A 70,275-nucleotide genomic window follows, 5' to 3' on the forward strand; every position below is an offset into this window, starting at 1 on the left:
GGTGCTTAATCTCTTTGGCTTCATCTCGGTTTTATTTAACATGATGATGTAAAGTTTTAAAGTAGAATAACTGTAAAATGGTTTTACAGTTACTACATGGTTAGTAGATGGTTACTACGTGGTTACTACATGGTTACTACACGGTTACTACACGGTTACTACGTGGTTACTACATGGTTACTACACGGTTACTACATGGTGGGGCTGGCTGGCAGCTGGAAGTGGAACGAGGCGCATGGATGAAAAGACACCGTGAAGAGATGTGGAGTGCCGTGTGCCGCGACAGCAGGGAGCACGGGGGAGGAAAGTCCACACATTCTGGTTCATCTGTGAAGGGAACTGCTGTGGTGAAGATGGACAGATTACAGAGAGAGAGAGAGGGACAGCGCGAAGAGAGACAGAGACAGAGACAGACAGACAGACAGACAGACAGACAGACAGACAGACAGACAGACAGACAGACAGACAGACAGACAGACAGACAGACAGACAGATAGACAGACAGACAGACAGACAGACAGACAGACAGACAGACAGACAGACAGACAGAGAGCGAGAGAGATGGAAGAGATAAGGAAGGAGATTCAGTTCAGAGCAACAATACTAAGCTAGAGACACAGCCCAGTTTGGTTTTCCCACAGGATAGACACATCAAACATACACACACACACACACGCACACACACACGCACTCACACGCACGCACACGCACGCACAATTATAGTCTAAAACACAGATCCCATCTGCCCCGTGGCCTTAATCAGCTTATCAGAGTGTGCGCGCGGCCCGTTTAGGGGGTGACTGTATCAAGCTCTGACATACATTACTGCCACTACTGCCCCCGCTGGGATAAACCAGGATGGAGTTAAATGTTTTCTCCTTACCATCCCACCCCCCCACCCACACCCACTAATACAAAACATACCACCCCTCCCAAACAAGCGCGCGCGCGCACGCACGCACACAAACTCTTGGCGCGCATCACATACTGTGCAGACACCAACACATATTCCTTCACGCAGACGTGGGGGAGGGGGGGCAGGTGCCGCTTCCGGGGTCCGGCTCCACACGGAGCCGACGTCCCCACTTGTAAACAAGTACACGGGAGGCGCAGGACTCGCTGCCTGGAAGAGCCGGACTCGCTGCCTGGAAGAGCAGCGCAAAGCCAGACCCAAGACCCGTCACAGAGAAGACACGGTGCAGCCGCTCTCCCTCTCTAATCTCTGGCGGAGGGTCTACAGGGCAGCTCGCGCGCATGCGTGCAGCTCGTGCGCTGCGTTTCCGTCGTCCCGTTGACGCCGTGCCAGAGCCCAGCTGATCTCCCGGTAAATAGGGACATATGGCCAGTCTCTGCGGAGAGAGACAGACAGGAGGGGAGGGGGGGGCGTGACATAGAGATGGTCCCTGGGATTTCGGCCTCACCTCTCCCCAGGGAAACGGAGGCCAGAGCTCTGGGTTCCAGCCGACCCGGGACATTTGTTCCAGTCCCGCAGGCACAGGCCCACACTGGTGAGCCCCTCCGGCTCTCCAGACCACTCCGCGGAGCACAGAAACACGTGCAGGGAACAACAACACCCTTATTGCATCACACAACTGACTCGCAGTTATGTAAGTCGTCCACTTCTGTGGGCTGCAGAGCTGCGGTGCCGCGGCATCGCCGGGAGTAAAAAAGAAACACACCTTGGTTGGCTCTGATACTTGCCGTTGTTCTTTGTTGGCGTTTACTTTTTTCTTTTGGGACCCCCCCCCCACTTTTTTTCTCCCCAATTTTATCTGTCCGATCACCCCACTCTTCCGAGCCGTGCCGGTCTCTGCTCCACCCCCTCTGTCCATCCGGGGAGGGCTGCAGACTACCACATGCCTCCTCCCCTACATGTGGAGTCGCCAGTCGCTTCTTTTCACCTGACAGTGAGGAGTTTCACCAGGGGGACGTAGCGCGTGGGAGGATCACGCTATTCCCCCCCAGTCCCCGAACAGGCGCCCCAACCGACCCGAGGAGGCGCTAGTGCAGCGACCAGGACACATACCCACATCCGGCTTCCCACCCGCAGACTCGGCCAATCGTGTCTGTAGAGACGCCCGACTAAGCCGGAGGCAACACGGGGATTCGAACTGGCGATCCCCGTGTTGGTAGGCAACGGAATAGACCGCTACGCTACCCAGACGTAGTGTTCCGGTTTTGGACGAATTCGTTGAATTCGGTTGATGAAACGTGATCAAGACCTCAAGGTCTGGTCTGGTCTGGTCTGTGAAAGACGGTTCAGTCTGACGACCAGGGACTAAGTCCACCCCCCGTGTGTTACACAGCACCGTAATGACGTTTTCCTTTCCACTTTGCATCGTTTATAAAAGAGGGGAACACTTTTGTAAGTGGCGGACATCTCCGTCTCGTACTGAACACCGCACAGGAGAAATGGAGATTCCAGTTAGTCCGCTGGCAACGACGCGTTCCTCGTGGGGGCATCGTGACTTCATCGCGCTGTAAGTTCTGCGGAAACGCTCCCTCCTGAGATGACGCGGCGTCTCGTGACCGCGTCCAGTTCCTGGGTGGACCAGGGCCACAGGGGGCTGCAGGCTGCACGCTGCGTAGCTGCTCCGGGGCTGAAGTTGTCCACTGCTTTAACGCGAGCTAACACGTCACTTACTGAAGTGCACGAGAGGCCACTTTTCACACCTCTCTCCTGTTTCTACTCCGCCTCTTCTCTCATCCTCATTTATTCCCATTGAACCGGCGTCATCCATCCTTCTGTAGGAAACGCTGGCCTCCCCTCCCCTCCCCTCCCCTCCTCTCCCCTCCCCTCCTCTCCTCTCCTCTCCTCTCCTCCCCTCTCCTCTCCTCCCCTCTCCTCCCCTCTCTTCTCCTCTCCTCCCTCCCCTTTCCTCTCCTCTCCTCCCCTCTCCTCTCCTCCCCTCTCCTCTCCTCCTCTCTCCTCTCCTCCCCTCTCCTCTCCTCTCCTCTCCTCTCCTCTCCTCCCCTCTCCTCTCCTCAGGACGTTAATCACAACAGACCAGCACATCACACGGTGTCATAACACCCCAGCCCCAATCTCCAGATGACATGACAATATCTGTCGGTTATGTCAGTGTGCTCCACGCCGGCATGTTCCTCCAATCCGCCCCCCCCGCCCACCCCCCACACACACACCCAAAACTAGTGAACTCCGAGGGCTTTAAAATCAAGGCCCTACCCTGCATGTTATCGTGGTGAGATAACGTCCCCGAGTGAAGGTGCTGCTGCTCGCTGCAGAAAGGCTCCGGGCGTGCATGGATGCGTAGATTAACGAGTCCACATTTTTACCATCTACCCACCCTCTTAACTACCCTCTGCCACCCCACCCATGTCGCCAATCCTCCCCTGCACATGCAAATAATGTATGTTATTTAACTTACATTCCCCACACCTCTCTCCAAAGTGCTTTCTATAATGACTGCATGCCTTTTTAGTATGGGTGGACCCCGGTGGGAGTTGGGCCCCTGGCTGTAAGTGTTAGCACCATGCTGTACCCTGCTGAGCTAACCAAAGTGCTCCCGTCCTTCCATATCCTCCACCTTCTCTCTTCTCACCCTGAAAGGGGTACTTCACTTTTTTTGGGGGGGGGGGGTTCTGGGGTCTAGGGTCTAGGGGACACACTACATTGCCCAAGACCAATAACTGTGACGCTAACACGACGAACAGGCCAGCGACCCCGTCCAATAAACACGCTAAAAAAGCTGAAGTGTTTTATTGGTTTTACAAAAGACAAGCATAACTTTGCAGCCTTAATATCGGATGAAAACGAGATGAATATGAGCAGTGGAGGTGCTCACCTTCTGGTCATTTCCCCCAGACCTTCCCATGAACCTCTGCGAGAGGACTTAAAATCCTAAAAAGGCAGTGTAGAGCCGAAGGAACGGAGAAGACCGTAGGTTCACACTTTAGCCGTGTAGGCAACTTTCTTTAATCCATGGTAAATCAGAGAGACAATAAAACCACAGCTCGACTGAGCGGAGGCAGCAAGAATAATCAGAAAACTGGCTGGACAACCATAACTTAACCCTGCGTTAACCTGCCAGGGCAACCATGACTTAACCCTTAGTTCCTGGGTTGAATTCTGTCCCCAATACGTGTCCACCACATGAGCCCCCCCAGAATTCGCCCTAGTAATCGAAGTCAGGCAGGCGCGGACGGCCTGTCGTCCCCCCGCGGCGGCTCCGGGTAACAGGGGCCGGAGTGTCTCTGGGAGGCATTGACGCGGGCCTGTGGAGGTCGGCCTGAGGAGCAGAAGAGGCAGCGTGGGCCTCCACGGGGGGAGGAGGCGGAGCCGGGGGACGACCGCGACGAGGAGGTTGGGCTAACTCCAACGGCTGCGTCAAGTCCAGGTGTGCGGGTTTAACTCGGTCCACTGAAACATGCTCGGCCGTGCCCCCAAAATCCACCACCAGGTGCTTAGTTCCCCGTTCCAGGACGCGGAAGGGGCCGTCATAAGGGGGTTGCAGAGGGGGGCGGTGAGCGTCGTGACGGATGAACACGTAGTCCGCTGACTGCAGACCTGGGGGCACCTGGGACACCGGAGCGCCGTGTTGAGCGGTAGGGACGGGTGTGAAAGCTCTGACCCCGTCCAGCAAGGAGGCTCGTTGGTCCACAGCTGACCAGGGACGCGTTGCGTTGGGCATGAAATCGCCTGGGACTCGCAGCGGCGTGCCGTACACCAGCTCCGCAGAGGAGGCTTGTAGGTCTTCCTTCGGGGCAGTCCGCAGGCCCAGCATGACCCATGGGAGCTTGTCGACCCAGTTGCAGTCCTTGAGAGTAGCCCGAAGCGCAGCCTTCATGGAGCGGTGGAAGCGCTCACATAGGCCGTTCGCCTGAGGGTGGTAGGCGGTAGTGCGATGAAGCTTGACGCCCAGAGCCTCACCCACAGCATTCCATAGCTCTGAGGTAAACTGTGGCCCGCGGTCAGATGAAAGGTCGGCAGGCGTACCGAAACGTGAGACCCACGACCCAATAAAAGCCAGGGCCACATCAGCAGACGTCGTGGATGCCAGGGGAACAGCTTCAGGCCAGCGCGTAGTCCTGTCCACCACAGTGAAGAGGTAGGTGAACCCATGGGAGGGGGGTAGGGGACCAATCAGGTCGACGTGGACATGGTCAAATCGTCTCTCCGGCACTGCGAAGCGTTCCAGGGGCGCCTTAATGTGGCGATGTATCTTAGCCCGCTGACAGGCAACACACGAGTCGGCCCACGCTTTCACATCTCTCTTAAGTCCCTCCCACACAAACTTAGCAGAGGTCAGGCGCATGGATGGCTTACCGCCTGGATGAGAGAGGCCGTTTACAGCTTCAAATACGGGGCGTCTCCAGCTGTGCGGGACGATGGGCCTGGGCTGTCCTGTGGAGACGTCACACAGGAGGGTGACACCTGTGTCGCTGAAAGGAACGTCCTGCAGATGGAGCCCCGTGTCGGAGGTCCGGAGACGGAGGATGCTCGGGTCCGTGGCCTGGTCAGCGGCCATCTGTGCATAGTCCAGGCCTAGGTGGACCGCTCCAATCACTGCCCTAGAGAGGCAGTCAGCTACCTGGTTAGACTTACCAGCGACGTGCTGGATGTCGGTAGTGAATTCCGAAATGTAGGAGAGTTGTCGCTGCTGGCGAGTGGACCATGGCTCGGCCGTCTTGGACATGGCAAACGTGAGGGGCTTGTGGTCCACGTACCCAGTAAACTCGTGGCCCTCTAGCAGGAAACAGAAATGCCGGACGGCGAGCCAGAGACCGAGGAGTTCCTTGTCAAAAGTACTATACTTGCGCTCTCGGGGTGTAAGCTGGCGACTGAAAAAGGCCAAAGACTGCCAAGCCCCCCCCCCACCCACTGTTCGTGAACCGCACCAACAGCATAGTCCGATGCATCCGTGGTTATGGAAATAGGCGCTGTAGGTGAAGGATGCGCTAGCAGGGTAGCCTGGGAGAGCGCAGCTTTAGTCTCGGTGAACGCACGGTCCCGCTCTGCTGTCCAGTCGACCGCCTGGTTGGGGGACATGCCTTTCAGCGCCTCGTACAGTGGCCGGATGATAAAGGCGGCTCGGGGAATGAAGCGGTGGTAGAATGTCACCATCCCGATGAACTCCCTGAGCGCACGAGCTGTTTGGGGGCGCGGAAAGGCCGCCACCGCTTCCACCTTTGAGGGCAGGGGGACTGCCCCGTCCCCAGTGATGCGGTGCCCGAGGAAATCAATGGCCGTCAGCCCGAACCGGCACTTCGCCGGGTTGACGATCAGCCCATGCTGGCTGAGGCGTGTGAAGAGGGCGTGAAGATGGGACAGGTGTTCTTCCTCGGAGGCGCTGGCGATGAGTATGTCGTCCAAATAGACGAAGATGAAAGGAAGGCCACGGAGCACTGAATCCATCAGCCGCTGAAAGGACTGGGCCGCGTTTTTGAGTCCAAATGGCATTCATAGGAATTCAAATAGGCCGAATAGGGTAGTCACCGCTGTCTTGGGGATGTCCGAGGGGTGCACGGGAACTTGATGATAACCACGGACCAGGTCGACTTTTGAGAAGACGCGTTTGCCAGACAGGTTTGCAGAAAAGTCCTGGATATGCGGGACAGGATAGCGGTCGGGCGTGGTGGCGTCATTTAGTCGGCGGTAGTCCCCGCATGGGCGCCAACCTCCATCAGGCTTAGCGACGATGTGGAGTGGGGACGCCCACGGGCTGTCAGAGCAGCGGATGATCCCCATGCGTTCCAGGTGCTCGAACTCAGACTTGGCAATGGCGAGTTTGGCGGGGTCAAGACGCCTGGCTCTGGCGTAGACCGGGGGCCCCTTCGTAGCAATGTGATGCTCCACCCCATGCTTAGCGGTGGGTGCAGAGAAGGTAGGCTGGGTGAGGTCAGGGAACTCAGCGAGGAGGCGGTTGAACTTGTCTGCCTCTGAGAGAGAGTTGGCTAGACCTGCATAGGCCGCTTCCCTCCGCGTACATGCGAAGGAGGAGAAGGTTAAGGCATCGACCAGACGGCTGTTCTGAATGTCCACTAGCAAACTGAAAGCGCACAAAAAATCAGCTCCGAGGAGGGGAAGCGTTACATTGGCCATGACGAACTCCCACGTTAAACGTTGTCCACCAAAACACAGTTCTACAGACCGCACGCCGTAGGTGTGGATAGGGCTGCCGTCAGCCGTCACCAACTGGGGGCCCCGCTCCCCGCCCATGATGTCGACGTCAGTAGCAGGGAGCACGCTTCTCTGTGCGCCCGTGTCACAAAGAAATCGCCGACCGGAGATGGTGTCGAGGATGAAGAGTAGCCTGCTCGTATCGCCAACACTCATGGCCACTACTGAGTGTTGGCCCTCTCGTTTCCCGTCGGCCTGTAGTTGCAGGGGGAACAGCACCGTTTAGCTTTCGCACCAAATCGAGCGTGGTACATACAGAGTCCAGAGGGCTTGTAGCGGTCTGACACTGTGGCGCCACCGTCGGGCCACGCCCGCGATGTCGGCGGGGGGCCAGTGAAGGTAGGAGCCAGCACCCCGGCATGGGAGGAACGTTGTGTAGCGACGAAGAATCGGTCAGCCTCCTTTGCCAGCTCACGGGGATCAGTGATGGTGGAGTTAGCGAGCGCAGTCTGGACGTGGGGCGGCATGTTGCGCAGAAACAGCTCCATAAACAGGAAACATGGCTTTTCTTGACCCAGTAGGTTTAACATCCTGCTCATTAGCTCCGATGGTTTGCCATCGCCCAAGCCCTGAATTGCGAAGAGGCGACGTGCTCTCTCCGTTGTTGACAGTTCAAAAGTTTCAAGGAGGAGATGTTTAAGTGCGGCGTATTTACCATCGGCCGGTGGGTTGGTTATGAAACCGCTTATCCTGGAAGCCGTAGCGCACCCCAGCGCTGCCACTACGTAGTAGTACCTGGTCTCGTCTGCTGTTATGTCTCTGAGCGCGAACTGTGCCTCAGCCTGTGTGAACCACGTAGCCGCGGATGACTCCCAAAACTCCGGCAGTTTAATTCCAACGGCGTTCGTAGCCATAATGTGTGTGGTTTCAGAAAACTTATCCGAAAACCGACGTCGGGGTCACCAGTGTAGAGCCGAAGGAACGGAGAAGACCGTAGGTTCACACTTTAGCCGTGTAGGCAACTTTCTTTAATCCACGGTAAATCAGAGAGAAAACAAAACCACAGCTCGACTGAGCGGAGGCGGCAAGAATAACCAGAAAACTGGCTGGACAACCATAACTTAACCCTGTGTTAACCTGCCAGGGCAACCATGACTTAACCCTTAGTTCCTGGGTTGAATTCTGTCCCCAATACGTGTCCACCACAGCAGAATGTTTATTTTTTGGGGGGGGTCCCCCTTTTTCTCCCCAATTGTATCCGGTCAATTACCCCACTCTTCCAAGACGTCCCCGGTCGCTGCTCCACCCCCTCTGCCGATCCGGGGAGGGCTGCAGACTACCACGTGCCTCCTCCCATGCATGTGGAGTCCCCAGCCACTTCTTTTCACCTGACGGTGAGGAGTTTCACCAGGGGAACGCAGCGCGTGGGAGGATCACGCTATTCCCCCCAGTTCCCCCTCCACCCTGAACAGACCAGAGGAGGCGCTAGTGCAGCGACCAGGACACATACCCACACCCGGCTTCCCACCAGCAGACACGGTCAACTGTGTCTGTAGGGACGCCCGACCAAGCCGGAGGTAACACGGGGATTCGAACCCGCGATGGTAGGCAACGGAATAGACCGCCAAGCCACTCAGATTGTCTTTAGGTAGCAACTCCTGGTTTAAGACGTTGTGTAGGGACCGGCGGGCAGCAGCACTCTGGATACCGGGCGTGGGCTGGACGAGAAGAGGCGCGTGCTGCCCGGTACTGGTCTCCATACAGCACCTGGCTCTGAAACATTACCACAAACACAGAGGCCCGTGTGACGTCACGCCTCGGAGCTGGTCTGAATGACAGTGCTGTAAAAAGAGACGGTAGGTAGGAAAGGCAGGGAGAGTAACCGAGAGGTCCAGGGAGGCTGCATGTGCGTCCTTATTTCGCCATTTGAATAATGCAGCAGACGGGCCCTCACAAGAGCCAGGTGAAGACCACCAGAGGCGGCTGCAGGGCTTGGCGTAAGTGCTGTGCGTTAATAATTGATGCTGAACCGAGATTGGACGACCCAAAACACTCGCCTGTGCCACGCTGGACCAGGACCAGGATTCAGATTAGAAACCCAGGACTTGGCAACGAGTTGTTTGTGTACTCCCAAAACACTGAGGAAACCTAAGCAGCGGCTTTCCGCAGCCACATGTCAGGACAAGCTGGCTTTTACAACATTCACATCTGGTGGACTAACAGTTGCAGAGGTGTTCCTCTTACACAGTTTTAGGCCCAAATAATAACACTGGTCTACAAAAATATCGGTTTTTTTTTCTTGCATGGACTTTGGAAACTGTTGGCTAATTTTGGGCTGCTGAATCCAAATTTGCTCCATCCCGTCAAGTTTTTGTGCTCTCTGTATAATCCTTATTCAGGATTTTACAAAAGTTGACCATCTAGTCTGGCAATCTTGGTGGGGATAAAAATGACCCCTGTTCATTCCCTAAGTAATTTCGTGCTAGGCTGAGTGTTTATTTATTCATTGTAATCATTTTTGCATCTATCGATCTTCCATGCAACAGTGTTTCTTTAACTTCGAGTGTAAAATTGGTTTTCTCAAAAATAATGATTTTTCATAGTTCAAAAACCTGATGTGATAGGCAAAAACTAATGCCAGATTTGGATTCAGCACCCAAAAGTTAGCTAGAATCCGCTGAAAAACCCCATGCAAGAAAAATTGTGTTGACCAGTGTTATCAGAGACTCAAATGTAGAACATGTTGGAAAGGACAAAATGAAAACACAACCGCAAACACACGTTTCAGCTGAAAAAACCCCAACTTTATTGTGTAAAAGACACCATGATGCAGCATTTTGGATATGTGACTTGACAGCTCTTTGGAAACTCAGTGCCAGGCTCAGCGGCACGCTCTGATCACCGCCGGTCTGGATACTCATGTAAACCGCTCTCAGTGGCAGACCAGCAGACCAGTATGAGACGGAGCCCCTCGGCCAGCGCTCATACCGGCCCTCGGTGGTCTGAAAAGTTGCACATTTTGTCCCTTTTTATACTGATTCAACTTTTGGGGGGTGGAGAGGTGCACGTTGTGACGCAGAAGGGGGCTTGGTGGAGATGGGGAGACTCCCTCGCATCCGCTGCACTTAACATCAAGACCAGATAGCAAATACGGCTGTGGCCTGGACCCGTCCCACAACCCGACACTTTCATCCGGCCCACAAACCGCGTGGAATGATGGCACTTGGGCGGCCCACTCCTGTTTGCCAGATCTGGGCCAGAACCAAGCCATAGCAATGCCGCATGTGCCACATATTTGCCAAAGGTGGGCCATATTTGTTTTGTGGTATTTGGGCCATATTCACCATTTACACGGGCCACTTCAGGGTCACATCCAGACCACATGTGGCCCAGAGCACCGCATCTCTGCCAAAAAAGGCCCACATGTGATTTGGCATATTTGGGCCATATTTGCTGTTATACATGTGGGCCACTTCAGGCTCACATCCATGTTGTCAGGGCCAGAAGGCCGTCAGTGCCGCATCACTGCCTGAAGTGGCCCACATCCGGATGCTATCTGGGAGTGAAACACCTTGGTACTCTCCTTAAAGAGAGGGGCACACACTTACACATCTGCCGGCCAGCACTGGCTGGTTAGCAACGTACATGTGCGTGACTGGTGCCGGTGCGCATGTGTGGATGGTTGTTAGTTTTGTGGGTGGTGTGTTTTCATTTGTGAGTCTTTAAGTGTTCGGTTGTAGGAAATCGGTACGGTCAGATTGCACTCAAGAGTGACGATTGCATTCCCCCCACAGGCTTGTTCAGCGTTCATAACAACACATTAAATTGCCCCCCCCCATTCTTCAAATAAATATTGGTCCTTTTTAGTATGTGGCAGTGGAGTTGAAGATAAGATTTTCACTGGGATTGATGAAGAAGGACAGGATTAGGAACGATTATATTAGAGGGACCGCTCAGGTTGGACGGTTTGGAGACAAAGCAAGAGAGGCAAGATTGAGATGGCTTGGACATGTGTGGAGGAGAGATGCTGAGTATATTGGGAGAAGGATGCTGAATATGGAGCTGCCAGGGAAGAGGAGAAGAGGAAGGCCAAAGAGGAGGTTTATGGATGTGGTGAGGGAAGACATGCAGGTGGCTGGTGTGACAGAGGAAGACGCAGAAGACAGGAAGAAATGGAAACGGATGATCCGCTGTGGCGACCCCTAACGGGAGCAGCCGAAAGTAGTAGTAGTTTAGTAAGTGTGCCGAGTGCACGTTCAACTTTCCTGAGACACTTTCCCAACCGCGGACATCAAACTTCCTACCCATCCCTAACTACTACGCCCTTTCCCGCTCCTTCCTTTCCACACTTGCTTCAGCCCCCCCACACGCTATGACGTCACCCCTTATCCCGGGACTCGTCACCGCGCCCTCACCCGTGCCAAGACACTCGTGGTAAACACCTACTCTGGCTACACAACCCCTACCCCCCCCCCCCCAAAGACCACGTTTCACCTGCAGTAAACAACACCGTCACAGATGCACAACGACAGACAATACTCGTACTGCAACAGCTACCGCCCCCCCCCCCGTCACCGACCCCCCTAGCGGCTGTGTGCCGCCGCGAGCGGAGTGTGCGTCTGTGTATCAGCAAGAAAAATAAAAAAGTACTGAACGTGCTTCTTCTCTTTTTTGAGATGAAAAACCAAAAAACACACACATACACAAACGTTCCAGTTGCATGCCGACAGAGATGTGTAAAATAACAGTCTTACAGCCGAGAGGTTTTGAAAATACAAACGTGTTTTATGGAAGCTTTTTCTTTCTTTTTGTGAGTTTTCACAGTATCAAGGTGGCGTTCTCATCATCAGTCACACGTACATCGGCCAGGGTCCTTGCTTTGTCATGCACTGTAAAGAGTCGCTAGCTGGTTCTAGCGCTCCGGTCCAGCCTTGTGCAGGGTAGCTGTCTATCAAAAACACGCACACACAAACACTCACACAAACACACACACACAGTACCGTAGCCTGAGGATTTACGACAACAAAGATCCTCTTGCCTTCATACTCACCGTGCTCATCATTTACACCACTTTATTATTGCTTTCCTACACCAGCATTCTTTGACAAATCTGTGTAAAGGAGTTAGAAACGTCATGTTAACGTCGTCTCTTCTGGGAAGCAGTCCTGACTTGCAGCCCGGGTGAAAATACAACTTCTTCTGCAACATGGTCAGGACAAGAACGACGCTTCACCGACGGCGGAAGAAAAGCAAAGCCGCCGCGTATCCTCCGACGGGGACGTAAGGCGGCGGGTGACCAACAGACCGACGATCAGCTTCCCTTCTTCAGAGTCACGGACACACTGACGCCAACGGCTACACACCACCAGGGACGGGCCCTCGGCCGCCTCTGGGAATATACAATAAATAAAAAAAGAACTTGCATGGAGAGAAGTGGCCAGGGCCATGGCATCTTCTTCTCCTGTCCTGCGCCACACAGGTCTCTGTCCTGCGCCACACGGGTCTCTGTCCTGCGCCACACAGGTGTCTGTCCTGTGCCACACGGGTCTCTGTCCTGCGCCACACGGATCTCTGTCCCGCGCCACACGGGTCTCTGTCCCGCGCCACACGGGTCTCTGTCCTGCGCCACACAGGTCTCTGTCCTGCGCCACACAGGTCTCTGTCCAGTCTATACGTTAGACACGGCGTTACCGACGTCCCGGGCCTGGCGGATGCCATACAGCCACTTGATGACGCGCGCGTTCCTCTCGATGACGGAGATGCCGTAGGGCACACGGTCGCCGGCTCTGGGGGGCCCGTCCTCGTCGTCCTCATCCCCTCCCTCGCCCCTCGCTTGGTCGCAGCACTCGGAGCTGGGTGTGCTGACACTACGGAGCTTGGAAACAGACACGATGTCCGAGTTGGCTCGGGTGAAGCGCTCGACGCCGCCCATCCCCTCCACTTCGTCCGGGTCCAGCCCGCAGTAGTTGAAAAACCGCTCCAGGTCCGCGGTGGCCCGGGAGAAGCGGTCGCTCAGGTCTGATTTGGAGCGGTGCAAGGACGGGTGTTTACGGGCTGAACCGGCCCTGGACCCCCTGGAGCTGGCATTGGACAACCGGGTGAAGGCTGGGGAGGCTGGGGGGATCATCCCTGCTCGGACCAGCAAGGGGCTGGGTGGGGGGTAGGCTGGGGGGGAGGGCAGCGCCTGGGAGATAGCAGGAGCCTGACGGGGAGGTTGGAGTTGAGTCTTATGGGGTTGAGGTGGCGGCGGGGGGACCTGGGGCTGAGCCACCTTCTGCTGTGCTACCTGGGCCTGGGCAGTCTGTCTGGGCTTGACTTGGGGCTGGAGTTGTGACCTTTGGAGCTTCCTTATGTCAGCCTGGGGCCGCACATCCACCCTGCGCACCGTCACCGAGTTCGGGGAGCTGTAGGGTGCCAGAACTCCAATGCGGGGTGCCCGAGCTGGGACTGGGGGCGGACGACGGTTAGGCTCTTGAGGAGGGGGCTGAAGGCTGTTGCTGAGCGGAGAGGAGGTGCAGGACGAGGCCGATGAGGAATTAGTGCCGTGATTCAGGGGTTTCAGGTTGTGGAGGAGTCGATTACTCCTCTCTGGTTCAGTCGACAGGCTGCTGACAGCGCTCTTCACACCTGACAAAGGGGAGGAAGCTGAGGGAGAGGAAGAAACAGGGGACTGGGAGGAGGGCATGGGTCCATCGCACACATTATTGATCAGGTTATTTAGACTCTCCAGGTTTAGAGCAGGCCCTCTCCTCATTCCTAGGCCTTCTCTCCCTACCCCGTTCTCCACGTCAGCTGGCCGGCGTGGAACTTTCCGGGCTGGGGGCGTGCTGGTCTGACACTGGAGCATCATGCCTGGTGATAGGAGGGGCTTGCGGATGATTGGCGGTTTGACGGGCGCTTGGCGGTTGAGGGCCACCTGTTGGCTTTTGACATACTTGGCCTTGTCGGCCTCCAGGCGCTCCACAGCACTGAGTTTACGGGCCCCGGGCTCAGCCTGGCGGCGGAAGTAGTCCGGGCCCTTGTTGAGAATACGGAAGGGCATGGCAGAGGTGAAGGGAACCCCGGCCAGACGGCCGTCTGAGGGCCGCAGAGTCTCTACCGGCATACCGGGGAGGCTGAGAGGACGAGAAAGAGATAGTTTGTGTCATTCCAAACCAAATTGTTTCTTTGGCACAAAAAAAGGGACAAAACACAATGTTTACTTTCAGAAGACGAGACAGGACAAGACTGCACATTAAGACTCACAGTGTGACAGACAGACAGAAAGACAAGAGAAAGACAGACACACAGAAGAGCGACACTTTGCCATTCTTTACTCACAATGTCAAACAATTCTTCGTGTTAATGATTCTGATTAAAGTGAATTGTGTTGGATGTGTTGTGGTAGAAGGACTGCAGTGAAACTTCCTAACAGATTTCACCAGGGGAGAGTTTTTGTGTGGGATGGGAAGAAGGGAGGCAGAAGAACTGACGGAGGGAGAGGTGAGAGGCTGGGGTTTGTTATGGGTAACAAATGTCTTTTTAGCCCTCCCACATGTCCTTCCTAAGCCTAAGAAAATAGCCTTTTGTATTCCCCCTTTTCTTCCCATTCACCTCCTCCTCCTCCCCCCTCCCTCCCTCGCTCTCACAGCCCCTTTAACTTCCTTACCGGTTGGTCCGCTGCTGCTGCTCACACTTCTCCCCTTTGCTCCCTCGTTGCCCTACTGCTCTTTTATCCTTCCTCTTGCCAGTCCGGTTCAGTGAAAGGCTACTTGTGGGATGGGGTCAGCCGGGTCAAATTCCACATCAGGCTGGCCAGGCCACCTCTATTAGCTCAGCGGTAACTCAGAAGGGCAAGACCACAGCTGGGGTCACGGCACACAACAGTTGATGGGGGGACCCTTAACCAGAGTAAAGCTCCGCTGAAACCGTCAGCTGGCGGCGATACCGTCAACAAGGCGGCCGCTCGGTCTCCTTTAGCAGTCCCAAGCCGCTCGTCTGTAGACCGGTTCGCCTGTACAGCTGTGCTCCGACAAAGAAAACCGGGCCTGAAACTTCAGCGGGGCGCCGGGGTGGATGACAGGAGAGGTCAGTAGCGCTGCAGAGGGTTAGAAGAAAAAAAAGAAAGACGGAAAGTCCAAGTGAGTTAACGTGGAGACGAACGACTATGCTTCCCCTTCGCTAAACCCGTTCGTGGCCCGCCGCTCCACACAAACAAAAGCACACACACACACACTCAGACACACACACACGCTCCGCCGGCCAGCGACACTCTGCACTACAGTGAAGCGGAGCAGACAGGGCAGGCTTTAATACCATGTCTGGCTCCTCCCCCCCGGCCAGCCAATCACACGGCAGAGCAGGGGCCTCAGCGAGGCCGGTGGGAGGGGCGAAAGGTAGGAGCCGCCTCCTCATTGGTCCATCTCCACGGGGCTCTGACCAATTGCACCCCTCCCCCTGTTGACAACAAAACACTGGGACTGGATTTTCATTCAAATGAAATTCTTTGAAAAGGAGAAAGGGAAAGAGGAGGAGGAGGAGGAGGAGGAGGAGGTGGGGGGAGAAAAGGATGAGGGCAATGGGTGAAACAGCTGCAATCTTTTACACTGACTTGCATCAAGCTCGCCGGGGTCTTAGAAAAACCTTGTAGACCCTCATAACTGCTCCCCTCACAGAGCTCTTTGTCTCTCGGTGTGGCCGGTGGGAGACAACACAGCAGCGGGTGATCTTGGGGGAGGCAGACGACAACAGAGGGTGACGGTGAGCTCGGCTAACATGAATATTCACTGATCCAGGGCAGTGGGCAAAGAGCTCAGTGTGCCAGAGTGTAATGATTATGTAGCACCTGTTTATACTATTCAGGTCAACAGTGCTGCACTATGGGCACTCCTCCATACATGACCTTTCATTAAGACTGTCCTGCAGGACTCCATCCAGCACTCAAACGCCCCTATGCCACTGCACGGTACCGGCCCGACTTCTCCGCTGCACGGTACCGGCCCGACTTCTCCGCTGCACGTTACCGGCTTGACTTCTCTGCTGCATGGTACCGGCTCGACTTCTTCACTGCACGGTACCGGCCCGACTTCTCCGCTGCACGGTACCGGCCCGACTGCTTTGCTGCAAGGTACTGGCTCGACTTCTCCACCGCATGGTACTGGCCCGACTCAACTCAGCTCTGCTCGCTTCTTTTGGTTTTCCATTAGGCAAACGTTAGGGCAGCGGTCGGGAACCTATGGCTCGCGAGCCATATATGGCTCTTCCGGTGACGGCATATGGCTCCCAGACAATTTTGAGTTGAAAAAAAATCAGTTTGGAACTGATTTTAAAATACTTGTGAAATTTCTTAATAATACTGTGTCATTTTAAAGTGAACAGAAATTAGTTTTGAAGATAAATTTCACGGGTCACCCGTGGGTCGGGTCGGGAACCAATGGCTCGCGAGCATGTCCGGGTCATTGTAAAGGTGAAGAAATCAATTTTTTTCAGATAGCCAACTAGTTTATCCGCTTCAACCCTTGTAACGGAAAAGATGGCGAAAAGAAAAAAAGACGATGATTACCGTGCATTCCAGGCTGCGTGCACAGAGGACTTTGCATTTGTGGAGAGAGCAGGATCTGCGGTATGTCTAATATGCAATGATAAAATTGCATCGATGAAACGGTCAAATATAAAGCGGCACTTCGATACGCACCATGCTTCATTTGCATGGAAATCTCCAGCGGGGGACGGCAGGAAAAGGGCACGCGAGGAGCTACAGCGGAGAATGCAGACGAGTCAGCAGCAACTACGTGTGTGGACCAAGCAAGGGGACGGGAATTCCGCTAGCTTTGCGGGGGCTTTGGCAATAGTAAGGAATGGAAAGTCATTCACAGATGGCGAGTATGCCAAAACATTCATGCTTGATGTGGCCAATGAACTGTTTGATGACTTCCCAAATAAAGACAAGATAATCAAACGAATAAAAGACATGCCCCTGTCAGCAAGAACTGTGCACGATCGTAGCATCATGATGGCAAATCAGGTCGAGGAAACACAAATTAAGGACATAAACGCCGGGACATACTTTTCTCTCACGTTAGATGAGTCAACAGACGTTAGCCATCTATCTCAGTGCAGTATCATTGCCAGGTATGCTGCAGGTGACACACTGCGTGAGGAAAGCTTGGCTGTTTTGCCAATGAAAGGGACAACAAGAGGAGAGGACTTATTCACGTCTTTCATGGAGTTTGCTAAAGAAAAAAAACTACCGATGGATAAACTTATTTCTGTCTGTACTGATGGTGCACCCTGTATGTTGGGGAAGAACAAAGGATTTGTAGCGCTTCTCCGTGAACATGAAAAGAGAGCCATCCTAAGTTTTCATTGCATCCTGCACCAGGAGGCGCTTTGCGCTCAGACGTGTGGCCAGGAGCTTGGTGAGGTGATGTCTCTGGTCATTCGAGTGGTCAACTTTATTGTTGCCCGGGCTTTAAATGATCGCCAGTTTAAAGCTCTGTTAGAAGAAGTTGGGAATCATTATCCCGGTCTGCTTTTACACAGCAACGTGCGTTGGTTGTCAAGGGGGAAGGTGCTCAGCCGTTTTGCAGCTTGCCTGAGTGAAATCCGGACTTTTCTTGAAATGAAAGGCGTCAAGCATCCTGAGCTAGACAACACTGACTGGCTCCTGCAGTTTCACTATCTCGTGGACATAACTGGCCATCTGAACCAGCTCAATGTGAAAATGCAAGGTATTGGAAATACAATCTGATCCCTTCAACAAGCAGTGTTTGCATTTGAAAGCAAGCTGGAAGTCTTTCTCAGGGACATTGAAACAGGTCGTCTTCTGCACTTTGAAAGACTGCAACAATTTAGAGATGCATGCTTAGCAAGTGACTCCACTCAACATCTGGATCTCCAGCAGCTAGCTGGCTTTACGTCCAATCTCCTGCAGTCATTCAAAGCACGTTTTGGAGAATTTCGTGCGCGCACTGGTCTTTTCAAGTTCATCACTCATCCACATGAGTGTGCAGTGGACAAAATCGACCTGACATGCATCCCCGGGGTCTCTATCGGAGACTTTGAGCTGGAAGTTGCTGACCTGAAGGCATCAGACATGTGGATGAGTAAGTTCAAGTCACTTAATGGAGAGTTGGAAAGTCTTGCGCGACAGCGAGCAGAGCTGGCGAGGGAACACAAGTTGACGGAAATGAAAAATCTTCAACCTGAAGACCAGCTGATTCTTAAAACTTGGAACGAGCTTCCTGTGACATACCACACAATGCAGCGTGTGAGTATTGCCGTATTGACCATGTTTGGCTCTACATATGCATGTGAGCAGTCATTCTCGCATATGAGGAACATTAAGACCAACCTACGCTCACGTTTAACTGATGGAAGCCTCAACGCCTGCATGAAGCTCAGCCTCACCACGTATGAACCAGACTACAAGGCCATCAGCAAAACCATGCAGCACCAGAAGTCGCATTAAAAGTAAGACATATTTAATTCATTATACTTTAAAAATACTATATGGCTCTCAATGAAATACATATAGAAATATTTGGCTTTTATGGCTCTCCCAGTCAAAAAGGTTCCTGACCCCTGCGTTAGGGTGAGTACCTGGTGCTGGGTACTTTTTTTGGTACCACACACACACCCATATTCACACCTAGGGACAATGTAGTACGGCCGATTCACCTGACCTACACGTCTTTGGACTGTGGGAGGACACTGGAGCCCCCGGAGGAAACCCACACAGACACGGGGAGAACATGCAAACTCCACACAGAGGATGACCCGGGACGACCCCCAAGGTTGGTCTACCCCGGGGCTCGAACCAAGGACCTTCTTACTGTGAGGCGACTGCACTAACCACTGCGCCACCGTGCCGCCTAAATATAAATATATGTATATTTGTTTATATTTATCTAACTATAAGTAAAATCTTTAAAATTTTTAAAAAAAACTAGTCAACACGCCCACAAATGACCAGCGGGGCTTCGCCGTGCAGGGGTACTGTCTGCAGTGGAAAACCAAATCCCAAAAAGTAAAGCGAGTAGAGTCCAGTAGAGTAGAGTCGGGGTGAGCCGGCACCATGCGGTGGAAGAGGGGCGAAAGTGGAGCTGCACTCCCTCATCCTCATCCTCATCACCAGCACGAGAGGAAGGAGAGAGACAGAAAGAGAAGAATATCTATCTCTTACTTCCTGTCTATCCTGTAGAGGGCATGGCTCACATGGCCTAGCCCCCGTTCTCCGAGCCCCCCCCCTTCATCCCCCACTTCAGAGCACCTCCCCCGCCTGCTCCTGCCGTTTACACCGCTACAGTTCAGGGTTACCACACACGCTCGCACACATACACACACACACACACACACGCACACACACACACTCACACGCACACACACACACACCCCTTCGTCACACCTCCACCAACACATCCATCCACATAATGTCTTTTCATAGCCGTCTTGTTTTCCTGTCTCCTCTTAAGACCCCCTCCTCACTGTCTCCTCTTAAGACCCCCTCCTCACTGTCTCCTCTAAAGACCCCCTCCTCACTGTCTCCTCTTAAGACCCCCTCCTCACTGCAGAAGAGCAGAAGAAGAGCAGTAGAAGAGCAGACGCAGCCCCCTACACACACTCCATCCTCCTCCATCTGGCGAGCCAAAGGAGAGCGTCCTCCACACAAACACACCAGCTTACACTAAATAGATTTGCAGCACAAAAAAAAGTAATAACGCACAAACACGGTGCCGCCGTACCGTTACAAAACACCCGAAGCCGAACCACAAAGCAACACATCTGGGGGATAAAGCGGATTACACACAATGCCGTTAAAACCTCCTCTGAACCATCAGTACACAACAAAGCCAACACTCTCAGTGACAAGGGGGCACCACACTGCCCGCTGAACACGGGGGCGCCACACTGCCCGCTGAACACGGGAGCGCCACACTGCCCGCTGAGCGTGGGGGCGCCACACTGCACGCTGAACACGGGGGCGCCACACGGCCCGCTAAAAACGGGGCGCCACACTGCCCGCTGGAGACGGGCGCCACACTGCCCGCTGGAGACGGGCGCCCACCCTGCCAGTCCAGCGGCTCGTCAGGTACCGGACCGTTTCCACACCGAAATACCCCCGTGTGTGAGTTTGTGTGTGTGTGTGTGTGTGAGTGTGTGAGTGAGTGAGTGGGTGTATGTGTGTTTGTGTGTGTGTGAGTGTGGGTGAGTGAGTTTGTGTGTGTGTGTGTGTCTGAGTGTGAGTGGGTGATAGTGTGTGTGTGTGTGTGTGTGAGTATGTGTGTGAGTGTGTGTGAGTGGGTGTGAGTGTGTGTGTGTGTATGAGTGTGAGTGTGTATATGAGTGTGTGTGAGTGTGTGTATGTGAGTGTGAGTATGTGTGTGAGTGTGTGTGTGTGTGTGTGTGTGTGTGTGTGTGTGTGTGTGTTCTGATATTAAACCCTGTACCTTCAGCATCTGTCGATGTTGTATTTTAGTTTATTTATTCATTTATTTGGACTTTTCTCTTTTTCCTCCCAGGTGTACTTGGCCAGTTACCCCACCCTTCCGAGCCGTCCCAGTCTCTGCTCCACCCCCTCTGCTGAGCCGGGGAGGGCTGCAGACTACCACATGCCTCCTCCCATACATGTTGAGTCACCAGCCGCTTCTTTCCACCTGACAGTGAGGAGTTTCACCAGGGGACACAGCACGTGAGAGGATCACACTATTCCCCCCCAGTTCCCCCTCCTGACCGACCAGAGGAGGCGCTAGTGCAGCGACCAGGACACATACCCACATCCGGTGTCCCACCTGCAGACACGGCCAACTGTGTCTTTTGGGAAGCCCGACCAATCTGGAGGTAACAGGGAGATTCGAACCGGCGACCCCCATTTTGCTAGGCAACGGAATAGACCACGGGCTGCACGGTGGCGCAGTGGTTAGCGCTGTCGCCTCACAGCAAGCAGGTCCTGGGTTCGAACCCTAGGATAGTCCAACCTTGGGGGTCATCCCAGGTCGTCCTCTGTGTGGAGTTTGCATGTCCTCCCCGTGTCTGCGGCGGGGTTTCTCCGGGTGCCCCAGTTTCCCCCACCATCAAAAAGACATGCGTGTTAGGGTTAATACTCCTGTCTGTGCCCCTGAGCAAGGCATGGCAAGACGAACCGGAGTTGGTCCCCGGGCGCTGCACGGCGGCGGCCCACTGCTCCTAGCTACACAGCTAGCATGGGGTAAATGCAGATCCTAATTTCCCCACGCGGCTCAATCAAGTATCTGAAACTACACCACCTGCAGGCCCGAGTCTTCGGTTTATTTAGTTCCGGTGTCGCAGCATACAGGTCCACCGGTGCGAGCCCACGTGGGCCACTATTTACAAAGCACTCCACGGTGTCAAGCCACTGCTCCAACGCTACTCCACCCACACAAGGATCTGTTGGGCAACCAGGTGGTACCACTAGAATACACGTGGCAGAAGCCCTCCACCTGCGTTAACTCCAACCTAACGAAAACCACAGACCTGACCGACACCAACCACCGACACCTCCTAAGGAAACATCACCATCAGAAGTGGCAGGGTGAAGAAGAGAAGAAAACAACCGAGGAGGCATAGTAACAGAGTAGTACTCCGCTGCACTGCCTGACTCAACACTGACAACAAAAATACAGGAGAATTTAGGTGTGCCTGTGCTCCGTCTCGTCATGGACAATCATGCGTAAGATCTGACCAAAGGCAGAGTTGATGCAGGGCCAACATAAACTCCTCATCACAACCACCTCACCTTGGCTTTGGTATGCTCCTGCCTTCTTCACGGCCCTGCCAAGGCCTCTTCCGGATTCCTCCGGGACCACACACGTTCCACTACGCCGAGTTCAAGTGAATGATTATCGCCACATTTTCCATCTCCTACATCAGCCGAGATGCTGCAGGATAAAACCCAACCATGAGCAACTTGCATCTTTTCACCGCTGCCAGACTTTGGGCACGGCGGTTTTTCCGGCAGCCTTGGTCGTTCGACACCAGGCTGATCTGGCACCGTTGTTCGAGTATTCCTACCGCACCAACAACGCCGAGCTGAGTCCCTAGCACGTGTATCTGACGTGGCAATACAAGAACTTCGAATTCTGATTACGAGTCAGTGTTAGTAGAACGTAGTGCGGCGTCCGGGTGGCGTGGCGGCTATTCCGCTGCCTAACGAAACAGGGGTCGTCAGTTTGAACCCATCTGTTACCTCCGGCTTGGTCGGATGTCACTACAGACACAATTGGCCTTGTCTGCGGGTGGGAACGCGGATGTGGGTGTGTGTCCTGGTCGCTGCGCTAGCGCCTCCTCTGGTCGGTTGGGGGGGGGACTGGGGATAATAGCGTAATCCTCCCACGGTGAAACTCTCACTGTCAGGTGAAAAGAAGCGGCCGGCGACTCCACATGTATGGGAGGAGGCATGTGGTAGTCTGCAGCCCTCCCCCAGAGTGGCAGAGGGGGTGGAGCAGCGACCGGGACGGCTCGGAAGAGTGGGGTAATTGGACGGGTACAACTGGGGAGAAAAAGCAATAAAAAAAAAAGTAGTGTAGCACGATTTGGTGAAAAAGCCATATTCCCATTAATATTGCGATTTGCGACTGCGGTAATAAACAAATTTATACACACACAAATAATACTTTAGATGCTGCGACATGTAACAACTTCCATTTTGCATGTTTTACACAAAACCTCGTTCTGCTCAATGTCGCCGAGCTTGAAACCAAAATATCGCCACGTGACCAGAGGTCGCCATTTTTATGCTTTGTTCTTTGCCACCAGCTCATCAGCGTTACCTGCTCGTTGTCATCGGTGCCATTTGTTCCCTCTCTCTGGTCTGCACGCGGCGCACCGGATAGTCACGCGACCGCCCCCAACAGACACCGATTGGTCATCTCTTAATTATGGGCGCAGATATGCGGGTCGCACACAAACAGACGTTCACGCGCGCACATTTTACCACCAAATTAATCGCAGAGTTTGCGGCTACATAGTTGCGCAGGGCTGACGTGGTGACGGCGATCAGATTAACCGCTGTCGTGAAAAGGACAACGGCGGGTTTGTGGTGGACAAAACGTGGCCAGACCACGGCGAGGTCGGTCCACACTCACCGCCGAGGAAACCGATCATGGGCCAACAACTTCAGGTTAAACTGGTGGTGGTGGTGGTGGTGGTGGTGGGTGGGTGGGGGGGGGTCAGGAATGAAGTGGCAGGTCGATCATTGACAAAGACGTCCCGGTTTGACTGAGAGTTGAACAACAGATCCGCTTGCAGCTGTAAAACGGGCGTCTCCTACCTCGTCCCCCTCCAGGGTCTCCAGAAACCGTCACGGGCTGTTTCAGCGGCACTGGTCCTGGCACCGGGCAGCACGAGCCTGTCCCGCACATCCAGACCGCGTTTCCTGTCCCGAGCCAGCCACGTAGCACACGAGGCTGAACCACCGCTCACAACCGCAACACGCCGACTCGTTCTCACGCTCACTCACGCATGGCAGTGGCGATGCGCAAACGCTCTTTCTCTCTCCCTCTCTCTTTCTGTCTCTCTCGCTCCCTGTCTTTCTCTCTCTCTCACGGGGATGTGTTGTGCTCGGTAAAAGACAACCGACTTGTTTTTTTCTGGTGAATTGATGTGATTTATTTATTTTCAAGTATCTATTTATTTGCTTGTGTTTCGAATATGGTTGTGTTTTTTAAAATAAAAGTTACTTCTCTCTCTCTCTCTCTCTCTCTCTCTCTCTCTCTCTCTCTCTCTCTCTCTCTCTCTCTCTCAGACAGAGATTTCACTGCCACCCAACCATGGTCCATGGTAAGCCCATCTCAGCTGATACCTAATCCTATGATCCACTCTTTATTTCCTCTCTTTGTTACCCAGCTGAACCCAACAATCCAGCCGTGGACATCAGAGAGGAATGGGGGGACAGAGGTTGGAAAACACTGATAAATGTGCGCCACAACAATGCAGGGCTACAAATATGTATGGCATAAAAAAAGAAAAGGTAGCCGGATGCCATGTTTGTTGTATCACAGTGTGGCTTAAAGGGTCCAGATCAAGTCAACCCTTGTGACTACCACACTGTAAAGAAGGAGGTTTGTCAACACGAAGGCTGGTCACCTCATCTTTCATGAGAAGGCTGGTCACCTCATCTTTCATGAGAAGGCTGGTCACCTCATCTTTCATGAGAAGGTTGGACTGGGGATGCGAGTCCACTGCTGGGAAAGCCACAGCTACTGATATGACGCTCATCCCACAGCCATTCTCTCCGCTGTGGGAAGATGGCGGCGCAGCCTCGCGTTTGCGGCGCCTCACCCAGTGGCGACTATGCGGCGTCTTTGTCCACGTCTACATCCAAGTTTGTGTCGTCGTGTGAACTTTTACTGGGATTTATGTCTGCGATCGTCGATTTCGTCTGACGGCCGGGAGAGCTGGTGGTGGATAGGCCGGGAGAGCTGGTGGTGGATCGGCCGGGACAGCTGGTGGTGGATCGGCCGGGACAGCTGGTGGTGGATCGGCTGGGAGAGTTGGTGGTGGATCGGCCGGGAGAGTTAGTGGTGGATCGGCCGGGAGAGTTGGTGGTGGATCGGCCGGGAGAGTTGGTGTTGGATCGGCCGGGAGAGCTGGCGGTGGATCGGCCGGGAGAGCTGGTGTTGGATAGGCCGGGAGAGTTGGTGTTGGATCGGCCGGGAGAGCTGGTGGTGGATCGGCCGGGAGAGCTGGCGGTGGATCGGCCGGGAGAGCGGGGCAGGCTAAGCTAACTGCTAGCCCACGCAGAGCGGCAGTAACGATAACACCGAGATAACACCGAGGTAACACCGCGATAACACCGCGGTAACGCGGAGCGCGGTGTGGCGGCGGCCTCGCCTAACGTCGACTGTGCAGTGTTTTTGTCTGCGTCGCCATGTGTGTGTCGGTGTGTCGAAGGTGTCCGGCTGGGGGAGCTGGCGCTGGATCGACTGAGAGAGCCTGGTCTGCCGCGTCCTGTGGGCCCAACGACCACAGCGCTGACCGGAGCTGCGCCGAAGAGGAAACGCCAAGGGCGGCTTGACAGGAAGTGGAAGCGGGGCAGGCTAAGCTAACCGCTAGCCCACGCAGAGCGGCAGTTCTGACAGCCCTCCTGGCTGGCGTTCGCTCTCCTGGACAGTGACATTTTTGAATTGTGTTGCAAATGTACTGACTTGGACCGTGTTGTTGACTGTTTTGTGTCGTTTTGCCTTGTTCTCTCTGGTTTTGTATGTTTTTGATGGTGTCGTTTTGGGGAGGTTTTGGATACGTGTTGTTGTCTTTTGTGTTGCACAGCTGTGGGCCGGGGGGGGGGGCGAAATTCCGTGTCTTTTGTGTACTCGGGTACACGAATTAGATGACAATACATTGTTCCTGATTCCTGATTCATCGCCACGTTGTCCAGGTCACAGCGTCTTTGCAGCACGTCTGCAACCAGACCAACGTTGGGCAAACGGTGCCATACGGCGCCGTAGCTTCTGGCTGCTCCCAACCCTGATGTGAACCGTCCTCTCGCCAAGCCACTCCATGACCTCACAGCTGTGTGCACTGGTGTGTGTGTGTGTGTTTAGGAGATAGGAATAACTTCCTACAGGGGGGGGGGGAACAGCCCTTATCCTGTCTTGCTACTCGTTCATCTCACTGTCTTGTTTTTCCAACTGTCCGCCTGTCAGTCTCCCTTCTTTCCATCTGTCCGTCTTTGCCTGCGGGCGCCGTTAGGGGGAACTCTTACAAGCATGTCTAAACAGACACGCTCACCGCCGAAACCGACCACGGTTACGGACCATGGAATAATATTTCAATTTCCTGATGGAAATTTGTGCGGTTGGATTAACACGAAACTGCGCAAGCCACAGAATTGTTATGAATCCGCGGAGGGGTCTCCGTTTCCAACCGCCTCGTTAGAGGGTAAAGGGGTCTGCCATGTGCACGCCCCTGTGTGAAAGAGAGGGGAGATCGTGATAAGTGCACGAAAAATAGAAACAGAAGTATCTGAATGCGTGTGCGTATACGTTTATATACGTCTTTCCAGAACCACAGAGCTTGCTGACACAGTCCGGGGGGGGGGGGGTCGCCGCTGAGGCCTCCGGCTGAAAAAAGACAAAATGAAGCCAAGTACCACAGCTGACTACGGTCAACCCACCAACCGGCGCGTATAGGCCTAATTATAGAGGAAGTCTCTGACTGGGAGCAATTTGCCACTCCAATAATATCTATCACTTAGTTACTGAGCGACTGAGCGGCACAAACTGCAGAGCAGCAGCAGCACGGCACGTGAGGGGAAAACTGGGAGAGAGGGGAGCGGGGGAGGAGGAACGTTAAGGAAAAAATGAGGGAGCGTGTCAGAGAAGCCACATCTCGGCAGCAGTAGACCAAGTTTCCGAGGAGACGAGCTACCCTGAAAATGGCCATTTTAAGGCTGACAGGACAAAATAAATCCACAGGAGTCTAAACAACGTTGGGGAGGAATGAAATGTGTGTATGTGTGTGTGTGTGTGTGTGTGTGTGTGTGTGTGTGTGTGTGTGTGTGTGTGTGTGTGTGTGTGTGTGTGTGTGTGTGTGTGTCCCCGTGTTTGCAAGGCCAGCTGGTATATCATATCACAGTGGCCTTGGCCTAGCGGACGCTAAGCACTGATTGGCTGTGAACTACCAAGACCCCGCCCACAGATACTATCATGCCTCGGCTCAGCCCTCTAGTTCCCTTTTGTTTAACCTCAGCACTTGTCCAAACACAGGGGAGCAACAGCATCCAGAAATTAACCGGTTCCCCAGTCACTAACGCCTGTAGGTGAACTCCACAGGAGGAGGTGAACAACGCAACAGCTCCAGTATCACTCTGTGCTTTGTGGAAGAGTGACCTTCGCTCAGCACACACGGAGAAGAGGAGGGCTGGTGGTACGAGCTCAGCGGTGACTTCTCAGGTTCATTGCCCACCTGAGGAGGCGAGGAGGCTGTGATGCATTTCACAACAGGAAATGTGCGACGGTGAAAGAAAAACAAACAAACACGATCAGCTTGAGTGCTAGCTTCTCACAGTGCCCTCGTGTGTTGTGTGTGTGTGTGTGTGTGTGTGTGTGTGTGTGTGTGTGTGTGTGTTCACTGGGAGGACCTGTTTGACTGTCCCTGCACGTCATTTCGGGTCTATTTCAGGTTCTTGGCTTTGCCTCTTTGCTGTGCCTGCTGGGAACACCGGCGACCGCCATGGGCCGGCACCACACCGTGAGACCAGCCGTAGCCCCGACTGCCCTGTGTACCTACCGCTGAGCAAACACAACCGCAGCGGCAAAGAAGTCAGTGATATTCGGGACAAACTGGACGACTTCACCGAAGCTCTCCTGGTAGGATGTTGTCCTTGTGGGTAAAACGGAGGACAGGGCACCCGGGTAGCGTGGCGGCCTATTCCGTTGCCTAGTCAAGTCAAGTCAACTTTATTTGTGTAGCCCAACATCACAAATTAGAAATTTGCCTCAAGGGGCTTCCCTACCAACACGGGGATCGCGGGTTCGAGTCCCTGCGTTACCTCCGGCTTGGTCGGGCTTCCCTACAGACACAATTGGCCGTATCTGCAGGTGTGTGTCCTGTTCGCTGCACTAGCGCCTCCTCTGGTCGGTTGGGGCACCTGTTCGGGGGGGAGGGGGAACTGGGGCGTGATCCTTCCACGCGCTACGTACCCCAGGTGAAACTCCTCACTGTCAGGTGAAAAGAAGCGGCTGGCGACTCCACATGTATCGGAGGAGGCATGTGGTAGTCTGCAGCCCTCCCCGGAGCACCTGGGGGGGGGGGGGGTTAAAAGGTTGTCAGCCATTTTGTTATTTAGGAGTTTCTTTATGGGGTAAAGGAAGAAAGAACGGCCCTTCGTGGAGAGAACCAAGCCAAAAGACCTCGCGGCTTTCAGACCTCAGCCTGATAACGTCTTATTTTAGTGCAGCGCCCGGTTGCGTTGTGAGTCTTTTGTTGCCCAAAGCAGCGACTCCGACGCATGAGCGACGCGTCCCCTCCACCCCGTTACGCAACCGTTACCCCCGCACGCGCACACGCACACACAGTGGCGGCTAATCAGCTGCACAGCCAACCACTGAACCGCGAGCAGACCGTTATCTTAGCGTCCAGCCGCGCTCATCCCCGACCCTACTCCCCCCCCCCCATTCTGCCCGCCCCTCCTCTCCCCTCCATCACCCCTCCTCCCATCGCCGTCTACGTCTCTGGCCTCGGGAAACACACATGTCCGTGTACAACTGCACCCCCCCCCCCGGCCTGCGGGGTCCAATGAGTCTACGCCGTGATGCGTATGGACACGCGTCCGCGCGAGCACGAAAACCCTGACAGGACCCGAGCTCCAAGATTCGTCTTATTGTCCCACATTACAGGACACTTGGAGCCATGCTGCAGCCATAAACCCCCCCCCCCACACACCCACAAAAGGCAGGGTGAGACGGCTGCAGGGGACAAGAAACATATCTAAGCACATTATAACTATAAAACTTACAGTAAAGGAGACACACGCCGATGTTAAACAGATAAAAACCAACAGTACAGACAGAAGTACACAAACGCACTACAACTGGAAACAGTCGGTCACCAATAGATGAGCAAGAATAAAACTCTGTAGGTTTTCTATCGATTTCATCCTCATTGCACCTGCCGATTATTTAGCATGTTAAGTGAAGTCGGGCTAGAAGAGTTTAAGTCAGTTGAGTGCAGGATGTGGTACTCCGAGCTTCCTCCCTCGTGGCGGTAGCTGCTTCTCAGTGTGCAACGCACGGGATGGGTCAGTTATTATCTTGTTGGCTTGTCTTACCAACAGCCTGGTCAGGGACGGATGCGGTCCCACACCTATCGTCCTCCATGCAGTCTGCAGGAGTCGGACCAGTTTGGACTTCAGTTGCACGAGAGGTTACCAGACCAAGCTGTGGAGCCGCATCTAACTAGGCTCTCAAAGACCACCTGAGAGAAGACCTCCTCCATGACCTTCTGATCAGCACCGTGAACTCTGAGCCACCACAAGAAGTGTGGGCGTTGTGGCGCCCGGCTACCGCAGCAGTCTATTCCGTTGCCTACCAGCACAGGGATCGCTGGTTCGAATCCCTGTGCTGGGCATCCCTACAGATACAATTGGCTGTGATGACCATGATGATATAGGCTGTGTAGACTGACCACTGAGGACAGGTGGTCCACTGTCCCCTCAAGAAAGCCAAACCCTGCAGTGAAGACAAACGCTTTCTGAAATCTGCAATTTGTCCATGTGATCTGAAGAGAATAAAAAGAAACGATAATAATTATTATTATCATCATCATCATCATTATTATGATAATAATAATAATAATAATAATAATAATAAACAGCTACTCGCTGCTTTGAATCCCGACATGACCTCTACTGACCTATCCTATGTTCCTCTGGTTTGGCAGGATTGAGTCCAGTGCTTGACCCCTGTGGGGGCTGAGAGAGGTAAAGACTGCCGCGTGAGATCTTCCACACAAAGCCAGCTGCTTCTTTACACCCGCCGCTGGCGGGTCCCTGCAGGGGGACTTGAAGCGTGCGGAGGCCCTGGATACAGGGACCCCTAAAATTCATCATAAAGCAGTGAAAAACCTCCAATCCAGGCAACAAGTCTATAAGTCAACATTTTTCGTGGCTATAACCTCCCTTTGGTTTCATTTTAATCATACGGTGAGGATTTACTTTCCATCCGGCCGTCCATTATCCGAGCCGCTGACCCCAGTCGGGGTTGCAGGGATGCTGGGTCTCATGTGTCAGTCGTTCCTATGGGCACATTTGTTCTTACACGCCCGTGGAATTTTTTAGCCCTCAAGACTGTCTGATGGTCAGTAGCAGAGCATGATGGTTATTTGTAATTCCTCCCTCCTAGCAACGAGCAATCAGACAGGCCTGCAAAGACCTCAGTGTTAGCCAATCAGTGTCTCAATTCAGGGCTTACCCAGGTTCTGGTCTCTGAGATAAACTTCAGGGCTAAAAAATCCCATGGGGGGGAAGAACAAATGTATCCGTAGTAACGACTGATACCTGAGGCCCCTGGAGCCTATCCCAGCATTCACTGGGAGGCAGGCGGGGCGACACCCTGGACAGGCCGCCAGGCCATCACAGGGCCCAGGCCTACACACACACACACACACACACACACACACACACACACACACACACACACACACACACACACCTAGGGACAGTTTAGTACGGCCGAGTCCCCTGACCTACATGTCTTTGGATTGTGGGAGGAAACCGGAGCACCCGGAGGAAACTCACGCAGACACGGGGAGAACATGAAAACTCCACACAGAGGACGACCCAGGACGACCCCCAAGGTTAGACAACCCCGGGGCTCGAACCCAGCACCTTCTTGCTGTGAGGCGACCGCGGTAACCCCTGCACCACCGTGCCACCGAAGATTTACTTTGTTCAAATCAAAAGTACATCGACAAGCGTGACAACTTTTATCGACTATGTTCCTCGAAAATCTTCACAAAACCGAGTCCGGGGCCGGTAAACGCTCGAGACTCACACAACGAGTTTTGTTTCCAAATGACAAATCGACGACTTGACCACAAACATTCACCCTCCGCACGGAGAAAAGAGAGAACACTTACACAAATCCGATCCTCTCGGAAATACTGAATGGCTGATTTTCTAGTAGGTTTCCTAAATGGAGACACAGAATTCTGGCACACACGTCTGAGATCCTGGCACCGCTCGAGCCTCTGGAGGGGGCGATGACTAGTGCAAGCAGACGAGTTTCTGCTGATGGTGGAAATAATTCTTTCGCCCCACATGGTCCTTGTTTTTGGGAGGAGGGTATGGGAAGGGGGAGCCGTGTTTGGAGAACCATGGCTGGAGGCGACTCTTCTTTGGGCTCTATTCTGTGTGCCTCACTGAACCGAACGTAATGTGTTAGGTAACACTGGCAACCTAATCTGAGACACACACACACACACACACACACACAGATGGATCTCCATGCATGCACACGTGCACACACACAGATGGCTATTCATGCATGCACACGTGCACACACACAGATGGATCTCCATGCATGTACACGTGCACACACACACACACACACACACACACACACACACACACACACAGATGGATCTCCATGCATGCACACGTGCACACACACAGATGGCTATTCATGCATGCACACGTGCACACACACATGCACACACACACACAGATGGATCTCCATACATGCACACATGCACACACACACAGATGGATCTCCATGCATGCACACGTGCACACACACACACAAACACACACACACAGAGATGGTTATTGATGCATGCACATGTGTGCGCACACACACACACACGCACACACAGATTGATATTCATGCATGCACATGCATGCACGCACACACACACACACACACACACACACACACACACACACACACACACACACACACACACACACACACACACACAGATGGCTATTCATGCATGCACATGTGCACACACGTGCACACAGACACACACACACTCCCACACTAAGCTCTGTACTGCAGCGGCAGAACCCAAAGGGAAACAAAAAGGGAAAGGAGGGGGAAAAAAGCGGTGGTGAGAGCATTCCAAAGACACACAACTGCGGGCAGAAACGCACACTGTTGTCCACAGTCGGCATCACAATTCACGTAGACACGCTGCTGGCAGAGAGGACGGCCACTGTAGTCGCCTCGGTGGCTAGGCCGCACTGCTGGCTTGAATACAGAAACCCTCCACACACACACACACACACACACACACACACACACACACACACACACACACACACACACACACACACACACACACACACACACGTAAACAGTCGTTCTCCAATTATGACTCTCGGAACCCATTCAGAATATCTTCCAGCTGACAGAGGGGTCCAAAAAGTCCAAACCCGGAAGGGCCCTGGTCAGAGTGGGTTTCTGTTTGTTTTAGGGGACAGCCTAACACAACGTGCACTTAACATGTCTCTGTCTCCCTGTTATCAAGCGTTACACACATGAGATGAAGCACAACATGACCAGCAGCATGACAACACTGTGAACCCCCCCCCCCCCGACGTGTCATGTAAACACCAGACCTGTACACAACACCACGCTGCATCCACTTTCTGCCATGTTGTCTCACCCTGCTACTGCTGACAGACAGACAGACACACAGAAAGAGACAGACAGACAGAAAGAAAGAGCGAGAGACACAGAGAGAGAGAAATAGAGAGACAATGAGACAGACAGACAGACAGACAGACTGCGAGAGTGAGTGAGAGAGAAACAGAGAGCGAAAGCAATCGTGGAGCGCTAGGCTAGAAGACAGAGAGAGACTAGCAGAGAGAAAGACAAAGACAGAGAACAGCCTTGGAGCAGAGCTGCGAAATGTTACAATCAAGAACAGTGTTTTTAGATATCGAACATTCCACTTCTCTCTCTCTCTCTCTCTCTCTCTCTCTCTCTCTCTCTCTCTCTCTCTCTCTCTCTCTCTCTCTCTCTCTCTCTCTCTCTCTCTCTCTGTCTCTCTCTCTCTCTCACACACACACACACACACACAGGACAAAGATAGGTATATGAAAAAGATGATATGTGGCTCTGACATGTCAGTACTTTGTAATCATTTCGCAGGTTTTAGCAGCCATGACGCTTTCCTGCTGCGGCTGAACAAATAAAACCAAACACCTGCGAGTCAACTCCTGTACCAACTGCTGTACCAACTCCTGTACCAACTGCTGTACCAACTCCTGTACCAACTCCTGTACCAACTACTGTACCAACTCCTGTACCAACTACTGTACCAACTACTGTACCAACTTCTGTACCAACTACTGTATCAACTCCTGTACCAACTACTGTACCAACTAGTGTACCAACTCCTGTACCAACTACTGTACCAACTAGTGTACCAATTCCTGTACCAACTACTGTACCAACTGCTGTACCAACTGTTGTACCAACTCCTGTACCAACTGTTGTACCAACTGCTGTACCAACTACTGTACCAACTCCTGTACCAACTCCTGTACCAACTAGTGTACCAACTCCTGTACTAACTCCTGTACCAACTCCTGTACCAACTAGTGTACCAACTCCTGTACTAACTCCTGTACCGACTGCTGTACCGACTCCTGTACCAACTCCTGTACCAACTAGTGTACCAACTCCTGTACCAACTACTGTACTAACTCCTGTACCGACTGCTGTACCGACTACTGTACCAACTCCTGTACCAACTACTGTACCAACTAGTGTACCAACTCCTGTACCAACTACTGTATTAACTCCTGTACCGACTGCTGTACCGACTACTGTACCAACTCCTGTACCAACTACTGTACCAACTCCTGTACCAACTACTGTACCAACTTCTGTACCAACTACTGTATCAACTCCTGTACCAATTACTGTACCAACTAGTGTACCAACTACTGTACCAACTACTGTACCAACTAGTGTACCAATTCCTGTACCAACTACTGTACCAACTGCTGTACCAACTGTTGTACCAACTCCTGTACCAACTGTTGTACCAACTGCTGTACCAACTACTGTACCAACTCCTGTACCAACTCCTGTACCAACTAGTGTACCAACTCCTGTACTAACTCCTGTACCGACTGCTGTACCGACTCCTGTACCAACTCCTGTACCAACTAGTGTACCAACTCCTGTACCAACTACTGTACTAACTCCTGTACCGACTGCTGTACCGACTACTGTACCAACTCCTGTACCAACTACTGTACCAACTAGTGTACCAACTCCTGTACCAACTACTGTATTAACTCCTGTACCGACTGCTGCACCGACTACTGTACCAACTCCTGTACCAACTAGTGTACCAACTCCTGTACCAACTCCTGTACCAACTGCTGTACCAACTAGTGTACCAACTCCTGTACCAACTCCTGTACCAACTGCTGTACCAACTACTGTACCAACTCCTGTACCAACTACTGTACCAACTCCTGTACCAACTCCTGTACCAACTCCTGTACCAACTACTGTACCAACTCCTGTACCAACTGCTGTACCAACTCCTGTACTAACTCCTGTACCAACTGCTGTACCAACTACTGTACCAACTCCTGTACCAACTACTGTACCAACTCCTGTACCAACTGCTGTACCAACTCCTGTACTAACTCCTGTACCAACTGCTGTACCAACTACTGTACTAACTCCTGTACCAAGTCCTGTACCAACTACTGTACCAACTCCTGTACCAAGTCCTGTACCAACTAGTGTACCAATTCCTGTACCAACTACTGTACCAACTCCTGTACTAACTCCTGTACCAACTGCTGTACCAACTACTGTACTAACTACTGTACCAACTACTGTACCAACTCCCGTACCAACTACTGTACCGACTCCTGTCCAACACACACACACTCACTGGCTTCTTCAGCGTCCTGCAGCCACAACGGCTCCAGCCTGCCATACACAAAGGGTGCCTCTCTAACACACACACATGCACACACACACATCCCCCCCTCCCGTGCTACACACCGCCATGCTACACACCGCCGGCACATTGCTCTGCACAAACACTTCAGTGTACTTACATGACGTCTGCGTCAGGCGAGCGGAGTCATAAACTGGGCTCTCTGAAATGTGGAAGATCGGAATTGTTGAGCTTCAAAAGACAGTCTTGAGTTATAAACCACACACACACACACACACAGACGCACAACAAGCGTGCAGCTGCTGTGTCAGAGCTGAGATTGGAGCCTGCGTGCTTACTTCCAGCCGCTGTGCGAGCCGGTATGTGTGCTTGTGCCCTGGCTGAATACACACAAACCTCGGAATTTCTCTCCCCGTGACTGTTATACTCCTCCTCCCCTCCTCCGCCTCCGGCCTCCGCCCCCTCTGCTAACAACCAGGAAGAGCTCGGAGGGCAGGAAGCAGAGCTCTCCTCATGAGTCACATGACCTTCCTGGAAGCCGTCTCGCCTGCTCCAGCCTTCCTCTCGCTCGCTCACTGTGCCGCACACACCCCCGAGCGTCCTGAGGCACATGAGCACAGGACACGGACCCCGGCTCAGGACACGGAACCCGGCTCAGGGCACGGACCCCGGCACAGGGCACGGACCCCGGCTCAGGACACGGACCCCGGCACAGGACACGGACCCCGGCTCAGGGCACGGACCCCGGCTCAGGACACGGACCCCGGCTCAGGGCACGGACCCCGGCTCAGGACACGGACCCCGGCAAAGGGCACAGACCCCGGCTCGGGGCACGGACCCCGGCTCAGGGAACGGACCCCAGCTCACTCTTTCCAGACTGCAGAGTCTCCCGTTTGAGTCCTGTTGAGGGGGACTCCATGTGGGAACTGGTCCCCGTCAGCTCACCCCGGGGCGGACCACCTCCCGGCGCCCCCTGGGACGTGCTCATCGGTTCTGTCACAGTTAGTCCCAAGCACTTTGGCAAGAGTTTTGGTTGGATACCCCGGGATGCGTCACTGTTTCAGATGACACGTCTCTCTGACCTGTCAGGAATAACTAAATGAAGGAATTTGAGTTTTTGTTAGATCTGATTTACACCCTGGATGTTGACCATAAATCTAGAGCAGGTTCATCAGGTTGGGGAAGGATACATCCGGTTGTTCGAGGAGAATGATAACATCGTCTGGGAAAAGACCAATGATATGTCCCCCCCCCCCCCCCCAGGAAGGCTCCTTTTAGGAGGACCTGTCGGGGTACTGAACAGCCCCTCCAGAGCGCGAGGTCAGGAAGTGATACAACACTGAAAGCGGGCCTCATAAAGCAGAGAGAAAACCCACGATGCTGGTGTGGTCAAGGAAATCCTGTCATTAGTACCAGACAGGCCACGGCGTCGAGTCTTTCCGGGAATAACGGGAGGTGTCGAGGTGTTTGTCCATACGCACCGTACCACTGCGCACACTTACCGTCAATGAGTGAGTGTCTGTTTATGCTGGTTTTCCATCACAGCCTCACGTCACCAGCCGGTTTCAGCCTCGGGAGCAGGTCTGGAGGAAATCTTCTAGGCTACAACTTCAGCAAATGTGGTGGAAGAGTCAAAGTCCAGTAGATGTTGTTATCCCAACCTAAATAGCCACTACTCAACAAAACCACAAGTATCCCAGCACAACATACGGACTTGTGTTGTGTTACACAGCTAAAAGTCGTTTGGCTGATAGCCATCTCATCCATCCATCCATCCATTATCCATCCATCCATTCATCATCCAAACCGCTTATCCTGCTCCCAGGGTCGCGGGGATGCTGGAGCCTATCCCAGCAGTCATTGGACAGCAGGTGGGGAGACACCCTGGACAGGCTGCCGGGCCATCACAGCGCCCCCCCCCCACATACACACACACACACACACATAGTGCAGGTGGTCCAGTTATGGAGGTGACTGGTGATTTTCCCTGAGCCAGTCTAGACCTTCAGACCTAACAGTCACGCCAGCCCACTGTGAGAGGACAAGTGCGGCGCTGTAGCGTAAAACACCCAGTGGGGAGTCGGTGGGATATGTCAACAAACACTTGAGCTGGGTCAACACATTCCAACACCTTCTACACCCCCCCCCCACACACACACACAAACACACAACCAGGCCATCTCTGCCTCCTTCTCACAGCTGGCTCTCACCAGCCATTACAGGTCCAGCCGTCCCTCCTTTCTGTTCTTCCTCTCTCATACCTTTCCTGCCCCTCGCCACTCAGCCCCCCCCCCAATGTCTTTTGTCTACCCATCACCTTTCTACTCTGATCTTTCCTCTCCTACTCTGTAATCCAAGTCGTCCCTGCGCCGGGGGGACATACTCCAACACAAACCTGAACATCACAGCCAGCCCCCTGGCGATGGTAACACCATCACTACACACACACACACACACACACACACACACACACACACACACACATGTGCACACCTGCAGAAGTCTTCACCCGGCCCCGGCTGACACAGAGGAGAGAGGTGGATTAAGGTGTGTTGGTGTTACGTTGTCCAAACAGGTTGTGATCTGTGTATCTGTGACAGTGACATGCGCAGACAGACACACACTAAACCACGATGTCCATTGTATCAGGTCAGTGGGTCATAAAAACACACACAGATGTGCGTGAATACACACAAACCGCTTCATTCAGAGCTTGTTATTTTGATCTAATGGATGCGAAAAAACAATTACGTTAAAAAATTTAAATGTCAGTTAATTTTTTTAAAAATAAAATGCATTTTTTTTACTTTTATAAAATAAAATGCAAAAAATATTTGTAAAAAATTAAATATCAGTTAAAAAACATTAAAAAAATTAAAATAAAATGCAAAAAATTATTTTACATTTTTTTTAAATAAAATGCAAAGAAATTATTTTAAAAAATTAAGTGTCAGTTAAATTTTTTTTAAAATTTTTTAAAATAAAATGCAAAAAAAATATTTTAGATTTTTAAAAATAAAGTGTAAGATTTTTTTAAAAATTAAACGTCAGTAAAGTTTTAAAAGAATTTTAAAATAACATGCAAAAAAAATATTTTTTTAAAATATTCAAAATAAATATTTTAAAAAAATTTAAATGTCAGTTTGCATCCAGTAGGTCAAAATAAAGAGTGCTTCATTTTGCTCTATTGGATGCAACAACAACAACAACAAAAAATCTCTTTTTATAGTGGTGAGTGAAACTTACAGCACAAAAAAAAGTCACAGCAAAGGCAGCTCTACCTCCCTGCTCATACCAAACTCATAAACTACACTTGCTTGCTTGCTGGTTGTCCATCGTGCCCGATGATGACCATCTTCTTCTATTTGTGGGTCCTTTGAGGACTCAGATAGCAGAAGATACCTGCGCAGAGATGGTTTTTAAAGTGGCATGGGGGGTGCGCTTCTCCCAACGCCACATGACTTGATTGTAGAGGAGATGGTTCCGATGGCAAGGGGGATCCCTAGACGACTGGCACCTCCACACAACTGCAGGGGGCTGCCGGAAATCCAGTTTTTCGGAAACCGCCTCGAAGCGTGCCGCCACAGCTTGCTTTTCTGTTGGGGTAAGCTCCCTTAGCCTTATGTCTTCCCAGACTCACCCACAAGGCAGCGGGACAGTGGTTGATAGGTGCCAGGGCATGTCCAACAGGGTGGGCCTGCACACCATATCTCTGGAGCCCACTGCTGCTCCGAGATCCCCTGCCAAGTTAGCCTGGGGCCGCAAGACCCCAGTTACCACGTGTGGCCACAGGGAGGCCTGGCAGTAGTCTTGGTGAAGGAGAGGCTATGTACTGCCAAGGGAAGGCTTACACGCTAGGATGCTTCCCTATTCGCCACAAAGGCTAGCCAGCGGCAGCAAGCTAAGGGCAAGAAGGACACAAGCGGGTTGGAAGAACATATGCACCTTCCCTCCAACTACACACTGCTGCACTAGACGCATCACAACACCCTGTGTGTAGGTACACACACACACACACACACACACACACACACACACACACATTCCACAGATGTGACTACCCATCAGGCCAACATCTCACATTACCACTCAGATTACTTAACAGCATGCCCCAGCATGCCCTGCCGCCATCACAAGCCCTGCCACACACACACACACACACACACACACACACACACACACACACACACACACACACACACACACACACACACACACACACACCCACACATCGCTCGCTCTCCCTGGGTTGGACGGAGCCACAACAGGGAAGCAGTTATCTGAAAACACACAGCCAGCAACACATTCATCTGTTTAATGTGTTATTAACTTACCCGAGACAGCCAGCGTTGACACGAGCGGGAACATTTGGGAGGAATGGGAAAAACGTGTACAAAACATTGTGCTGCTGAGGGAAAACTCAGGGAGGATCCCGCTGCTAGGGAGCACGAGCTGCTGCTGCATACCTACAGGACAGAAACTACCTACTAAACGTTGCATTGCAAGCTGGGAATCTGACTATTTCTGTGCCCATTTCCCCCCCTCTTTTTTATAAGTGAGGACAGACGGTGGTTAAAATTCAAAATTTCTGAAGGATGGCTAAGCGGGGCGGGTGAACGCTGCTGACATTCAACGATTGTTGACGTTGGTGTGTGCAAACGATCCGCGGAGGCGCGGCGCAAATATTTTGGGGGCTTGTTCAAACGGCGAGATCTTCAGCAGAAACAACATGGGCTGTTTGAGAGTCCCTGACCTCCCTTTCTCAGCCACGACCAGCCACATAAACTTTACCCTACTGCTGCTGCGGAGAACACCAGGCATTCAGTGGAAATGAGGAGCGATGGGCTTTCGGTGGGGCGTGGGGGGTGACGTCATTAGGGTCTCAGTTGGCCCTTTAAGTGAAAAAGATTCTTATCCGGACCCCTCTATTGAAAGCTTACCTTCAGCTTTTAGTTGCAGACGCTGTTCTCCCCGTGAAGAGTCGCCCCACAGAGGTGGCCTAACCAAACACACACAGCACTACACACAGCGCTACACACAGCGCTACACACATCGCTACACACAGCGCTACACACAGCACCGAGATCAACAAGACCACAACTGAGACGACACTTGTAACCACATCAAAAGTTCACTCATCTCACAGATTTATGTCAAATCAATCAAATGAAGCCAGAGAACCTGTTACTGCAATGCAGAGCCAATGCAGGTGGAGCTGAAGTGTTGACTAAACGGGCGTCCGGGTGGCATGGTGGTCTATCCCACTGCCTACCGACACGGGGACCGCTGGTTTGAACCCGCTTGTTACCTCCGCCTTAGTCAGGCGTCCCTACAGACACAATTGGCCGTGTCTGCGGGTGGGAAGCCGGATGTGGGTGCGTGTCCTGGTTGCTGCACTAGCGCCTCCTCTGGTTGGTCGGGGCACCTGTTCGGGGGGGAGGGGGAATAGCGTGATCCTCCCACGCGCTACGTTCCCCTGGTGAAACTCCTCACTGTCAGGTGAAAGGAAGCGGCTGGTGACTCCACATGTATGGGAGGAGGCATGTGGTAGTCTGCAGCCCTCCCCGGCTCAGCAGAGGGGGTGGAGCAGCGACCAGGAAGAGTAGGGTAATTGGCCGGATACAACTGGGGAGAAAAGGGGGGGGGTTGGATATTTTGGCTTTGGTTATGCCACTGGAATCTGTTTCCAGGGCTGCGTTGTAGAATGGGTTAATGTGGCGAATGCTGCACATGATGCAGTGCTTCTGGCGAGTCATTGCTGTATCCAAAACAAACAAACAAAAGTGCAGAGTGTAGACATGTGATTCCCCCCCCCCCCCCAGGATGAACCCTCTATGACGTTGTTGATGAAACCAGCCAGTGAGTGAGTCAGAGTAGTGGGAAAATGTGCGTCGAAACACTGAAATTTCCCTGTAAGCCTCTACGTCGATGACTCCGTCCTGCAGCAGGGACCACTGCACATAGTCTGCAGGGACACGGACGTGTTGACCAACCATCTGGACTCTTGTGTAACAGCATGGGTCTTCCACATGCAGTGCTACACACACACACACATACACACACACACACACACACACACACACAGAATGCCGATTGTTTCAGCACCAGTGAGTGGGTAGGGCATAGTTTCGGGGCAGACTGGGCAGGGGTGGGTAATAAGTGCTGGCTGAGGAGACCACTTGCCTTGTTGAAGCAGCCTGAGACACGTGCAGCAGGGCCGGCCTCGCTACCCTCACCCTCTTTTCCCTTCACTCTCTTTTTCCACACGCAGCCAGGGAGCGTCGCCCTGTGGGAATGGAGGGAGGAGGGGAGAAGGGAGGGAGAGCGTGGGGCGGAGGCAGACCTGCACCGCGGCCTTTATTTGCCAAAGGGTGAGGAGGAGAGAGAAAGACATGAGGTGTCCTGTAAAAGCTGCACAAGCAGATCCACACATCCAGGGCCACACTGCTCAACACTCTCGCCAGCTCACAGCGGGGGTGTCTCCATTAACACACACACACACACACACACACACACACACACACACACACACATATGAACGTACTCGCCGCCACGTCACAAATAACGACCTGATGTAGCAAGCCTTCGACAAACACCAGCTCATCAGACCAGAGCTCTCGTCTCGTCCTCCCTGATCAGGTTTAATTATCTGTCTGTCTTTCTAACTGTCTGTCTGACTGTCCACAGCTCTGGTCCTAGTCATGACGCTGACCTAGTTTATGTGTGTGCTGATTGCACAATCAAAACAGTGGCAAACAAAAACACCCCTGTTGTGGAGCGGTCTATTCCGTGGTGTACCAACACGGGGATCGCCAGTTCGAATCCCCGTGTTGCCTCTGGCTTGGTCGCAGACTGGCCATGTCTGCGGGTGGGAAGCCGGATGTGGGTAGGTGTCCTGGTCACTGCACTAGCGCCTCCTCTGGCTGGTCGGGGGTGCCTGTTCGGGGAAGGAGGGGGAACTGGGAGGAATAGTGTGATTCTCCCACGCGCCACACCCCCCTGGTGAAACTCCTCACTGTCAGGTGAAAAGAGGTGGCTGGCGACTCCACATGTATTGGAGGAGGCATGTGGTAGTCTGCAGCCCTCCCCGGATTGGCAGAGGGGGTGGAGCAGCGACCGGGACGGCTCAGAAGAGTGGGGGAGTTGGCCAAGTACAACTGGGGAGAAAAAAAAGGGGGGGAACCCACCCGTGTCTCCCCTAATTATAAAGCGAATTTTAAGTGAACTTTTGAAATGTCGCCAAAATGAAAATGTGAATTAGGCGCGTTTCCACTAGGCTACGCCAAGGGTAGCTTGGCCAGACACTGGCGGTATAGGCTACGTTACGCATGGCTGCAATAAACAGAACAGAAGAAGAGGAGAGCTCTTCCGGAGTCTGTTTCAGTTGAGGAAGTTGTGTTTGTTCTTTCATGTTGACCATGCTTCCTGCTGTCTAAAGACCAAGACCGAGAAACGTGTGTTATGAGCATATCCGAGAAGACGCCGACAGAGGAAACAGTAGGGATGTGTACTGGCGAGAATCGGGCGATACGATACATATCACGATGCCGGGGTCACGATTCGATATATTGCGATATATCGCGATACTGTAAGAAGGGCGATATATTGGGATTACATAGGCCTGTGTTCTTTGTGTTTATGCTACTTCCTGTCTCAGTTTACGTTGTTGTATTGGAGTGGAAGAGTCAAATGGCTGAAGATAGATTACAACACTGCCATCTAGCGGTCGTGAAGTTACACACAACACACAACGTTTGCCACGAACCTTCACATGTACTACTACTACTTTCGGCTGCTCCCGTTAGGGGTCGCCACAGCGGATCATCCGTTTCCATTTCTTCCTGTCTTCTGCGTCTTCCTCTGTCAAACAAGCCACCTGCATGTCTTCCCTCACCACATCCATAAACCTCCTCTTTGGCTTTCCTCTTCTCCTCTTCCCTGGCAGCTCCATATTCAGCATCCTTCTCCCAATATACTCAGCATCTCTCCTCCACACATGTCCAAGCCATCTCAATCTTGCCTCTCTTGCTTTGTCTCCAAACCGTCCAACCTGAGCGGTCCCTCTAATATAATCGCTCCTAATCCTGTCCTTCTTCGTTACTCCCAGTGAAAATCTTAGCATCTTCAACTCTGCCACCTCCAGCTCCGCCTCCTGTCTTTTCGTCAGTGCCACTGTCTCCAAACCATATAACATAGCTGGTCTCACAACCATCTTGTAAACTTTCCCTTTAACTCTTGCTGGTACCCTTCCGTCGCAAATCACTCCTGACACACTTCTCCACCCACTCCAACCTGCCTGCACTCTCCTTTTCACCTCTCTACTGCACTCCCCGTTACTTTGGACAGTTGACCCCATGTATTTAAACTCAAATGCCTTTGTCACCTCCACTCCTTGCATCCTGACCATTCCACTGTTCTCTCTCTCATTCACGCATAGGTATTCCGTCTTGCTCCTACTCACTTTCATTCCTCTTCTCTCCAGTGCATACCTCCACCTCTCCAGGCTCTCCTCAACCTGCACCCTACTCTCGCTACAGATCACAATGTCATCCGCGAACATCATCGTCCATGGAGACTCCTGCCTGATCTTGTCTGTCAACCTGTCCATCACCATTGCAAACAAGAAAGGGCTCAGAGCCGATCCTTGATGTAATCCCACCTCCACCTTGAACCCATCTGTCATTCCAACCGCACACCTCACTATTGTCACACTTCCCTCATACGTATCCTGCACCACTCCTACATACTTCTCTGCAATTCCTGACTTCCTCATACAATACCACACCTCCTCTCTCGGCACTCTGTCATAAGCTTTCTCTAAATCTACAAAGACACAATGCAACTCTTTCTGGCCTTCTCTATACTTCTCAATCAACATTCTCAAAGCAAACATTGCATCTGTGGTGCTCTTTCGTGGCATGAACCCATACTGCTGCTCGCTGATCATCACCTCTCCTCTTAACCTAGCTTCTATTACTCTTTCCCAAATCTTCATGCTGTGGCTGATCAACTTTATACCTCTGTAGTTGTTACAGTTCTGCACATCGCCCTTGTTCTTGAAAATCGGTACCAGTATGCTTCTTCTCCACTCCTCAGGCATCCTCTCACTTTCCAGGATTGTGTTAAACAATCTAGTTAAAAACTCCACTGCCATCTCTCCTAAACATCTCCATGCCTCCACAGGTATGTCATCAGGACCAACTGCCTTTCCACTCTTCATCCTCTTCATAGCTGCCCTCACTTCCTCCTTGCTAATCCGCTGAACTTCCTGATTCACTATCCCTACATCATCCAACCTTCTCTCTCTCTCATTTTCTTCATTCATCAGCCCCTCAAAGTATTCCTTCCACCTTCTTAGCACACTCTCCTCGCTTGTCAGCACATTTCCATCTCTATCCTTGATCGCCCTAACTTGCTGCACATCCTTTGCAGCTTGGTCCCTCTGTCTAGCCAATCGGTACAAGTCCTTTTCTCCTTCCTTAGTGTCTAATCTGTCATACAACTCACCATACGCCTTTTCCTTTGCCTTTGCCACCTCTCTCTTTGCTTTACGCTGCATCTCCTTATACTCCTGTCTACTTTCTTCATCTCTCTTACTATGCCACTTCTTCTTTGCCAACCTTTTCCTCTGTATAATTTGCTGTACTTCCTCATTCCACCACCAAGTCTCCTTGTCTTCCTTCCTCTGTCCTGATGACACACCAAGTACCTTCCTAGCTGTCTCCCTCACTATTTCTGCAGTGGTTGTCCAGCCATCTGGCAACTCTTCACTACCACCCAGTGCCTGTCTTAACTCCTGCCTGAACTCCACACAACAGTCTTCCTTCTTCAACTTCCACCATTTGATCTTCGGCTGTGTCTTCACTCGCTTCCTCTTCTTGGTCTCCAAAGTCATCCTACAGACCACCATCCGATGCTGCCTAGCTACGTTCTCCCCTGTCACCACCTTGCAGTCTCCAATCCCTTTTAGATGGCGCCTTCTACATAAGGTATAGTCCACCTGTGTGCACTTTCCTCCACTCTTGTATGTCACCCTGTGTTCCTCCCTCTTCTTGAAATATGTATTCACCACAGCCATTTCCATCCTTTTCGCAAAATCCACCACCATCTGTCCTTCCACATTTCTCTTCTTGACTCCATACCTTCCCATCACCTCCTCATCACCTCTGTTCCCTTCACCAACATGTCCATTGAAGTCCGCTCCAATCACCACTCTCTCCTCCTTGGGTGCCCTCTCCACCATGTCGTCCAACTCACTCCAGAATTCTTCTTTTTCATCCATCTCACACCCAACTTGCGGGGCATATGCGCTGATAACATTCAGCAATAAACCTTCAATTTCCAGCTTCATACTCATCACTCTGTCTGACACTCTCTTCACCTCCAGCACGCTCTTGACATACTCTTGTTTCAGAATTACCCCTACCCCATTACTCCTCCCATTCACACCATGGTAGAAGAGTTTGAACCCACCTCCGATACTCCTGGCCTTACTCCCCTTCCACCTGGTCTCTTGCACACACAGTATGCCTACCTTTCTTCTTTCCATCATGTCAGCCAGCTCTCTCCCTTTACCAGTCATAGTGCCAACATTCAAAGTTCCAACTCTCACCTCCACATGCCTACCCTTTCTCCTCTCTAGCTGCCTCTGGACATGCTTTCCCCCTCTCCTTCTCCTTCGCCCAACAGTAGCATAGTTTCCACCAACACCCTGCTGGTTAACAGTACCGGTGGCGGTCGTTGGTAACCCGGGCCTCGACCGATCCGGTATGTAAGTCTTATTTATGATCCGCATATTTGATTTGGCAAAGATTTTACGCCGGATGCCCTTCCTGACGCAACCCTCCCCATTTGTCCGGGCTTGGGACCGGCACTAAGGATGCACTGGCTTGTGCATCCTCAGTGGCTGGGTTCACGAACCTTCACATGTAAACAATTAAAATCGATATAGTGGTTTTGAGAATCGATACAGTATCACGAAGGATAATATCACGATACTCAAGTGTATCGATGTTTTCTTACACCCCTAGGAAACAGCTGATCAGCCATGTGAGCTAAATGTTTGCTATGTCACAACTTATTCAGCAAAGGTGTTTCCATCTCTCATTTAGTGCCTTACTCTTTTTTTAAAAAAAAGGGGAAAACCACGTCAAGCGAGCGTAAAATTTTTTGCACAATTGAACAAGTTTTTTCAAATTTTGCCATTTCCATAGAGGTTTTCTAATGTGATACTTCAAAATGCGTATACAATACATTATAAGCAGATGGGGAATACAATGTGATGTGCAAGGGTACACAATGCCATTCTAAAGAACACCAAGACATTGGAACCAACGCATGTAGAATAGTCGCTGATTATCTGTAAGTAAAATGGGATCACCTATGTAGCCATGCATTCTGCAGCCAGCGCTTAGAGTAGGACACATACTGCCCATGTTTTGCAAAAATCTTGCAAAGTCGCTTGTTAAGAAACTAAAGAAATTATTTGCATGCACACATTTTTTATACATGTGAGCGATTCGAGTTGTGTACTACCATTAAAAACGAGGAACATTAAACACACAGGGCCTTGATATGACACTGAGAGCACACAAGTATGTCAGGCTTTCCTCTGACAGAGTGGTTTAAGGGAAGTTTGCCTCCAGCGCCGATCTTCCCCCAATCAGACCAGAGGATCTGTTTGCATCCGACCACCTCCGGAGCCCTGAGCAGCTGACCCCTCAGTCAGACCGAGACGGAGCTGACAAGCTGGGGGCACTGAGTCCGGATGACCTCATTCCTCAGGGAGACACTGCCCCAAACTGGGAGCAAGCAGGGACCAATGGGTGACGGGGGGGGGGGGGGCTCTGGTCCACATGGCTGCTGCTGTCTGGAATATTTGGGCCAGAGGGGGCTTAACTTCACCAGCAAATGGGAGGCTTGACGAGGTGCAAACTTTACTCCTAAAAAATTATGCAGACAACACCAGTTGGTGGTGCTCAACCGTGTGCCGTGGAGGGCCATCTGTGTGCAGGTTTGAAAACAGTGGAATCAGCTGGTTGTAGCGTTGCGTTGGAATGAAAACCTACATACACACGGCCGTCCATGGCACATGGTCGGGCATCGCTGTGTTATGTGGAATTTGCAACACATATTTTGTTCATTCATCAAGGCCAAAGTCTCAATGTCGCTTGTGTTGTTTTAAAGAGTAGGTGAACACCCGTTTATAGCCTGTCTACACCTACTCACACTTACGCAGAGGATAAAAAAGGGGTGTAGATGAAGAACAACATGCCCAAACTTCTCAATCACAAGTCCATCCAGAGTGCTTAAGTGGCATGTCGTCTTTCTGCTCGCCTCATATTTTATTATGAATATAGTAAAATTATATTCCGGTGTGGGAAGATGGCGGCATGAATGCATGTTTGCGGCGGCCTCACCCAGTACCGTCCATGCATCTTTGTCCACGTCTGCGTGTAAGTTTGCCTTCGTTTGTTGGCTGGGAGAGCTGCTGCTGGATCAGCTGGGGGAGCTTGGTCTGCTGCGTCCGGTTGGCTCTCGGACCACGGCCCTGACCGGAGCTGCAACTGAGGAGGTAACACCAAGGACGGTCTGACAGAACGCGGAAGCAGGGCAGGCTAAGCTAACTGCTAGCCCATGCAGACCGGCAATTCCCATAACACCGAGGGTGATCTGGCGGCGGCCTCGCCTGGCGTTGACTGTGGTGTTTTTGGTGTCGTCGTGTGGAGTGCGGGGAGGTGTGTCGAGGGTGTCTGGCTGGGTGAGGTGTCATTGGATCTGCTGGGGGAGCTTGGTCTGCTGCGTCCGGTTGGCCCTCGGACCACGGCCCTGACCAGAGCTGCACCCGAGAAGGAAGCACCGAGGGCGGTCTGACAGGATGCAGAAGCAGGGCAGGCTAAGCTAACTGCTAGCCCATGCAGACCGGCAGTTCCGACAGTCATCCTGGATGGCGTTCGCTCTCCTGGACAGTGATTTATTTTATGTGTTAGTTTGGATATGTGTGTTCTTGTAGTTCTTGTCGTTTCTGGAAATGTGTTTCTGTCTTTGTGTTGCACTGCTGTGGGCTGGGGGGAAACGATACAACAAATAAAGTGCTCCTGGTTCCTGACTGTTTTAACGCGCTGGACTCCATCGCGTGTCGCTTTCGTCATATGAGTCTCGCTGCCCTTGATGCCCCATGTAACATAAAACAGTTAAAAAGGTTGCAGGGTGGGAAGGGGGTTGATTGTGATGTGGATTCTATCCTGGGAGAACGAGAAAGCGCAGGCTCTCCCCCTCAAAGCTGCCTTTTGTTGAATTTGTCACCACAGCATCAGTTCTGCCATACTGGGGAAATACCAACATGTTTTCAGCTGGGAAAAAGTAAGAAAGAAAGAAAGTGTTTACTTCATCTTTAAAACGATAGCGTGTATTACTGATCGAGAACAGCCTCTCATGCACTCCCCAGTACTGTGGAGTGGACGGGTGTGTTTTTGTTTACGGTACATAAATGTGCATCGTCTCGGTGCATCCAACATACAGTATTTGCATTACGTGCAGCACTAATGTGCATGCTCGCATTCAAGTACTGTTTCAATCAAGAGTTCGAGTGCTTTGAATTAGGCTGCGTGAAGCCAGCATGCGTTTCTGTGTGTGTGTGCACCACATAACATGACCCGAGCGCAGCAGATTACTCGGCCCGGTCTGTCTGACAAGCCGTGTGACAAGATGACTTCATCCCCGTGTCACAGTGGAGAATGCTGCGGCGGGGGCCGCCCGGAGGACGCGGGCCAGGCCGCCGCCAGCGCAGGGAAACAGAAGGACACTGAGACAGACGGAAAAAAGAGAACTAGAAAGAGGAAGGTGAAGCGCTAGGACGTGATAAAGGAAGAACAGTCCGGAGATACTTCAGATACTTCACCCTATTGCGTATAAAGGGAAGCACAAATGCAAGCAGGACTTTCATCCAAGTCCTCAAAACAAATCAACAGAACCTTCTTAAATGGATTTTCAGGGCGTCTGGGTGGCGTAGCGGTCATTCCATTGCCTACCAACACAGGGATCATGGGTTCGAATCCCCGTGTTACCTCCGGCTTGGTCGGGCATCCCTACTGACACAATTGGACGTGTCTATGGGTGGGAAGCTGGATGTGGGTATGAGTCCTGGTCGCTGTACTAGCGACTCCTCGGGTCGGTCAGGGTGCCTGTTCGGAGGGGGAGAGGGAACTGGGGGGAATAGCGTGATCCTACCACGCGCTACATCCCTCTGGTGAAACTCCTCACTGTCAGGTGAAAAGCAGCAGCTGGAGACTCCACATGTATCGCAGGAGGCATGTGGTAGTCGGCAGCCCTACCCGGCTTGGCAGAGAGGGTGGAGCAGCGACCGGGACGGCTCGGAAGAGTGGGGTAATTGGCCAAGTACAATTGGGAGGAAAACGAAAAGGGGGGGGGGACAGATTTTCATTTGCATACAGATTCAAAATTTCAATTTCAATAACTATCGGCACTCAGATGCGCTAGACAGACAGACAGACAGCAACAATGATGCAGAGAAAAAGAGATGTGGCGCAGTCAGCAGAAAGACGGAGCGCTCTGACGGAAGCCAGACCCTGATGTTGTGAGAAGCCAGGCCAGGCCTCGAGTCTGCGCCTGGGAAAGGCGATGAGTAATATTTCATGACTGCAGTTGAGCAGTTTGGGACTTCACCCAACTGCATCTATAAACCAACACAACAACCAAACTCGAATAAAGTTCACACTGCTGGGAGAGTAGAGTAAAGCTCTACTTACCCCCCCCCCCCGACTACAAAACATACGTTTTCTGAAACTGTATGGCAAAAGAATCTCTGCAAGAGAACTACAACCTTCTGCTGTGAGAAGGATCTGTGAGTGCTTGTGCAGCACCGACGCAGATTATGTTATTATAAACCGCACTATCATTCTCTGGCCACGTGGCGTGATGTGCATGATGGATGGTATGTACGTTCGGTTGGAAAAATGCTTTCCACATAATCACGGGTTGCCTTTCATAAAGACATCACGGACCAGATTGATGACTGTGATATGGAAACCATCAGATGGCAGGTATGTCGAGCAACATAACATTACCCAACCCGGCATCCACCACAGTCTTCAATTAAAGAGGATTTCCTTACTTTGGGGCAGACAGGAGGCAGTCACAACATGTCGATGGCCCCTCAAGAATTGGCACACAAATCTGACACTGTTAAATGTTCAACACTACAAACCCCATTAAACTGGTTTCCCTCAGTGGGGGTCACACAAACATGTAGGAAATGCTAAACATGCACACTTCCTGTCTGTCATCGCAAACACAACGGGTCTATCATTACAGTGACGGGGCTTGTACTTGCATACTTAAAGGGTCAAACCATTTAAGGAGCATCCCCCTCAGGGCTGTATTATGTAGACCAGTGTTTCCCAACCCACTCCTCAAGAACCCCCTATCCTGCAGACTTTCATTGTAACCCTGCATAGGTAGCCCTGCTTGTACTTACTCAACCAATCATCTCACAGCACTTCATTATGCAAGCTGTGCAACATCTGACATAAGTCGGTGCTGATTGGTTGAATAACTACAAACAGGTACCTATTCAGGGTTGCAAAGAAAATCTGCAGGATAGGGGGTCCTTGAGGACTGTGCTGGGAAACACTGATGTAGAACGTACCTTTGATAGCTGCAGTGGTGAGCATCACAGACCTTCACACAGCACAGACAGAATCCGAAGCTCGGTGTCCAGTCGACCGGTCTTCAGCAGCCAGACTCTGCAATCTGTTGACAAATTCAGAAATCAGAAATTGAGTAAGTCATAAGAACTGGACCAAGACCTGTAGATGAGATACTCTGCCGTCATTGCAAGGTGCAATAAAAGACCGGTTGCTGCAACTTTCCTGCCCCTGCATGATTATGGTGATTATGAATGCCCCTGCCCATCATCTTCATTGGATACCCAGAGCTCTGGGGTTCATCACTGGGTTTAAGTCCTTCGCACATCACTGTACTCTGTATTCCTTAGCCAAGTGGTCTTCTCTCACCATGCATAGATCCATTCATGGGTTTACATTAATCAATTCATCCATTCAAATGTATTTATCTATTTTATCCATCCATCCATCCATCTATTATCTAAGCCGCTTATCCCAATTGGGGTTGCAGGATGCTGGAGCCTAGCCCAGCAGTCATTGGGCGGCAGGCAGAGAGACACCCTGGACAGTCTGCCAGGCCACCACAGGGTTGACACGTTCATACCTAGGGACAATTTAGTACGGCCAATCCACCTGACCTACATGTCTTTGGACTGTGGGAGGAAACCGGAGGCCCCGGAGGAAACCCACGTAGACACGGGGAGAACATGCAAACTCCACACAGAAGACGACCCGGGACAACCCCCAAGGTTGGACTACCCCGGGGCTCGAACCCAGAACCTTCTTGCTGTGGGGCAACCATGCTAACCACTGTGCCACCGTGCCGCCCCTAAAGGGCAGCTGCGGTAAGGACTCAGCCTTATGTGGTACACGTTCTACCAGGTGAGCCACCGGGGTGCCGGTATTGATCCAAAACAGCCAAATGTCCGCAAAGCACAAAGCACAAGATGAAGAAAAGTCTATTCTACCCCACCAGTAGATGATGTTTGTCTAGTTTGTTGCACAGTGATCGCACATTAGATTTATTTTATTTTATTTTCAATCTTTTTATTGCTTTTTGAAGCTTTGCATACAAAACATTGTTGTATACACAAACTATCCAATTGAACTGGTTTCATACATACTATATAAACAGAACCTGTTATAGTGGGCTATACAAATAGTATAGCAGCAACAAGAACAATTATCAACCCCTATTCCAATTAATCCTTACCAATTACTCTTACACCCACTAGCCCAATAACTCCTCCCACCCAATTTACATCTATTTTTAAGTCTGTCCTTGGTTTCCTGCTTTCTTATCCGTGTTTTTGCATCTCCTGAAACCTCGGCAGCTAGCGGGTACTATCACAGGACTATCTGATGCTGTCGGTCCCCACGGTCCACACTGAGCTCAGCAAACAAGGCCTTTTCTTACTCGGCACCTTCTGCCTGGAACTCACTGCAAAAGGACCTAAAAGTGCCTAACGTGATGCCACTGGGGGACTTTAAGAAACTCATTAACTTGCACATGATGGACTCCACAAGCACTTGCACGTGCACAATAGCCTTTCATGTTGTTTTAACTGCACTGACTTGTTGAGTTATTTGTGTTTATTTGTGTTTCTTGTATTTTGTGCAACCTACATGTCTGTGTGCTGCTGCCGGCTTGGTCAGGACTCTCTTGAAATGACACCCCCTTGTCTCAATGAGACCTTCCTGATTAAATAAAGGTTTAAAAAAACCAATCCATGACGCAGCTCGCACATGAGTAAAAGAATTTAGAAGCGGGTAAAAAGGTATTATTGCACAAAAAAAGTAAACAGGATAAATATTTGAACAGGGAATCAATCCCAGATGCCAAGTAGCATCACAGTGCTATTCAGTAAATTATAAGGGAAAAGTGCGATTTGTTTCAGTGCCTAATCGCTTGTCGATGTTGTTTGTCCGTCACAGCGGTGAGGACCATCTAGTCATCCTGTATGTGGTCGATTTCTGTGGGTGCAAAGATGGCTGGGCAGTCCAGTCCGTGCCCTGAATGTTCTTTGGCAGTGTGGGCATGGGGTAGTGGCAGTAGCTGGAGGGTTGCTGGCATGGCCTGCCTGCAGCTCTCTGCTGCAGCAATCCTGGCGGCCTCACATGTGTTTGCACCATTTCGGACAGCTGCACGCCACTCTCCTCTGTCCAGAACTTTCTGTTCCCACAGTGATGATGGTGATGGTGAAGGCCTTTTGCTTGTCGATACAGATGCAAGAAATGCACACTGGGTTGGTAGGTTATTGCAACTCACATTGGGGGGGGGGGGGCAGCCTGGCAACGGCTCCGGAGAAGAAGCGGTTTCTCATTCTGGCTGTACGAGTGTATAAATGGACCTGTATCATTTGCTGGATGGTACAGAAACAAACAAGCGGTACTGTGTTATGATAATGCCGGTCACTGGAGGTCTACGTTAAATATTGAAACGTTTCGCTTAACCGAGCCTACAATTAAAAGATTGTCATAGCAAAGGTATTCATTTTCTAACAAAGTTACTGGCTCACTCACAGTGGAATTCACAGAGAGGTGAATCAGTTCATCCGACACACGTTTGTTGAGAGGAACGTCATCATCCTCTGCGTGACCTCTTCAGTCTCAGCTGACTGCAGGTATCCACACAGGACTGGGGGAATGGTTGCAACCACAGCATTGTAAGACGGTGACAGATGTACTCTTAGCCCCCCCCCCCCAGTTCAGGGATGGTTGTTCCCTCTTAACATAGACGGCCTCTTTGACTCCTCGTTCAAACCAGCGTTCCTCCCTATCAGCAGTACATCTGTCACCATCTTAGAATGCTGTGATTGTGACGATTCCCCAGTCCTCTGTGAATAGTACACATGACCTTTGTAGCTCTAGTTAATGGTCACGTCAATTTGCATATGAAACCAGTCATTGGTTCTGGTCGTTATGCCACTGTATTGTTTATAAGGGTTGAGATTCCTGCAGTCAGTTGAGACTGCATAGCACCTGATACTGGGCTGGATCCGCCCACAGTCCTGCAGATCCGCATAGAAATCTCATCCGCCCGTAGACCGCCTCCCGCCTCTGTGCCGATTCCAGCAGATCATTATAGCAATCATATCCGCTCCTAGACCGCCCCACGCCTCTGGCGAGAGTAATACTATTTTTCACAGCTACGGCGTGGATCTGGGCCAGTTACGGCCCAAAGCTGGTACAGATCGGTAAGCAAGATCCGCACTGGTATTGGCCAGTTGTGCAAAAAGACACCGGGGCAGGTCCGTTTTGCGGCTCCGTGCCAGATGCTGTGATACAACCGGCCCGGATCCGGCCCAGTTTCATTTTGCTGTCTAGATGAAGAGGTCACTTATGCCAATCAACTCGCAGAGGGTCGTTTTCCATTACCGTGACAGTACCCCTCAGTGTAGCTGGTCTGCATTGATTTTGGTACCCACTCCAGTTGTTTCGGAAGCTCGACAAAGGTGGTACCAGAAAAGTGGTAACACTTACCAAAATGACGGTACTTTCCAGTAATGGAAAAAGAAAAAGTCGAGCCGATTAGAGCCAATACCATGTAGTGGAAAAGGGGCATTAGCCCCCTCCGCTCGGTTCAGGGATGGTCGTTCCCTCTTCGCACAGATGGCCCCTTTGACTCCCCGTTCAAATCAGTGTTCTTCCCCATCAGCAGTACATCTGTCGCCATCTTATAGTAATGCTGCAGTTGCAACTATTCCCCAGTCCTCTGTGAATAGTACACATGGCCTTTGTAGCTCTAGTTAATGGTCACGGCAATTTGCATATGAAACCGGTCGTTGGTTTCGGTTGTTATGCCACTGTATTGTTTATAAGGATGGGGGCACCTGCGGTCAGTTGAGACTGAAGAGGTCACTTATGCCCTTTTCCCACTAGGCCCTTTTCTACTACATGGTATCGGTTCAACTTAACTCGACTTTTTCATTTTCCATTACTGGAAAGTTCCAGCATTTTGGTAACCGTTACCCCTTTTCTGGTACCACCTTTGTTGAGGTTCCAAAAAGACTGGAGCGGGTACCAAAATCAGTGCAGACCAGCTACACTAAGGGGTACTGTTACAGTAATGGAAAACGACACTCTGCGAGGCGAGGCGAGCCAGTACCATGTAGTGGAAAAGGGTCATAATTTAGATGAGTGATGAAACGTTTCTCCCACTACACATTGTGTCCAGATGAACTGATTCAACTTTCTGTGGTTCTCCTAACTGGACTACTGAGCATGCATAAAGACATCTCAGTGGAATTGATTTTAGAGTTAAGAAGGATTTTTAAATGCGCTTCACTGCCAAGGGGGTTCCACCGTAACAATCTGCAAAGCTTTTTCACAAGGCACACACATGAATAAGACAAGAAGGGTAGTGTTACTAGCACAGTTGTGTTTAGGCAACATCTTCCAAATTCATTACATAACTGGAGCTCATCTCCCATTACCGCGCACAAGGCAGCTCGATGTGAAATTATACCCCCTGGACAGGATAGTAGTGGGTTGCGGCCTTCAGTTAAAACCCTCTGTAATTTATTTTCCAGACTTTGTCTACTCCACTGTCGCCGATTTGATGATTCCCCCTTGCCTTAGAGAAGCAAAGGAATCGTTGCGAGAAATTGTTTCTTTCATGCTTCGAAAGCATGAAAATGTGAATAACAGCAGGCAGTTGTGCTGCAATGTTGTATGTGTTCTGAAAAAGAAAAAAAAAAGACTTTTGGAGAACGTCATGTTTACTTTTTCCTCCATCAAGAAGCGGGCAAAGGTCTTTTTTCTAGCAGACTTATTATCTGAGCAGTCGGCGCAAGCCCACATTTTCAGGATTAATGCTACTTCTCCACACGAGCCTCGAGGACACCAAGCTGACGAGCTAACTGACTCTTCTCAGCCACAGGGTGCACATTCTTAAGCTGGGAACGATTAAGCAAGAAAACTACAAGCGATGTATAGGTTGTTGACGGCAAGAGAGAACAGCTGTTTGCAAATCCATTACGATGGCTGCGAGCCACTACCCAAACCGCCAGAGTGGTTATCCCCCCACCCCCCCGTCGAATGCTTATCACATGGGAAAACTACATCGGTCAAGATTCGCTGCTGAGGTGAAGCCGTCCTTTAAAAAAGGGACCTTAGCCGACTCTGAGCTGAGGCCCGATGCCATTTCAAAGAGTGTGGTAACCAGTAAAAAGCCCAATACAGGAAAAGACAGCCAATTCCCCCAACAATATCTGCCAGCCCTTCGCTTCCTGCTCAGACTGAGGTGGCGGAACTGATCCCCCCCCCCCTGCTGAAAAAGTGTAAATAAACCAATGTGGACGGTGAGCGTTCGAGGCCTCATATGACCTTTGAGTTGAACTTGACTCACATATCCCGCAAAGCACAAGTGTACTTCCCTCTACTTGTGCAACAGACACAACTCCTCCTCACACCTCTCCCTTCACTGCTGGGAATCAAAGAATCCAGGTTCCACAAAAAGGTTTCCATAAAGCACTTCAGCACTAAAATGATCTGTCAAGTGGATTAATTAAAGTTGGAACTGGAACAGTTTTAGTGCTATTATACGTACGTTCCCCACTGTTTGGATAACTGGGGCCTGACCACGTCAGTGAAACGATGAAGTACAAAATTGCAAATGCTTTACAGTAAATTCACATCTCATTCACATCATCCATCCATCCATTACCCAAACTGCTTATCTGGCCCTCAGGGTCGCGGGGATGCTGGAGCCTACCCCAGCAGGAGACACCCTGGACAGGCCACCAGGCCATCGCAGTCACTCACATAACTAGTAGGATATTTCAAGGAACTGTAAATAGCGTTTCCTTCCAGGGGATCTACTGAGTAGCCCATCTTCAAATTCAAATTGCTTTATTGGCACGACCATAACAACATACAGTATATATATATATATATATTTTGACTGGGCTCCATGTGAGATGTTAAACAGCAGCCTAGAAGTCAACCCTTCTCTGACCTGCACGACGTGGAGTTTGGTCTTGAGGGAAAGTTTAACCCACGAGGCTACGTCCCACATTCACCGCTCGTGAACTAACATGCACGCGCGACCCCTTACCAAAAAAGAAAAAAAGTATACTTGAAGTTTATTTTATTAAGTAAACTTCAAGTAAAGTTCAAGGAAATGTACTAGTAGTATACATGTAAGCATACTGAAGAATAATTTTTGTTTAGTATACCTCTGATAAGTAGTTAAAAGGTAAACTGAAAGTATACTCACTGATTTTCAGTGTAAAACAAGTATACTAAGAAGTATACCTGAATACACTACTTTTTTGTAGGGTTACCAAAACAAGCTGAAGTTACAGAATCAACAGTTTGGTTTGGTAACATTTCAGCCAAGTTAAACCCACAAATAAACAGACCGGTCCACACAGCAAGGAAGGTGGAGGTGATGGAGGGAGGGAGGGGAGAGAGCAACCCCCCCTCCAAATGTAAAGAAATCCCCAGAAGAACTCTATGTAAAGGCAGAGAGGGATAAGATGGGAAAGTACAGCAGCAGGATACTGCAGTAGAAAGCATCTTTTACGCCCCTGGTACACAGCACCTCTGGCGAATGGGGTCCTCGTGCTACCGAGTACCATAAGCGGACAGCAGAACCCCTATCGGAGGAGCGCCGTGAGGAGTACGCAGAAGTCACGAGCCATATGAGGAGCAGAATACGGTTCTGGATACTTCGCAGTACACCGATTTCAGTGAGAGGTGGACACGGGCGAAGACCGCCGGCAGCAAAGCCCCTGTCAGAGGTAGCAGAAGCAGTGCAGTATGATGGTTTTAACATATCTGGAGTGTTCTGTCCTTTCACTGATTTTGACCGTGGTGTGTTTTTATTGATTCTCCATTACATGTTATTGTAAATAAAGTTCCTGTGACGTTTACGGCTATAGGAGCCTGCTGACCCCTCTCGCGTCCAGTGTTCCGGATATGAACGGCTCCCGTCCGGTGGACGCCACAGGGTTCTAGTTGGACAGGAAGTGGTACCTGGACAGGTGTGACTCTCTCTACCAGCCAATCTGCCAAACTCGGGACGTGAGGAGGGAGTGCCATGACACTGGGGGGGGGGGGGGCTGTGTTGGACCTATCTGAATGCACTTCACTGTGTCTGTGCTATGCACTCCACGTGTGCATTCTCATGTGGCGGGTCTCTAAGTCCAAGACAACTGCCCCTCGGGATAAATAAGGCCATCTCGATGCACTAAGGTGCACGCGCGGAGGGGGGGGGGTCTGCTCCAAAACAGAAAAAGAGAGAAACTCGGATCACAACCCAACACGGGGAGGGTCTCCATCCTCTGCTCTTAGCTAGTGGCTACTAATGAGTCTGTCGGGCCACCTCGTGCCGTTTCCGACCACGCTGACTGACGGACCCGCGCCTCGTGCGACCCGTTACAGTAATGTTATTTCATATAATACGTGCACGGATATTATGTTATACAATACGTGCACGGTTGTCCACAGACGCGGCGGTGCGTCGTCTGGTCTTTAATGTAGTCCGGTTCAACTCACCTGGGCCCCGCTGCGCTCTGGCACGACTCGCAACGCTGCACAACGTGGCGACACGACACGACACGACACGACACGACACAACGCGCCCGCCCGGCCGAGCCTGGCCACGCTCCCGCAAGCGGCGCGAGCACAACGTTCGATGTTGGCGCGGGCGAGACCACACGCAGACCACAACAGCAGCCTTTTATTAAACATTCAAAACAAAAGCGACTTACGGAGAAATGTACCCATACACCAACGTCATCCATACGTCCCATGCTAAGGTCATTGATACAGGGTTGGCGTGACTCTTGACTACGGGGTAGTTTCTTAAACGGGCGCCTGGTGTACCCCAGGTGACCCTGACTTGGTACGTTCGGCAGTCCGTCATTGGTCCGTTCGGGGCTGTTCATATTTGGATGACGCTGCGTCACGGCTTCCTTGGAAACCATTTTTTTTACCCCCCCCCCCCCGGAAATAAAAAACGTCCCGCGTGAGAATAAAAGCGTGACGTATTTGCTCCCAAACGGTTAACCAACCTGGCAACCTTCTCATGTCCGCTGTCATTTCCGCGTAGCATCCCACGGGGCTCCTAGTCCGGCTTACTGAACTTAGTGCGGGAAGACATGGGCTCGGATAAACCAGGACGCACTGTACTAGAGCAGAACCCCCGCAGAGGTAACCTGCCATGCGGACTTGGCTCATCATAGACAAAAACACAATCTCCCTCTGGTTATCCTTGTCGGTGAGAGTCGGGGGAGGGGGGAGAGTAGGGGGGCTCTTTGAGTTCAGTTAATGGCAGAACAAGCTGAGGGGTGAGCTAATGTTTTGGCAACAGCCTGCTTTAATTAACTAATTCGGGATGACCTCAGTTCCAGGGAAAGAGGGGAGTCTTTCACTCTTGTCCATGTGTACACTGGAGGAGACTGAAAACTTACACTGTTCCCATGAGAACAATGACCTTGTTCTTCCTCAGAAAGACCTGAGAGGTCCTCTAATTCCCTCCACCTTCCGGTAAGGAGAGAAGACGCCAAACATTGGGATGAATCGGAATTATAATAACAGTGATTCAATACGTTTGTCAAAGCTGTTGTTCTTAGACGTCTGCATATGGGTGAATTCAGGTAAAGCGGTAAGTTTCGGTGTTTATGTTTTTGTTTTTATCAGAATGTTCCAACCTCCAAAATAGATATGCCTGTATATGTATCTGTAACTCAGTCCTGACCCAGAGAAAACAAGCCCGCATTTATATTGATTTACAAGGCAAAGAAGCGAGAGACACAACGAGAGAGCGTGTACATGTATGTGTGCGCGCGTATGTGGGTGTGTGTGTTGGTAAGAGGCCAGGATGTTGAAGATGGAGGAGGTTTGAGAGAGCAAAGACAAAGTCCAGTGTCGAAAACACCTGCCTACTCACCTACTTCCACCCCCAGACACAGGCACACAAATAGATCTCATCTCGTCTCATCATCAGCTGCTTCTCTGGGGTCGGGTCGCGGTGGCAGCAAGCTGAGTAGGGCACTCCGGACGCCCTCTCCCCAGCAACGCCCTCCAGCTCCTCCTGGGGGATCCCGAGGTGTTCCCAGGTCAGATTGGATATGTAGTCCCTCCAGCGAGTTCTGGGTCTACCCCGGGGTCTCCTCCCAGTTGGACGTGCCCGGAAAACCTCCAAAGGAAGGCTCCCAGGAGGCATCCTAATCAGATGCCCCAACCACCTCAACTGGCTCCTTTCGACACGAAGGAGCAGCGGCTCTACTCCGAGCTCCCTCCGGATGTCCGAGCTCCTCAGCCTACCTCTAAGGCTGAGCCCAGACACCCTACGGAGGACACTCATTTCAGCCGCTCTTATCCACGATCTCACCCTTTCGGTAACTACCCAAAGCTCATGACGAAGATTGACTGGTAAATTGAGAGCTTTGCCTCCCGGCTCAGCTCCCTCTTCACCATCACGGTCCGGTACAACGTCCGCATGACTGCTGATGCTGCACCAATCCGCCTGTCAATCTCCCACTCAATCCTACCCTCACTCGTGAACACAAGAACCCGAGATACTTGAACTCCTTCACTTGAGGCAACAACTCTGCTTCCCCTTCCTGAGTCACCGGATGGTTTGTCAGAACTTCCTAGAGGCAACCCAAAGTCCTCCTCCATATCCTGTCAAACTCCTCCCAAACCTTAGTTTTTGCTTCCGTGACTGCCGAAGCCGCAGCCCTTCTAGCCTCCTATTCTGCTGCTTCAGGAGATACCTGGGCCTGACGGCTTCCCTCACCACTGGTGTCACCAGCAAGTTCTTAGGTTGCCACCTCAACAGGGGCCGATGACCTTATGACCACAGTTCCTACATGCTGCATCTGCAATAGAGGCTTTGAACATGGCCCACTCAGACTCTATGTCCCCAGCCTCCCTCAGGATACACAAGAACTTTTTTTGGAGGTGGGAGTTGAAGACCTCACAGACAGGGGCCTCCGCCAGAAGTTCCCAGTTCACCCTCACAACATGTTTGGGTTTGCCAGGTCTGTCTGGCAGCCTTCCCCGCCATCTGATCCAACTCACCATCAGGTGGTGGTCAGTTGACAGCTCTGCTCCTCTCATCACCTGAGTGTCCAAAACATATGGCCACAGATCTGATGATGCGACCACAAAGTCTATCATCGATCTTCAGCCCAAGGTGTTCTGGTACTAAGTATACTTATGAACTACCTTATGTTCCAACATGGTGTTTGTTATTGCCAATCCATGACTCACACATAAGTCCAACAACAAGGCACCGCTCGGGTTCTGATCGGGGAGGCCGTTCCTCCCAATCACGCCCCTCCAGGTTTCTTCATCCTTGCCCACATGACCATTGAAATTTCCGAGCAGAACTATAGAGTCCCCAGGCAGAACCCTATCCAGGACACCACCCAGAAACTCCAATAAGGCCTGATACTCCAAACTGCTATTCGGTGCATAAGCACACACAACAGTCAGAGCCCTCCCCCCATCCACTTGCAGTCGTATAGAGGCAACCCTCTCATTCCCTGGGAAGAACTCCAACATGGCTGCACTCCACCGGGGACTTGTGAGTATCCCCACACCCACCTGGCACCTGTCACCTTGGCCAACTCTGGAAAAGTAATGAGTCCAGCCCCTCTTCAGGAATTTGGTACCAGACCCCATGCTATATGTGGAGGTGAGCCCAACTATATCTAGTTTGTATCGCTCCACCTCCCGCACCAGCTCAGCCTCCTTTCCTGCCAGAGAGGTGACATACCACATTCTGAGGACCAGTCTGCGATGCCGGAAGTCAGCACGCCCTGGTCCCCACCTTTGCCTGCCACCCGGTCTGCATTGCACCCTACCCCAATGCTCATCTCCGCAGGTCTTGGGTCCATGGGGTGACTGACACAAATAGTCAACATATCAGAATCAGAATCACAGTCAGTTTATTAGGCCAAGTTTGTGAAGGCCTACACATACGTGAATTTGATTCTGGTTCCTCCATTGCTCTCCATGTACTTACACAGAATAGACATACAGCTAAAACAAAGACAACAAGGTAAACATAAACGTGTAACTGCTATGTACAGATATAGATGGTATATTCAGAAAATGACGTTATAACCAGAAGACAAACGTGCAATGGTGCAGAGTGCAAAGATGCTGTAATAAATTTGTAAATATGTGAACAGCTTACTTTATCGTGACAGAACATGCATGTATACAATATACAGTATATACAACGTGCTTAGATTTATTTTTAACAATGACGATATGTTAAAACTGGGCGGCACAGTGGCGCAGTGGTTAGCGCGGTCGCCTCACAGTGAGAAGGTCCTGGGTTCGAGCCCCGGGGTAGTCCAACCTTGGCGGGTCATCACAGGTCGTCCTCTGTGTGGAGTTTGCATGTTCTCCCCGTGTCTGTGTGGGTTTCCTCCGGGTGCTCCGGTTTCCTCCCACAGTCCAAAGACATGTAGGTCAGGTGAACTGGCTGTACTAAATTGTCCCTAGGAATGAATGTGTGTGTGTGTGTGTGTATGGGCCCTGCGATGGCCTGGCGGCCTGTCCAGGGTGTCTCCCCGCCTGCCGCCCAATGACTGCTGGGATAGGCTCCGGCATCCCCGCGACCCTGAGAGCAGGATAAGCGGTTAAAACAATGGATGGATGGATATGTTAAAACTGTGTTTAAACTATAGGATATATTGTGTTTATAACGTTTAGTATTTAGTCATATATATAATCTAGTATTTGTAGGTACGGGGGGGGGGGATGTTCAGTGTTGCAGGTATATTGCGTGGGGCTTGTTTCTGACACTGGATGACTGTTACAGGTGTGACGGCCTGCGGAAACGGTTCTTGTGTCTGGTTGTTTTAGTGCGCAGTGCTCTGTAGTGCCTATCAGCCAGCCAATCAGGGTGGGTGGGTGGGGGTGGGTGACCTTTGCTCTGCTGTCCCCTTGTACATGTTAAACCTTCAGCTCCCCTGTCACGTGCAGGCCCAAGGGTGCAAGTCAACATACGAAGGCTATCCAGCCGTTAAAACCACCAACTCACAGCAATTGTCCTTTGTTCCGCAAAGCCAGACGACACCCACGCTGACTTCTTACCCATCGGCAAATGGAATATGACGTTTTTTCCCCGTCACATCCCAGCTGTTGTTTGTGTGTCATCCCCCAAGCAAACAAATACCAAGAATCAGAATAAGGACCAGAGTCAATATTATTGGCAGTGTTTGTACAAGCCGTGCGTGACCGGGTAGGTTGTTCACATAGATCGGATTAAATGCAACAAAAACAAAAACTAATTTACATGTCCTAGTAAATAAAACGTACAAATATGATCGAGGATCCACATCCAGATGTGAGGAAATCCCCGATCTATGTTATCCAAATCTGTTATAAAAGGGAAAAAAAGCAATACATATAAAATAAATCCATAAATGAGTAAATAGGAGCTAGTTAAGCTGCTGCTGGGCATCATCTATGCATCAGGATGGTGGATGGCAGAGAAACGGAGTCTTGGGAAATACACATGAAACATCTCCTTTTTAGAGCGAGAGAGGGAGGGAGAGAGAGAGGGAGAGAGTTGGACAATTTTCTAATGAAGAGGAGGAGTTTGATATCAGACGTTAGGAGGTGTTCCCTTTTGTTGAAGGCATATGTTTCTAAAAAGTAAAAGCTTTGTTGTCTGTCTGACTGCATCTCTTCTATCAAGCCAGGAAGTGCAGGATACACTACTTCCTCGTTACTGTGCACCTCCTCATACCTGTTACCGTGCGCCTTATTCCTGTTACCGTGCACCTCCTCACACCCGTTACCGTGCACCTCCTCACACCTGTTACCGTGCACCTCCTCATACCTGTTACCTTGCATCTCCTCACATCTGTTACTGTGCACCTCCTCGTACCTGTTACTGTGCACCTCCTCATACCTGCTACTGTGCACCTCCTCATACCTGTTACCGTGCACCTCCTCACACCTGTTACTGTGCACCTCCTCGTACCTGTTACCGTGCACTTCCTCACACCTGTTACTGTGCACCTCCTCGTACCTGTTACCGTGCACCTCCTCGTACCTGTTACCATGCACCTCCTCGTACCTGTTACCGTGCACTTCCTCATACCTGTTACTGTGCACCTACTCATGCTTATTACTGTGCACCTCCTCATGCTTATTACTGTGCACCTCCTCATACCTGTTACTGTGCACCTCCTCATGCTTATTACTGTGCACCTCCTCATACCTGTTACTGTGCACCTCCTCATTCCTGTTACTGTGCACCTACTCATGCTTATTACTGTGCACCTACTCATACCTGTTACAGTGCACCTCCTCATGTTCTGCTGACAGAGCTGTGTAATTTCTTTCATCTCATACCTTGAGAGACACACACACACACACACACACACACACACACAATCTTGGAAAGTTCAAAGTCAAAGTGACCCAGGATCGTCCAACTGAAAAACAAATTTAACCCCTGATATACCCTCTTCTTCTTCTTTCAGCTTGCTCCTCAGGGTGTCGCCACAGTGGAGTTTCCGATTTCCCTCGGTACCCTGTGACGGCACAGCACCGGTGGCGGCGGTCATTGTTAGCTCGGGCCTCCACCAGTCCCGTATGGTCTCGTCAATCCGCATACTGATCTGGCAGGATGTTACGTGGGATGCCCTTCCTGACACCACCACTAAGCCTATGGACAGGGGCATGGGTAAAGCGCTGGATGCCCTCCCGGCTCCCAGTATTCATGGACTTGCGCCCATGCCTGCCACTTACCCCTGGTACACCCTGAGCTAATCAAATGAATAACAATAATGACCATATAGCAAACATTCACAATTATAAGCAACCGTTTTCCCTTACGTAACTCAAACGTCTCCCACCACGCATCCCCGTCTACAGTGGGCAGCGAGCCTAACAGGGACGTTCCCCCATGGCAGGTACCCCTCTGCCCCACCTGGCTAGCAAACCCCATCACAGCACCCGTATGTTCTACCAAGAAGGGTGGAGATATGCTGGACACATGGGGTGGAAGAAAAGTTGTCCCTCATAATGTCCCGTTGGAACATGTTTACATTTGGCAACGATTCCTGAATCCATTGTGAAATTTCCACGTTTCAAGAATTCAGAAATTCTTGCATTTCTTGCATTTCTGAAGACTGCTGGATCACTTCAGCACCGATGCGGATGGATCCATGGGTCCACTGACGTCGGTGCTGAAGTGATCCAGCTGATGGATCCATGGGTCCACCAACGTCAATGCTGATGGATCCACGGGTCCACCGACGTCGATGCTGATGGATCTACGGGTCCACCGACGTCGATGCTGAAATGGCGTAAAAATGAATGGATGGATTGAAGTTGATAAGCTCGTCTTGTTATGTCAGAAAAAAACAAGTCTACACAAAGTGTCCACAGTGAACCTTTAACACAAGACGTCCTCTATCGAGCGATGTGGGGTGCCGCTATGGACGCCTCATCAAAATGTGAGAACGGGGTCTGTCAGTGCCGGCCTTGTTTTCTCCGACAGCCGGGGTTGTGCTCGGGCCCTTTAAAGACGCGTTGGATGCGTGCTGCTATTATTAAACTGGTCTCTCTGGCCGTGCAGATGCCTGTTTATTTTTCCTGTCACACAGGCAATACATCACGCTCTGTTTGCACGGAAGTGTTCCCTGGAAATAATCCACTTACGCGAGGAGGGGGACGGAGGTTTGCACAAATAAGCGGAAGGCAATGGAGTAAACTTGCTTTTCCTTAAAAGTTTTTTAATGGCACGTTTCATCCTCTTTTCTTGGAAGCCAGAGGACTCCATTTATATTCCATCGTGCAGCGAAAAACAGGCCCAGCATGACCTCCTACACTGGTGTTTATCCTGGACCCTGCCACGTCCCTTTAGCAAACAAGGCCAGGAACTCTGCTCATTGTTTACGGAGCTTCTGGGACATTTCAGGGTGCGCGTTAGCCACCTCACTACGTTTCACTGTTTCCTCGCCATCATCGTAATTTGGAGGAAAAGTAGATGGAAGAGAAGAACACAGAACGAGACTTGTTCTGGTAACCCCTTGTCGTTGTGTCGGCATGAGCGACTTGTTGCTGCAGGTGCTTTTGGTGTGGTCACTTGACACAGGGAAACGCGTGTAAACACATGTGTACACCACTATGTCGTGTCCTCCATGAGAACTGCAGCTTGGGGGAACTGGACACTCGTGGACGCCGTGACCCCTGTACAAAACACGTCTAGTCCGTCTCCTTTGTGTTTCTCCTCGGTGGCTGCTCGGGTCAGCTTACTTCGTGGGTCATTTTAAGCAACAAGCTTGTTAAGAAAACACCTCTGTGGGAGAATGTTCCTACAGCAACATGAATTCTCATAGTCAGCACTTGTTGGGAGGGCTCAGTGTGGTCCAGTTGGTTTTAGCGGTGCAGTTGTGTGAAAGGGGAGCCACGGCCTGCAGCAGACAGACGTACCGGCTCCATCAGCAAGGGGACGACAACGTGCATGAATTAACGTCGAATCCCACCGGGTTTGCCACACGGACCGGTGTCGTTTGCGTAAACAAGAGTAGTTAGCATACAGTGATCTGACGGGGTGGGAGAGGAAGGGTCCTGCAGGGACCGACAGATAGCTCAACGGCAGAGGTGGAAAGTAACGAAATACATTTACTCACGTTACTGTATTGAATACTTTTTTTGTGTATTTTGTATTTTTTAAGTACAATTTAAAATCGGTATTTTGTATTTTACTTGAGTACGTTTTGACTCAAGTATTGTACTTAGTTACTTTATAAATCCTATCCGTTACTGAGTAAAAATAACAATTCAACCTACAGGGGAAAAATACGCGCCAGAACCATAGACAGTAAACCAATGGCCAGAACCAACAGTGACAAATGATGATGTGATTAGCACTGGCGCGTGAACATAGAGGGCGCGCGCGGACAAGCTAGGTTAGTGGGCGCGAAGTTTTTAGTTTCTAGTGCTAGAATGGAGGTCGACAAAGCAGGCACGGCCAGCGGTCGCGGTCCAGAAGAGCCGGACCTAGAAATAATAGATGACGCTCAAGCTGAAACATCGAAGTCTGTAGAACTAGATGCAGAAAAAAATCCTTAGCCACATTTGGAAGATTTCTTTTTGTTCAAGCGTAGGAAAGGCAACAGCATCATCATGCAGTGCAAGATGTGCCTCCCAGCAGTGAAGTACCTGTCTGCTTTCAACAATTCCACTTCAAATCTGCAGAAGCATGTTTTGGTAAGTATTTCTGCTGTCTCATTAGTAGTTTTATTTAATATAGCCAACCCAGGCTCACCCCATTTCGTGGGCATTTTTATGCTAGCACCTGCAACCATTGACAGTAGAAGAAACCCACAGCTAGCCAGCACATTCTAATTAGCTGCTATGCTAACATAATCAAACGTGACACATCATTAAGTACCAAATGAACTCGCTCCAGCCAACAATCCGCATGTTTATCGTACTTCAAACAGATACAAAACGCGTAATGTATATTTGCAGTCTGTTTAAGTCTTTAGGACACTGGCTAAATTTGCATAACAGCTAGCCCCTGGTACTTGAGTGTGTAAAGGCTAGCTGTTAGTTGCTAGTAGTCTTGAGTGGACTCGGGGAAATTAGCCTTGGTTAAATTTAGCTGCTATGAATAGTCGGTGTTACCCCGTCGAAATTGCCACGGGTTTCAATTTGATTGTGTCTTTGAATTTACAGTCAAATCAAATGTATCAACTGTGTTAACAGAGAGGGTTGTAGTGTGAGGCACTTTGCCTAACCAACATTACAGGGCACTCAGCGCTCCTCCACTATAGGCGGGGAGCTAAGGGGCCTTACCGTGCACCCTCCTTACAATCGAACGAAACCAACTTTTTTTAAAAACGTCTGACCATGCTGAACATGTTAACAAATGTTAACATTGAACATTTTGGGTTGCATTCCATGTTTCAGGTACTCAATGCATTTCAATGTATTTCCCTCCATTGGAAATGCATTACAATTACAGGAACATGACTCCATGAGCAAGGGGAAAGTGTGACATCTGTCTTTGCAAGTTTAATCACATCTAGTGATAAATGTATGGTTTTAGTGGTATTATTGGCTTTCTCTAAATAATAAAGGCCAAAATGTAAAGTCTTTCTACTCGATTTACAAGGCAAATCAAGTAGAAAGACTTTAAATTTTGGTCTCTACTATTATGGAAAGCCAATAATACCACTGAAACCATACATTTTCCAAAAGCTTGTGTCCTCTAGATGTGATTAAACATGCAGAGACAGATGTCACACCTTCCTCTTGCTCATGGAGAGCCAATGGAGGGAAATACATTGAAATGCAATGAGTACCTGAAACATGACGTGCAACCCAAAATGTTCAATGTTAACATTTGTTAACATGTTCAGCATGGTCAGACCTTTCAAAAAAAGTTGGTTTCGTTCGATTGTAAGGAGGGTGCACGACTGCACGGTAAGGCCTCGTAGCTCCCCGCCTACTAGGCAGACCCAGAAAAGATTGTTTTGACTCCTTCATATCGACGACAAGGGATTAGATCACTAGTAGGCGATTGTTGCTCTGTGTGCATGCAAGCAGCTATGATGATTACACATGCATTGATATGTCTCCTTCCTCTGTATCATAATACTGGTAGGCTATAGAAACACATTGGCTTTTGATGTTGATTTGAAATCTCAATTTTAGCATTCAAATCCAAATCATTGATTTTGTTGGGAAGGGTGCAGCATTGTAATGCCCTCTGGATTGTGGCATATTGTGCTTAATACAATGTAATAGACAAAATGTGATGACTAAAGAAATAGAAAACTTTTATTTATCAAAGTTTTAATTTCAGTGTGTTTAATAAGCACCACATTGATTCCTCTACTGATAATACCCTTTTCTTTTTTTTCACAGAGGAAACATCCATCGAAACAGTTGGCTTTTAGCCGAGCAAAGCCAGGGAAGCGAACTCACCAAGCAAATCCACCAAGTCCAAGCAAGCAAACAAATATGAAAGGTGCCATGACAGTGGGAGGCAACCGCCGTGTGCCACAAGGTAAGATCGACAAGATCATCATTAGGCTAATATGTGAGGGCCTTCATACATTTAGTTTGGTTGAACAACCTGCGTTCAAAGAACTTTTGACAACGCTAAATCCACAATGCAAGGTCATTTCCAGGCCCACTGTCTGGACAAGATTAGAGGCATCTGCCATTCAGATGAAGAAGAATATCATGTCCCATCTCAGTAAAGTGAGCTACGTTGCCACCACTACAGATTGTTGGACTGCACACCAGCAAAGTTTTATTGGGGTGACGGGTCATTGGGTGGATGAAGAAACCTTTGAGAGGAGATCAACTGCGCTTGCATGTAAGAGGTTAAGAGGGTCCCACACCTTTGATGTCCTTGCAGGGGCACTTGACGACATACACTGTCAGTATAGAATTAGGGGCACAGTGGTGAGAACCACAACAGATAGTGGCTCAAACTTCGTTAAAGCTTTTAGTGTCTTCGGAGAACAGAGCCAGTCTGAGGATGCAGAATCAGATGCTGAGTCGGACAGAGATTCAATTGATGATGAGCCCACAGCCAACTACCTGGACACATTCAGCATCCTGGAGCAAGATAATGGCCTGGAGTACCAACTTCCTACACACCAAAGGTGTGCATGCCATCTTCTCAACTTAGTTGCCACAACAGATGCTGAGATAGCAGAAAAGAAGATGGACACATACAAGAGACTATCACGTGCAGCCTTTGGGAAATGTCAAGCCATGTGGAACAATACGGGTCGTTCATACATGGCAGCAGAAGTTGTGGAAGATCATTGCCGACTCCAGCTCATCCGACCAAATCAAACGCGGTGGAATTCAACATTCATGGCTGTGGAGAGAATCATACGGATCATACAAGAGAAAGGGGAGGAGGCAATCAGGAATATTTGTGAAGAATTCAAATTGAAAACGTAAGTTTTAATTTGCATTTCAACAGTATGAAAGTGTGAATGTGTGTTTACATACTTGAAACTTAACTTTTCCTGCTTGATTTCCTAACAATTGTTTGTATTCTATTTATGCCAGGCTGACTCAAGCAGAAATTGCTTTCCTGACTGATTACTGCTCGGCGATGAAACCTCTGGTAAAGGCCTTGAACATACTTCAGTCCGAGACCAACACACACTTAGGGTGGCTTCTTCCAGTGATATGTCAGCTACAAGCAAAACTCAAAAGGCAGGAGACCTCATCCAAGATGTGTCTACCACTCATCAAAGCCATTCAGGATGGTGTCCAAAAGCATTTTGGTGAGATGATGATGGACCCAGAACTGATTGCAGCAGCAATACTTCTACCGAAGTTCAAGACCACCTGGACAGAGAGGCCTGATGTCATAGAAACAGGTATGATTGCATCTTATAATAAACTGCTTTTCAACAGTTTATTGGAGATCTACTTTGTTTTATACTCAATACAATGTGGTCAGTGCTATAAGGCATTATGCATTATGGTGCACTCTTGGTAAATTAATCAAGTCTTAATTGTCAGAAATGTGTTGTTTGTCACTCAACAGGTCTGGCTTATGTCAGACAACACCTTGACCAGATGGCAGAGGTGGAAGTGGAGCAAGTTGGACAACATTCCTCAGATGAAGATGATTTCTTCTCCTCAATGAAGTCCAGAAGGTCAGAAGGTACAGGGGAGTTGGAAGGGTACCTAGCCTGTATCCCAAACGATATGGATCTGCTAAACTCCTTTCCAAATTTAAAAAAACTCTCTCTGAAACTCAACACTGGCCTGCCTGCTTCAGCTGCCTGCGAGCGGCTTTTCAGTTGTGCTGGATTACTGTTCACTGCAAAGCGAGCAAGGATGAGCTCAACTAACTTTGAAAATCAGCTGCTGCTTAAACTGAACAAGAAGCTTGTAGACTAGGTTATAGGTGATTTAGGGTGTCACAAAACTAGTGGCCTTTATTTGCAATATTCCTCTCTGGAATATTGCTGCTCTTTTATGTTAGTTCCTTTAATTTTGTAACACTTGTGAGCGTCATCATGTGGACATTACTTTGTAGTTTGTACCTCTCTGAGAGAGAGAGACAGAGAGAGAAAGTAGGCGTGCACAAGCCTGTTTAATGTTTTTACCACTAAATGGATGAGCTCAATTAACTTTGAAAATCAGCAGCTGCTTAAACTGAACAAGAAGTTTGTAGACTAGGTTACAGGTGATTCA

The 70,275-nt window shown here is 50.8% G+C and overlaps 1 protein-coding gene across 4 annotated transcripts; it reads right to left on the reverse strand.

Annotated features, from left to right (window-relative positions):
* Positions 1 to 11,845: 11,845 nt before the first annotated feature.
* Positions 11,846 to 57,677, reverse strand: wu:fa11c10 (protein FAM110A). Of its 4 annotated transcripts, XM_056273228.1 has the most exons (4): positions 57,601 to 57,677; positions 50,121 to 50,224; positions 14,730 to 15,158; positions 11,846 to 14,196 (listed from the first exon to the last, which is right to left on the reverse strand). In XM_056273228.1, exon 4 carries the CDS (start codon positions 14,184 to 14,186, stop codon positions 12,750 to 12,752), a length of 1,437 nt encoding a protein of 478 aa, XP_056129203.1. In that variant the 5' UTR covers positions 14,187 to 14,196; positions 14,730 to 15,158; positions 50,121 to 50,224; positions 57,601 to 57,677; the 3' UTR covers positions 11,846 to 12,749. The 4 variants fall into 4 exon arrangements, with proteins under 4 accessions (XP_056129203.1, XP_056129204.1, XP_056129202.1 ...); XM_056273229.1 differs by lacking the exons at positions 50,121 to 50,224; positions 57,601 to 57,677 and adding an exon at positions 38,788 to 38,912; XM_056273227.1 differs by lacking the exons at positions 50,121 to 50,224; positions 57,601 to 57,677 and adding an exon at positions 34,614 to 34,854.
* Positions 57,678 to 70,275: the final 12,598 nt, after the last annotated feature.

This window comes from Lampris incognitus, chromosome 2, assembly GCF_029633865.1.
Source record: "Lampris incognitus isolate fLamInc1 chromosome 2, fLamInc1.hap2, whole genome shotgun sequence".
NCBI lineage: Eukaryota > Metazoa > Chordata > Actinopteri > Lampriformes > Lampridae > Lampris > Lampris incognitus.

Coding starts and splice junctions, on each gene's coding strand:
- wu:fa11c10 (XM_056273228.1), bottom strand. CDS start 14,186: ATGCCGGTAGAGACTCTGCGGCCCTCAGACGGCCGTCTGGCCGGGGTT.